The sequence below is a fragment of the Rana temporaria genome, chromosome 12 (assembly GCF_905171775.1).
Source record: "Rana temporaria chromosome 12, aRanTem1.1, whole genome shotgun sequence".
NCBI lineage: Eukaryota > Metazoa > Chordata > Amphibia > Anura > Ranidae > Rana > Rana temporaria.
In genome coordinates, this window is record NC_053500.1 from 125834400 (window position 1) to 125906488 (window position 72089).

General features: G+C 43.9%; 2 protein-coding genes across 2 annotated transcripts; both read left to right on the forward strand.

Annotated features, from left to right (window-relative positions):
* The first annotated feature begins 5705 nt into the window (after positions 1–5705).
* LOC120918784 (G-protein coupled receptor 1-like) lies at positions 5706–17447 on the forward strand. Its single transcript, XM_040330574.1, has 3 exons — positions 5706–5816; positions 11052–11184; positions 16167–17447. The coding sequence occupies exons 2-3, from the start codon at positions 11161–11163 to the stop codon at positions 17364–17366; spliced, it is 1224 nt and encodes a 407-aa protein (XP_040186508.1). The 5' UTR covers positions 5706–5816; positions 11052–11160; the 3' UTR covers positions 17367–17447.
* An 8504-nt stretch (positions 17448–25951) lies between these two features.
* On the forward strand, positions 25952–56331 carry CDK5RAP1 (CDK5 regulatory subunit associated protein 1). Its single transcript, XM_040330575.1, has 14 exons — positions 25952–26121; positions 31693–31964; positions 33352–33455; positions 35998–36032; positions 41948–42048; positions 42206–42416; positions 44197–44317; positions 44464–44694; positions 46395–46492; positions 51211–51266; positions 53717–53847; positions 53943–54092; positions 55414–55545; positions 56120–56331. The coding sequence occupies exons 2-14, from the start codon at positions 31709–31711 to the stop codon at positions 56198–56200; spliced, it is 1707 nt and encodes a 568-aa protein (XP_040186509.1). The 5' UTR covers positions 25952–26121; positions 31693–31708; the 3' UTR covers positions 56201–56331.
* The last annotated feature ends 15758 nt before the right edge of the window (positions 56332–72089 follow it).

A 72089-nucleotide genomic window follows, 5' to 3' on the forward strand; every position in this document is an offset into this window, starting at 1 on the left:
CTGAAATTCAGACGAAAATGCATTTGGACGATAACGAATGCACGAATGTCTACATAGTTACATAGTTAGTCATGTTGAAAAAAGACACGTCCATCTGGTTCAACCATAAAAATCATCTGAGGCTATTCACTTTACTGGGGTATATGTAAGGGTTTACAATCACTTTTTAAGGAACTGTTTCTGCCAAGCTATGGCCAATGTCTGACAAATTGGCAAAAAGACAAAGCCATGAAATATTATTTTGGTGCATACCTCCCAACTTTCTGAAATGGTAATGAGGGACACTTTCATATGCAATGGACACACCCCTGCCATGCAGCCAATTAGGTTGGTCCAGGTGGATTAAAATAATTTAGCAGCTTTTCTGGAAGATTGCTATTTCGAATACTAGTCCAACCCACCAAGAGATATGAGCTGATTTTATTGACTGGCGTCATGTGCATCCGAATTAAGAAATCAAATTAAATTTTGATCCATTTGTTATCCATTTGTTATCGGAATCGGAATTATAATATGAAATTAAACATTTAATTAATTTCCCCATGGGCCCGAACTACTATCGCATCATGTGATGTCATTGAAATGAATGAAACAAATGTATTCGTTAATTTTGATATGCATTTTTTCTGTATTTGTTTACATTAATTTCCATTTGGAGATTTCTATACATCTGGATCTCTGAAAATGAAATTTGCATTAAAAAAAAATCAAAAAATCAAAACAAAACTCACATATCTTGTTGATATCCAATATTTTTTGAACAAACAATTATTGGGTTCAAATACCCTCAAATCACAGTGTGATCTGAAGAAAGTTTAGAGAGGCAGATGCATTTTCCAGGTCAGTCTTCACTTTATTTAAGGGCCTGATAGCCCACTTTTATTAAAGGGCAAAAGCAAAAAAAATAAAACATAATCGGGTTGCCTACTCAGGGGTTGTGGTTTCTGAAAAGGACAGTAACAAGAAAAAATGGCAAGCCATCTATCTGGCTTTGCTTTGGCAGCACAACTTCTGCTAGTACACTGGCTTTTCTATTTCTCTTATGCCGCATACTCACGATCGGTCATACCGATGAGAACGGTCTGATGGACTGTTTCATCAGACCAAACCGATCGTGTGTAGGCCCCATCGGTTATTTATCCATTGGTTATTTATTCATAGGTTAAAAAAATGCAATCTTGTTTTAAATTTAACTGATGGATACCTAACCGATAGAAAAAAATCCACGCATGCTCAGAATCAAGTCGACGCATGCTTGGAAGCATTGAACTTCGTTTTTTTCAGCACGTCGTTGTGTTTTACGTCACCGCGTTCTGACACGATCGTTTTTTTAACTGATGGTGTATAGGCTTCAGCTTCATTGGTTAACTGATGAAAACGGTCCATCAGACCGTTTTCATCGGATGGACCGACCGTGTGTACAGGGCATAAGATTCGGTTTGCAGTACCTTGCTGCACAGGTCTATTCCTGGCTTCAAACAGGGTTCTCCAACCTCCCCCTCTGGGTTTTCTTGCTCTCTCAGAGACCTCCAGACTAATTCCAGCCTCCCTGGATGCGCTACACACTATGCATTTTCTCGGCCTCCCAGACTCTCCCTGGGTCTCCAAGGTGTAACTGTCACAATTCTTTTGGCAAGACATCACCCAGACTATGCAGTCTCTGATAGGCACAACATGGGTCTGTCTCCACATGTCAGCAACTGCAACATCTGCAACTCTTAGGCCGCGTACACACGATCAGTCCATCCGATGAGAACGGTCCGAAGGACCATTCTCATCGGTTAACCGATGAAGCTGACTGATGGTCTGATGTGCCTACACACCATCTGTTAAAAACCGATCGGGTCAGAACGCGGTGACGTAAAACACAACGATGTGCTGAAAAAAAACGAAGTTCAATGCTTCCAAGCATGCGTTGACTTGATTCTGAGCATGGGTGGATTTTTAACAAATGCTTTTGCCTATTAACCATCGGTTTTGACCTATCGGTTATCAGTCCATCGGTTAAATTTTAAAGAAAGTTCTAAATTTTTTGACCGAAGGTTAACTGACCCATGGGGCCCACACACGATCGGTTTGGACCGATGAAAAGGTCCTTCGGTCCGTTTTCATTGGTTTTGACCGATCGTGTGTACGCGGCCTAACTGCCCTGAGCTCTTACCAGACCATAATTATAATGGCTGTGTGCGTAAGGACACTCTGCTGATTTTCCACAATACCTGGACCCTGGGTTGGAGATTTCTTCCTTCCCAAGACACGTTAAAATCTCCAAACTACAGAGCCCCATCTGGGAATACCAAAATCTGGAGAAAACTGTTTTCTTTATCAATGTCATCATGTTTATTTCTTCATTTATTTTAAAAAAAAATATTCTGTAATAATGAAGCACTTTGCTCTAGTAGAATTTGAAAACCTTAATGATGTAATACCTAATATATCATGCATGAATTTAATAGGATATTAAGATTGTTTTTTACCAAGACAAGGGTAATTGAAGTGAGATTCCATCATCTATTATTCAGATGCATACAAATGGATGGGGTATATTTTCTTATAAATATGAGAATATCTAGAGAAATAGATATTTACAACTGCAGAGGAGAAAGAATGAACACTGCTTTTTAGATATAGGTAAGACATTCCATTATTGGAGAAACAGATATAATAATTTATGTAGCATTTGTCCCATTGCATCACATATCCCAAAACATATTAGGATTGTTCCTCATTTTAGGATAGTGGGTACAGCCATGCCAATCACGTCTTTGCTCTTCAAACAGACAAATGAACAGTCAGAAGCATTGGGGTGTAGTGCAAATAAAAGTGTAGCACCATAAACAAGGCTGCTAATAAATCTAGTTGTGCTAGGTAGTAACTAGCCTGGCTAATTGGTAGGTTGATCCACTGATTCCTGTCCTAAGTCTTGGTTTGGGGTAGTCTCTCTCTTCTGTCAATAGGTGGCACTGTTGCTTTTGGCATTAGAATGACGGATTACCATAAATTCAGGTAATGGGTAACTAGGTTGTCTCAGCCAATCAGCAGAAGTTTTTTTAACCGCTGTGTATGCTGGGATAGGCTATTTATTTGGGAGGATTCAGGTGATCAGGGTTCTTCCCGCTCGAGGCTGCGGGCTGGTTGGGTGTGTGTTGAGAAGCTCCTGGGTGTTAGGTCTGAAAAAAGAAAAAGAAGGCGCCCCAACCTTGTGCATTATCCTTAGATATATTTTTATTATTAGAAGTAACGTGTAAGGCCTCGTACACACGACCGGATCTGTCCATTGGGATTTATCCGCGGATCAGTTCCAGCAAACAAATCCGGTCGTGTGTACGGCCTAGCGGACATTTTTCGGCGGAGATTTCTCCAGCCGATGGTTTTCAAGCGGATACAAATTTCTTAGCATGCTAAGAAATCTATCCGCTGGAAACCTGTCCGTTGGACTGATCCGGTCGTCTGTACAGACTCACCGGATAAGTCCAAGCGATCCCCATCCCTCGCATGCGTCGAAGTGATTCGACGCATGCGTGGAAGTATTTACCTTCCAGGGTCGCGCACGTTGCTGCGTCATCGTCGCGGCGACGGCGCGGCCTCGTCACCGCGTATATGTTTTCCGCGGGGATTTTGATCTGATGGTGTGTACAGCCATCAGATCAAAATCGGGAGCAGAAATGTCCGCTGGAAACGGTCCGACGGACCGTTTCCAACGGATATCCTCTCGTGTGTACAGGGCCTAAGAAACTACTCATAAACAGATGGTAAAAACTTGCAATATAAACAATCTCCAGATGACAGCAATTGGTCTGAAGACAACGGACTCCAGATGGTACAGGAGGAAATTTCAAAGGCCACTTGTCAGACAAGCCAGAAAGTCAGGAAGCCAGGGATCTGCGTAGTGGAACAGCAAGTAGGATCTGGAGCTAGAAGGAATGTCAGCCAAGCGGATTGTCGCAGACTGACGTTCAGTCTACTAAGAGACTATCACCTGATGGACTTTACGGAGGAAGAGGACGTCTAAAGATCTCCCCTTCCCCCCCTCTCCCAACTGTGTGTATCCATTGGTAGTTCAATAAAGCTTCGGGCCTGTGAACTCTTTCCTCCCCCCCCACCCCACCTACCCATCCCCCCCCCATCACATCCGTTGCCCAGTTGAACGCTATGTCCTTTTGACAGTTTAATGACTTAAAATTTGACATGATTTTTGGAAGTACTGATTTCAGGGTAATGCGGCGTCATGCATGATGTGATGTTAGTAAATGAGTGAATGAATGTAAATTATCTGTACGCTTGGAACTGAATGTACCCTGTTGAAGTATTTGTTTTTTGTATATTTTCTTTGAAAAATAAAGTATACATTTTCAATCAAAACAGTTTTTTCACCCTACACGAGTTACTGCTAGTGGCTGGTGGGCTAAAGGGTCTTGGATCGTGTGGTACCGGACAGAAGAAGCATTTACGGCGGACATAATCCTGTTGAGGACTGAGGTCCGTCACAATTGTCATTACGATGCTCTACAAATGGTATGACTGAGGAAAGAGGGCCCTTCCAAAAAATCAGTACGACATCCATATAACGGGCAAAACAAAAATAATGGACTGAAAATGGGTTGGTGTTCCAAATACTGTGGGATTCCCAATATCCCATTGGGAAGTTGGAAACATTTAGCATGGAATTCACAACCAAAGCTGTGCTCTTTACCTTACATTTGTATATTTTCAGGTTTTTATTAAGGTGCATAATGACTGCTGGTGTTTGTAGTTCTTTACATAGCCTATTCCGGTTATACATCCACAGTACAATTTTTTGCTTTTGTTTACAGTAAGGTATATATTTTAATAACACATCTTCTAACATAGATTCTTTTTCCTCTGTATTTTTAAGTTCTGTCAGTTGAACTTGGATTTCAATATCCACCCTGAGGGGGTTTTCCTTGACTGGCTGTGCATGAAGCTAGGGTAGGTTTTATATCTCCTACCTATGGAATTTTGCTGCCAGCCCCCTCTCATGGGCTGAACAGCATGGGCTGTTACCTGGCTGTGGATATATACGCATTTGTTCCTATGAACTTTGGTTTCTCTTGCCCCGCCAGAGATCCCAGCCAAACTTCTGTTTGTATTTTATATGCATGACATGTACTGTTGAATATATATAATCGAAGTTCTTTTAAGAGTTTATATTGTATGCATATGTTAAAATTGTTTTTTCATCTCTTTAGAGCAATCTAGAGAGACGATCTTGTCCTAATTCCCCTGAAGAAGCCAAGAGGCGAAACTAGTAGGGTCAACCTGATCGAAAAAAATATTTCTAGACCTTGCTCCCACAAAATAACTTATGCACTATTTGTATTTTGAATTATTATATTCTGTAAAAATTGAATAAACCTTTTTGATATATTTTTATATATATATATATATATATATATATATATATATATATATATATATATACATACTTTGTCTGGTTTCCTTCTTCGCACCGCAATAATCCCCTCAACCCTTCCAAAAAATTCCCCTCCTTTGAATCTATTTTGGGATGAGGTGCTATATCTTCTTTAGGACTCTCGATCACATACCCCCCAATCTACCTAAGGTATATATAGTTTAGTGTATAGAGCTCCCCCTTAGACATGAGAAAGTGGCTGTGTGCCTGAAAATGTTGTCTGCCGCCCCTCCTGCTCATCCACTAACAGATGTGCATGTCTTGAGTTCTCCAGCTCAGTCTGTACACTGTGCTTGGATGGACAGGCGGTTTTCTGTTTCACTCGATCTGTGGAATGTACTTTGTTAAAAACAGCTACATGCCACGCCATCTGTTTACACATGTAAGTGGCTATATTGTTTTATTTCTCTTTTAAACTTTCCTTTTTACTGATGCATCTCTTTACCTTGTTCTTCTCTCTACATATAGCCTATGCTTGTGGGATCTTCCCCAATCACTTTCTAGGAGCAGTGGGATGCATTTAACCCCTTAAGCTCAAGATACCAGCAGTTTCCTTATTAAAACTCAACTAGCACTATATGTTTTTGGACTTTTTTTAACACTGAATATTACTTTTGGGCTTATCCATGCTGTATGGCTTCCCTTTTTTCAATAGTCCCATTATGCTCTATTGATCAGCTACATATTGTATATTAGGAGCACCACAATTTTTGCCTTTGCGTTATAGTATGCTGTCATCTTTGCCAAATGCCCTTTGGAAGAATAGCTAAATGTGAATATATACTGTATGTCCCTCTGTCCCAGGCAAACAGTTTTTTGCCGCCCTATTCCTCTGCTACACCAGTCAACGTGCTAACCTTTGTGTGACACTAAAAACATCAGACATAACAGCCACACAAGGCTTAAAAAATAGAGTTTGCACACTATGGATCCGTATCCATGGAGAAAATAAGGCAGATTGTCACTTTGTTCTTTTTATTTACTATGTTGCCTATGATTGGGACTTATGTGTTGCTTCACCGAATGGCATTTGTATTTATTCATCAGTTGATATTTTATACCAAGAATACAATTGTATATTTTTTATGCAATATTCTATATGCATTTGCTTCAAAATATTGATAATAGCTGTCTTACCAATTCTTTTTTCTACATTTTCAATATTACACCACAATCCCAATGCTGACCATAATGAGTCGGTCTTGGGTACAGATATATCCCCACACAATAGGACTACTGTATAACATATATACATAAATTGTTTCTACATATAGATGATCGTAATAATGCTGCCAATACTCAGTGGTGGGACATTTTTTTCTTCCCTAAAACAATATTTAGAACTTAATATTACATCTCGAGAATCACTAAACACTGTGGGCCAGATTCACGTATAATCGCGTAAATCTGCGGCGGCGTAACGTATCACATTTACGTTACACCGCCGCAATTTTTACGGGCAAGTGCTTGATTCACAAAGCACTTGCCTGTAAACTTGCGGCGATGTAGCGAAAATCCGTCCGGCGCAAGCCCGCCTAATTCAAATGGGGCGTATATCATTTAAATTAGACGCGTTCCCACGCCGAACGTACTGTGCATGCTCCGTTTAGAAATTTCCCTCCGTGCTTTGCGCGAAATGACGTCGCACCGACGTAATTTTTTGAATGGCGACGTGCGTTACGTCCTTTCCTATTCACGGACTACTTACGCAAAAAAAAAAATTTAAATTCGACGCGGGAACGACGGCCATACTTTAACATGGCAAGTCTAAATATAAGCCATGAAATAGCAGTCGTAACTATACGCCGGGAAAAGCCGACTAGCGAAGACGTAAGAGAATGCGACGACCGCGCGTACCTTCGTGGATCGCCGTAAACAGCTAATTAGCATACCTGACGCGGAAAACGATGCAAACTCCACCCAGCGGGCGCCAAAGTATTGCATCCTAAGATCCGAAGGCGTACAAAGCCGTACGCCTGTCGGATCTTACCCAAATGCCGTTGTATCTTGGTTTGAGAATTCAAACTAAAGATACGACGCGGGAAATTTGAAAGTACGCTGGAGTATCAGCAGATACTCCGGCGTACTTCTTCTGTGAATCTGGCCCTGTGATTTTTTTTTACATTCTAGTCTTAACAAGGAATAAGAGAAACTCTCTGAGTTCTGTATCTAAAAATGGGTTAAATTTATAATCCAGCTGTAGGGGAAAAAAATACAATTCTACCACATAAAACTTTTCTCTCTTGCGAAAGGAGAGTTTTGTAACATCTTAATTGTTTTGACAAGTGGTTTTCTATTTTAATGGGAAAAAGGTTTCAGAATTCCATTACTAAAAGGAAAGTGGGCAAACTAAGGAGAGATCTGGATGATTATCAAAAAGAGAGAGTCTTCTTATGGAAACGGTCCAAGTTTAAAGCGGAGCTCCGCTGAAAAAAAACCATTAAAAGTCAGCAGCTACAAATACTGCAGCTGCTGACTTTTAATATTAGGACACTTACCTGTCCTGGAGTCCAGCGCCGATCACAGCAGGTGAGGGAACCAGTAAGTGAAGCGCTCCGGCTTCACTGCTCGGTTCCCTACGGCTCATGCGCGAGTCGCGCTACGCCTGCCGATTGGCTCCCGCTGTGTACTGGGAGCCGAGTATTCCCAGAACACAACGGGGGGGGGGGGGACGGGGGGGAGGTGACGTCATGCCGGCAGTCTGCCCGAGACTGTGTGGCCGGAAGTTGGTGCAAATACCTGTCTTTAGACAGGTATCTGCACCCCCTACCCCCTGAAAGGTGTCAAATGTGACACCGGAGGGGGGGAGGGTTCCGATCAGCGGGACTCCACTTTAGGGTGGAGCTCCGCTTTAATTCTAATTTTTCCGCTTTGATTCTAATACCCAAAGCAATCCAACTGTTGATAACAAGTCCCCCAAGAATATAGAATTGTCCAACTCATTACCTATGTCCAGGGCTTTTTTTCAGGGGGAACTTGGGGGAACTCAGTTCCACCACCTCTGGCTCAGACCCTTTAGTGCCTGCGCACCACAATTACTTGTAAACACAGAAGTCTGGTTTCTGTGTTTACAAGTGACAGCTCTGAACTCTGTGTGTAACCCTCTGAACTCTGCACTCTGTATGTAATGCAATCCTGGTATTTATTGCCCCTTTAAGACCCTTCTACTGTTTGTGAAACCTGAATGGGGTCATGGTTGAGTTCAGGGGTCAAGTCCTGGGAAAAAAAGTGTGGGAACTCCCACCCAAGATTCACTCCCCCACCAAAAAAAAAAAAATGATACGCTCATAAGCATAATTACTAAACCGCATGTTCTTTCTAAATCCCGCGATAACTTGCGGCAGACCTCCGCAATGTCTCCTGGGAACAATGACAAAAGCTCCCAGGAGACATTGCGGCATCGAGGAAGTGACGGAATACCCGCACACTACCTGATGAATACATATACAGGAAGCGGCCAGTAACATAAAGGATTACTAAGGTTCAAATGCCCCTGACAGTGACTTGAGCTGGGCATCGCCGATTAGTAAAGGATTGGCTCGGGTGGCTCAGCTGCTCTCGGCTGCTCTAGTCCTGCAAAGGGAACTGAGTTCCTGCTGTGAAAAAAGTGCAGGAACTCCGTTCCTACACGTTCCCGCAGGACTGGAGCCCTGGTTGAGTTCCTGCACCTATTTTCTGAGAAAAAAAGCTCTGCCTACGTCTACTTCTTGTCTAGATGCCCAGAACAATGTGTGGAGCCAACCTAATCCAATACTATCCTAGTTTCAAATAGATTTGAGCCAAGAAGATAATAATAATCCCCCTGGCACCATTATGCCCTCATTAGATACCAATGTATACTCAATGTGTAACCCAATGTCATTTTTTAGAGGTCTTCCTCTCCTGCTTCAAAAATTTAAAACATAAGCTAAGCTTAGAAGGAGGAGGAAAATATTATGCTTTGTACACACGATAGGAATTTCTGATGAAAACAGTCTGATGGAATTTTTTCATCAGAAATTCCTATCGTGTGTGGGCCCATAGGATTTTTGAATAAAATCCTATGGGAAATTCCGATCATCTGTGTGGAACTACGCATGCTCAGAATCAAGTTGACGTAGTGTTTTATGTCGCCGCGTTTTGTACGGTCGGAATTTTGTCTGACAGTGTGTATACAAGACTGATGGAAGACAGCTTGATCGGAATTCTGATGAAAAATTTCTATCGTGTGTACAAGGCATTAGACTTCACAAAAAAGAAAGAATCAATGCCCATTAGAGACTATTAAAATGTTTAATCTTTCATAATATGAAGTGACCCAGTCTGGCATATCTCTGTTAAATAAAGGTTTTATCTTTTCTCCTTCCTGTAAACTCTTTTTTTAACATTAGATTGTGCCTACTTACGGGAAGCAGAATCGGGTGTTTTGGTTAAAATCAATGCAGTACTTACCTTTTTTGAGATAGATGTTCTCCCGCCGCTTCCGGGTATGGTCTTCGGGACTGGACGTTCCTATTTGATTGACAAATTGGTCACCAAAAATTTGTCAAAATTGTCCGATGTGTCCGCCATAATGTCGCTATAAACTATCCCCTATTTTGTAAACGCTATAAATTTTGTGCGAACCAATCGATAAACGCTTATTGCGTTTTTTTTTTACCAAAAATAGGTAGAAGAATACGTATCGGCTTAAACTGAGGAAAATAAATGTTTTTTTTATATCTTTTTTGGGGATATTTATTATAGCAAAAAGTAAAAAATATTAAATTTTTTTCAAAATTGTCGCTCTATTTTTGTTTAAAAATAAAAAACGGCAGAGGTGATCAAATACTCACTTTTCCCTGAAACAGATAAAATGATGTTGTCTTTTTAAAGGGAAACAATTATCAGCACTACGACAGAAGAGAACCAAAATTGCTAAAGGGATCATTGGCTGAAATAAATGGAAAAAAAATAACTGTAAAAGCAAGTTAAGGCTGCATTCACACCTAAGCGACAGCCGCGTACGCGTGTAGCGGCAGATTTGCCGCGATAACAAATGTTTCTTTTTTTTTCTAAAGTATTCCCATTGCTGTCTATGGGAAAACGCGCCTGTCGCGTGAAAAAAAGGGTCCGGGACTTTTTTTCAGGCGACAGGCGTTGCGCGTCTATGAGATGTGAACCATCTCCATAGACGGCAATGGGAATTCTCCCCTCTAGCGACAGAAGCGTCCCGCGTCGGGCGTTTTGTCGCTTAGGTGTGAATGGGGTCTAAATTTCTTATTTTACTACATTCCCATATTCATTACCTTCAGAAACATTTATAGTTCTTGGGGTACTCTAGTACAGTGTTTCTCAGCTCCAGTCCTCAAGGCGCCCCAACAGGTCATGTTTTCAGGATTTTCCTCAGATGAAACAGCTGTGGTAATTACAAGGCGGTGAAACTGATCAAATCACCTGTGCAAAATAATGGAAAGCCTGAAAACATGACTTGTTGGGGCGCCTTGAGGACTGGAGTTGAGAAACCCTGCTCTAGTAGATCAGCATAGCATGAATTATAAAAGACCTATTAAATAACCACAATCTTAACAGTCCATTAAGATTAATTTACAGTTACATATGCGTCAGTGAAGTGTGACTCCATTATTATATTTTCCAGTGTAAATAAATGGAGTGCAGGAAAAAAAAAGAAAAAAAGGTTTTCTTATCCACCTATAAATATGAGAATGCCTGGAGAAGTGGCTACTTACAACTGACCAGCAGCAGGAATGGAAACTACGATTTATGAGCAGGTAAGACTTTCTATTAGAACACATAGGGAGGAAGACATACAGGTAAATCTATCATTTATTTTTGCATTTGTGAAAGATGCCAATTAGAGACACGCTTCTGCATATTTGACAAGATCGGTGCTATTAACTGGTTTAAATAACAATGTGAAATACATAGAGGATAATGCATAATTGTAGGGCTGTTACTGATTAAAATTTTCGTGTTAGATTAATCGTTTTTTTTTTTATCGATTAATCGACTAATTTTGATTAATTACAACGCACATACAGATCCAACTACCTTTAGCCGATCTCCTTGCAACTCTGCATTAGTCAGTGGTAAATGTGGTATACACTATATACAATCACTCGACACTAGTTAGTTTCCACAATCCATGACTTAACTTCACAGTTCACACAAATACGTTTTAAATTCAAACTGTAGCACTGACATAAGTAATTTTTTCTTATTAAGCTTTAAGAAAAACGTAGAAAGTTAGTTTAACTTTAATTATAAAAAGTATCTAGTATATTGACTGTCACTTTATAGTAGGCAAGTAGGCATCACTTTAGCCAGACATGATCGCATTTTATTGACAATATACCCTGAAGAACTGAACAGTCTTTCGCATGGAACAGATGTTACCGATACACAAAGAATTGTCAGCACAAAACTGCTTAGAACAGGAAAACGATGGTTATTTTTGCCCCCTTCCCCTGATGGAACCTGATGCATCCTCCTGCTCCACAGATGCAAAGGTACCTCAATCCAACGGGTGCAGTTTGCTCACAACCAGCAGGGTAAGTCTCACTGTGCAGGCTGTCTGGTGACGTCAAGAATTTTGACCGATCAAAAGAATTAAAGAGTAATCGAGGAATTAATCTTTAATTTCCCCAGCCCTACAGAATTGTGGAGGTTTTTAAGGCTATTAGATATCGAAGTTTCAAGATTCCAACATGGCATATGGCTGTTATATATATGGAGGATCCCTGTTTTTTAAAAATAGTTAGGGACGGCTCTCATTGGCATAAAGAAGTAGTGTGGATGGATGGGTGAGCATTGATAGACAGACATAAATGCACACAGTGGGGGCAATTAATAAAACGTGTTGTTCTATCTCAACCTTAGCTGTTTCCAATAGTAATCAGCTTATATTTTTCATTTATTCCATGCAGCTTAGAAAATAAAAAAAATGTAAAAGCTGTTTGGCTGCTGCACTCCAGTCGAGACAACTTTTTTCTCAGACAACTTTTATTAATTCCACGTATTGTGACTGGTGAACAGACTTTTATTGTCATGGAGTGAGCGGAGTTTTTTTCTGCCAAGCTCCTATGGCTGTGGGCCTAAAATACCTTGTTAGTCTTGGATTCAAGTCTTTGTAACGTGGGTTTCATCAGAACTCTTTGTACACGTGTAGTGGAAAGTGGAAAATATGGCAGAGATGCTTGTCGGCACGAATATCAGATAACACATTTGTTTTGAATTATTGAACACATTTTTAGTTTTCTGTCGAAATGTTCTTTTAGGCTGTAAACAAAGAAAAACGTTTTTATATAACAACACCAATGCACCTTGTTTTGTTACTCGCCAAGTGGAAACCAAGCTAAAAGCCACGTCGTAGCATGGGGCTGCCACCCACCTGTTTTATGTTAATGTCGCTTGACCTCACGTTTTTGACGTTTTTTTTTTAACTGCGCATGCGCCGTGCGTCTACATTTCCCAGTGTGCATTGCGGCTACGTCCGCCGCACGGGCCTATTGATTTCGACGTGGACGTAAACGACGTAAATCCCTATTCACGGACGACTTACGCAAACGACGTTAAATTTTCGAATTTCGACGCGGGAACGGCGGCCATACTTAACATTACTATTCCATCTATTTGATGGAATAACTTTAGGCGGCCTATCTCTTACGTAAACGGCGTAAATGTACTGCGGCGGCCGGGCGTACGTTCGTGAATCGGCGTATCTAGTGATTTGCATATTCTACGCCGACCGCAATGGAAGCGCCACCTAGCGACCAGCAGAAATATTGCAACCTAAGATAGGACGGCGCAAGCCGTCGTATCTTAGATATGTTTAAGCGTATCTCTGTTTGAGAATACACTTAAACATAGGTCGGCGCAGATTCAGAGATAGGTCGGCGTATCTACTGATACGCCGGCCTAACTCTCTCTGAATCTACCTATATATGGAAAAGGCACCTAATGCATCGCATAGTAGCCCATTATGTGCCACTTACCTGCAGGAGAAGCCCACGATGTCCCCGTCTTCCTCGCTAGTAGTGAGCGTCCATCTTCACCCCTCTTCTTCCAGGGGCCACGAACTCCGGCTCTGTGACTGGCGGGAGTCGCGTGACGTCACTCCCGCGCATGTGCGCGGTTGCCGCCACTTGCGGCTTTATTCACGGCTTCGGCGCTCACTGTCATGCGCCGTAGACATCAGTGTCTTTCTTTTACAAATATCTCCTAAACCGTGTAGGTTTACAGGTAAGCCTTAATCTAGGCTTACCCGTAGGTGAAAGTGGTCTGTAAGGGTTTACAACCACTTTAATAGTGCCCAATTAAGCCAATTAAATTGGTCGTAAACCCTTACAGACCACTTTTTACTACAGGTAAGCCTATAATAAGTCTTACCTGTAGCTACCCCAGATATCTCCTAAACCTGCACGGTTTAGGAGATATCCCCTGTATCAGCATGTGCGGTGCATACTAGCTTATTATGCCTTTTGCCTTACAGGGGTATTAAAGGGGTTGTAAAGGTACAATTTTTTCCCCTAAATATCTTCCTTTACCTTAGTGCAGTCCTCCTTCACTTACCTCATCCTCCCATTTTGCTTTTAAATGTTCTTATTTCTTCTGAGAAATCCTCACTTCCTGTTCTTCTGTCTGTAACTCCACACAGTAATGCAAGGCTTTCTCTTTGGTGTGGAGTGTCGTGCTCGCCTCCTCCCTTGGACTACAGAAGAGTCAGGACGCTCTCTACGTTGCAGAGAGCCAGCAATGTCGCAGTGAATAATGGGCCGTGACGCGCCACTTGAATTTGGCGCGAACGACCCGTTTTGTTCGGATTTCGACGAACGATCGAACATACAATGTTTGAGTCGAACATGAGTTTGACTCGAATACGAAGCTCATCCCTAGTGGACATCCATGTCGTTCATTCTATGTGATGCAGCCTTCTTTGTTGCAGGAGACAGAAGTGGTGATGAGAATCTTCATACATAATTAGAGCGTGTCATCAGCGTGCATTATTAGATTCCAGGGTAATGGGTGAAGATGAGAATGACCCACAGAATCACAAATGAATTGCTACCAGCTAACACATGACTTGTACTGCATAATTCCAGGGTGAGTACAACACCCCAGGGAGGCTGTGATCGCATCGGCATCTGATTGGAGTACCTGTTAAAGACCAATTCCAGGCAATAAGTGAAAGCATTCGGTGGGCTAATAATGCTATCCCGTAAACGTAGCAATCAGAAAGTTCACTCAAATTAGCTTAATCTGAGTTCTCTAACCAATTACAGACAGTGCACATTATTCCACAGAGCAGTCACAACTAGCACAGTAGACATAGCCGACCTTAAAGCTATATTAAACCCAAAGCAAACATGTATAATATTGACGTTTACCAATTTTTTGATATGATGGCTGCATTAGCTTCCTTTTTTGGGCTTACTTTCTATTTTCATCTGGTGATCCAACCGTAAAGTCTGTTGTTTTTCAAAAACGCAAGCTCTCTTGCAGAATACAGAAATGATACAAACCATTTAACACTGGCAGAGGTGCTTACAAGGATCAGCTTTTATTTATAGAAAACCTTTATCCCAAAAGGATGCTTATATAATATTAGCTGGAGTTTGGTTTAAATTTGTTAGTGTATTCAATTATGCTAGTACATCTAACACTCCCCCCTTCCCCTTCGGAAACACTCGGGAACTGAGAATTTTAGAGTATTTACAAACGGCTCTGATCGGCTCCGGCGCACCCACACCTCTGGCCAAATGCGGTACTGCACACCCATAGGTGTGCGTAGCCTATTGCATTAGGGTGTGCACCCCAAGGATCAAAAATGCGTGTGTGTACAGTGCATATGTATATATAAATAAATATATAGCAGTAGGGCAATGGACACTGTGTCAGTAGGGCAGAGGTTGGTGTCAGTAGGGCACTGGATGGTGTAAGTAGGGCAGAGGTTGGTGTCAGTAGAGCACTGGATGGTGTAAGTAGGGCAGAGGTTGGTGTCAGTAGAGCACTGGATGGTGTAAGTAGGGCAGAGGTTGGTGTCAGTAGAGCACTGGATGATGTAAGTAGGGCAGAGGTTGGTGTCAGTAGAGCACTGGATGATGTAAGTAGGGCAGAGGTTGGTGTCAGTAGAGCACTGGATGGTGTAAGTAGGGCAGAGGTTGGTGTCAGTAGAGCACTGGATGGTGTAAGTAGGGCAGAGGTTGGTGTCAGTTGAGCACTGGATGGTGTAAGTAGGGCAGAGGTTGGTGTCAGTAGTTTATTTTTATCATTTAATTTTTTTTTTACAATTTTATTATTTTTTACAATAGTTTTTTATTTTCATTTTTTTATTTTACAATTTTTTAGGAGCCCTGTTGAGGGGCTTTGGTGAAATATCAAGAGTCCAAACAAGGGTCCACCTTTGAGACAGAGAAAGGAACTGAAGACAGAGATTCCCCAGTCCCTTCCTCTGCAGCGAAGCAGCATGGAGAAACTGCAGAGCACAGGGTGATTAGGGTGTGCCCAGGCACACCCTGTGCGCAAGCCTATGTGCACACTACAGAAGCTTGAATCCTGCTCGTTTTGCAAGACAACACTCACAAACCGAGTCAGGATTAAAAAAAAAAAAATATTGCTCGTATTGCGAAACGCTCGTTAACCGCGTTACTCGCAATCCGAGGTTCCACTGTATTGACAACATGTATGCTGCATATCATTCTGTTCTATTTTATAGCTAATACTATAATTAGAAATAATATATATCCCTGTACAGGTCTCAAGGATGGAGAAGGAGATTCTTTCTGAAAATTTATGTTACTACTTTTGGGACTCCAGTAATCAAACTGCCACAAGCAAGTTCAAATACTTATCGACAGAAATCAGCCACGTGGTCATGGTGCTCGCGGCTATTACCTGCTTGATTGGATTATTCACCAACTCCATTGTCATCTACATCACCGGCTTTAAGATGAAGAAGCAAAAGTCAAGACTCTGGTTCCTGAACTTGGCGGTGGCGGACATCTTATTCCTGATGACCACTCCTATGAGACTGATGATTTTACTATCAAAGAACTGGACCTTGGGATCGCATATTTGTAAGCTGAGCCATTTGGCCTACGTGTGCAATATATACTGCAGCGCTTTCCTTATAACGGCTCTATCTATCGATCGTGTCTTGTCAGTGGCCAAAACCTTGTGGCACCATAAGATCTTCTCCCAACGCATTTGTTTCTGCGTCTGCGCGGCCATCTGGATGGTGGCATTGCCTTTGGGAATACCAGCTTTATACTATAATAACATAGACGTGGTTCAGAACGAGACAAAATGTGCGTTCACCCCGTTTCTCTATGATACTTCCAAGAACGATAGCACCCCGGAAAAAATACTGTATATAAGTTTTGCTTTAGAGGCCATAAAAACGACAAGCGAGATTAATGACGCGTGGGAGGAGCCGGCTGGCTTTGTGAGATTTCCGCAACACCGGAACCAATGTAAAGGCAGCATGTGCTGTGCCGATGACATCTCAGTAGCATTGTATAAAAAAGGACAGGATTTTAGTAATGTGTCGTTTATTCCAATAATAGTCATTGGATATTTCATACCCCTTTGCGTCATGATCTTCTCCAACCTCATTATTGTCCTACAAGTAAGACAATCCCATTGTATAAATCCCACAAAACTCTACAAATGTATTGTTATACTTATCGGGGCTTTTGTGCTAACTAAAACACCGTTTGCTGTCGCTAAGATGATTTATTTGAAAGCCGTTTACGACATGGACATATCATTTCTGAAATACATGCGTGGCATACGGATTATTCTGTTTGTGATAGCGAATTTAAACAGCTGTTTGAATCCGGTATTGTTTGTGCTAGTGGGCAGCAAAGCCAAAGGTCTAATAATTAGCTCTGTATTCCAGAAGAGGACACTTTCATCAAGTTTCAAAAGATCAAATAAATCTGTAGACAAATAATAATCTATAAAGTGTTTAACCACTTCAATACCGGGCCTATTCTGGCACTTCTCTTCTACATGTACAAATCATTATTCTTTTGCTAGAAATTTACTCAGAACCCAGAAACAGTGGGGCAGATCCACAAAAGAATTACGCCGGCGTATCTATTGATACGCCGGTGTAATGTTAAATTTCCCGCGCCGTATCTTCGTTTTGTATCTACAAAACAAGATACGACTGCATCTCGGGTCGATCCAACAGGCGTACGTCTTAGTACGCCGTCGGAGCTTAGGTGCATTTTTTCCGCCGGCCGCTAGGTGGCGTTTCAGTCGAATTCCGCGTTGAGTATGCAAAGTAGCTAGTTACGGCGATCCACAAACGTACGTCCGGCCGGCGCATTTTTTTACGTCGTTTAAGTTCGGCTTTTTCCGGCGATAGTTAAAGCTGCTATATGGTGGCGTACTCAATGTTAAGTATGGCCGTCGTTCCCGCGTACAATTTTGAATTTTTTACGTCGTTTGCTTAAGTCGTTCGCGAATAGGAATTTGCGTAGAATGACGTCACCGTTGTAAGCATTGGCTGGTTCCGGTTTAATTTCGAGCATGCGCACTGGGATACCCCCACGGACGGCGCATGCGCAGTTAAAATAAAATGTTGTTTACATCGGGTCACAACGTATTTACATAAAACACGCCCCCATCACAGAGATTTGAATGGCGCGCCATTACGCCGCCAAAGATACACTACGCCGCTGTAACTTACGGCGCAAATTCTTTGAGGATTCGAAAAAAAAAAAAGTTACGGCGGCGTAGTGTATCTTAGATACGCTGCGCCCAGCGGATTCTTACGTGAAGGTACGTGGATCTGCCCCATTATATATGTTTTTTTTAGCAGACACCCTAGGGAATAAAATGGTGGTCATTGCAACTTTTTATCTTGCACGGTATTTGCGCAATCATTTTTCAAACGCTTTTTTTTAAAAAAAATAAAGGGTTTCATGAATTCAAAAATAACAAAACAGTAAAGTTAGCCCAATTTTTTTGTAAAATATGAAAGATGATGTTACGCCGAGTAAATAGATACCTAACATGTCACGCTTTAAAATTGCACACACTCATAGAATGGCGCCAAACTTCGTTACTTTAAAATCTCCATAGGCGACATTTAATTTTTTTTTACAGGTTACCAGTTTAGAGTTACACAGGAGGTCTAGTGCTAGAATTGTTGCATACGCTCTAACGCACGCGGCGACACCTCACATGTGTGGTTTGAACGACGTTTACATACGTGGGCGGGACTTACGTGTGCGTTCGCCCTTTATGTCACCAGTCATCTCTATGCTTCACATCCGGCGGACGGCGATCATCTTTCTTGGCCCCCCGATGGCACGGGGGAGCCCGGAGAAGCACCAAATGGTGGCGGGAGGGGGGGATGTCCCCTCCCGCCGCCTATAAGAACGATCGAGCGGCGGAACCACCGCTATGATCGTCATATTGTGCGCAGGATCGCCGCCGGAAAAAAATTATATCTGAATGATGCCTCTAGGTGCAGGCATCATTCAGATATCACCACACAAAATACAGGACGTCATATGACGTCCACCCGGGATATGAGATCCCTTTTGTGGACGTCATATGACGGCGTGCGGTACTGAAGTGGTTAAAATAGAACAAACCTTTAGACCCCTTTCACACTGAAGTTTTTACAGCGTTTTAGCGTTAAAAATAGCAGCTATTAAAACGCTCATAAAACACTCTCCATGCATCTCAATGGACCCTTTCACACTGCAGTCCTGCAAGCAGCATCTTTGGAGCAGCTTTTGGGCGCTGAAAAAAAACGCTCCAAAAACGCCCCTTTCCATTGAAATGAATTGAAAGAGCTGTAAAAACGCCTTACCCTTTCACACTGAGGCGCTGCAAAAACGCCCTAAAACATTAGGGTCTTAGCGGTGCTTTACCAGCACATTGGGATTGCAGATGAGGCTTCGCTCGAATGACGCTCGAAAAATGCCCAAGTGTGAAAGGGGCCTAAAATATTAAAAATAAGTGCTCAACTCCGGGCAGCTAAAAAGTTATCCCTTGCAGTGGGGTTAATAGCTTGTTAAAAGGGGTTGTAAAGGTAAAAAAAAAAATCCCTAAATACCTTCATTTAGGCCCCTTTTACACTGGGGCGGGAGCCGCGGTGGAGGTATAGCGGCACTAAAAATAATTTATAGTGGCCGATAAAGGGTTAATACCGCCCGCAAGGCACCTCTGCGGTATTGCCGCGGTTTCCCATTGTTTTAAATAGGAAGGAGCGGTGAAGAAGCGGTATACACGCCGCTCCTCTCACCGCTCCAAAGATGCTGCTGACAGGAGATTTTTTTCTCTCCTGCCAGCGCATTGCCTCAGTGTGAAAGCCCTCCGGCTTTCACATTGAGAAGGCTGGGCAGGATTTTTTTTAGGCGGTATTAAGGCGCTATTTTTAGCGATGTACCGCCTGAAAAACTCCTCAGTGTGAAAGGGGTCTCTGGGCCAGATTCTCGTAGATCCCGCGTGAGCGTCATTGATGTAAAGTCGTATTCAAGAACGACTTAGGAAAACGACGTAACCGACGGAAAAAGCCGACGCGGACCCGACGCCATACTTAACATGGCATACGGAGGACTGGCGTAAGGTTACCCCTCATATAGCAGGGGTAACCTTACGCTTACGGAAACGACGTACGCGATGACTACGCGACAGAAATTTGTTTGGGAATCGGCGTATCAGGCTCATTTGCATAAACAACTGAGAACTGAACGTAAACGCCACCTAGCGGTCGACGTCGCATTACATCTCAGATCCGACGGTGTAAGTGACTTACACCTGTCGGATCTTGGCCGTATCAATGCGAAAATGATTCTAAGAATCACTCGCATAGATACCCGGGCTCAGAAACAGAGATACGACGGTGTTTCCTGCGTTACACCGTCGTAACTCTTTTGAGAATCTTGCCCTTTGAGTTTAGATTTACTCCGATTGAATTCCATCGGAATTCCGATGTGAGTTTGGTCGGCCAAAGGTCCGATCTTGTGTACAGGGCTTTAGAAGCCCCAAAAGACTATATATTTTCTCATAGCAGAGGCCACGGAGAATAAAATGGTGGCTGTTGCAACTTTTTATGCTGCATGACATTTACGTAGCCGTTTATCAAATTCAGATTTTCAGAACAAAATACTTACAGACCTACATGCACATTTACATTTGCGTGGGGGGGGGATGGGGGTGCTTTTCCATTTTTTTTCAAATGATTTTTATTTATTTTATTTAAAGCGGTTGTAAACCGTGGCTGGTAAAATAAAAAAATAATAAATAAAAAAAATAATGTGATTGGCCAGAGCCTCAATGACATCACTCCTGCGCATGCGTGTGGAGCCCTCGGTCACGGCACAAAGCTCTGAAGCTCTGGCAAGGTATGCAGGGTCCTGGGTTTTGTAACATTTTAAATATAATATATTAAGTTAAATATACATATAACGTTTTTAGTGATTGATTTGTATACTTTTATAAAACCACTTTAATAAAATGCCACATTAAACACAAGTGGGAAATAATAATATATTTCAAGAAATGCAACTTAGAAGACAGTGGAGTTTATGAAATAAACATTTATTTTACAAGACTGAAGGTAGTGTAATATAAAACAAAAAAAAACAACAACATTTATGCATATGTAATACCACAATGCTATATAAAATCACGTGGAAAAAAAATATAATAATGAAGGTAGGATATTTAGCAACTTACATGGTTGATGATTAACCACTTTCATACCAGGCACTTACGCACCTTCCTGCCCAAGCCAATTTTCAGCTTTCAGCACTGTCGCAATTTGAATGACAATTGCGCGGTCATGCTACACTGTTGAGCACCGATGAGGTGGCACTGATGGGCACTCATAGGTGGCACTGGGCACTCTTTGGCGGCACTGATGGGCACTCATGGGTGGCACTGGTGGGTACTTATGGGTGGCACAGATAGGCACTGATAGGTGGGCACTGGGCATAGATGGGCACTAAGAGGTGGCACTGATGGACACTAGGTGGCACTGATGGACACTGAGGGGTGGCACTGATGGCATTGCTGGGCATCATTACATTCAGTGCCCATGTTGCCAGTCAGTGCCCATTTGTGGGCACTGATTGGCATCGATTGTGTTTTTATTTTTTTGTTTTTTTTATTTTGCTCCATTTGGCAACCGGGGGGCACTCCCTGGTGGTCCAGTGTTGGCATCCGAGGAGGGGCTGCGCTGATAAACAATCAGCGCAAACCCCCCCTGTCAGGAGAGCCGCCGATCGGCTCTCCTCTACTCGCGTCTGTCAGACGCGAGTGAGGAAGAGCCGATCAACTGCTCTTCCTGTTTACATTCTGATCACCGATCGACGCACGCCCCCACGGGTGCGCGCTGGCATGAAGTCCTGCAGGACGTCAATAGACGTCCAGTCAGGATTTCACAACCACTTTCCGGATGTCAATTGTATATTGACCGGGCGGGGAAGTGGTTAAAAGAGGCACATCTAAGTACCCAGGGATCTGGGGTAAAGCGATCCATATAGACCAGGGGTGCCCAACCTTTTGAAGAGCAAGGGCCATGTAAGCGACTTGGTAACCAGTCGCAGGCCACAATGAGCAGAGCGGGTGGATGGCAGCCCACTCGGCGCTATAGAGCCCACTCTTTGCAAACACACACAAGTCCAAACGCAAACACATCTTTCACTCTTTAGAGGTGAATGGAGGGTCCGATTTGGTTGGACTGACCCTGTGAAAAGGAGCCGCTGCTTTCACACTGATGCTCTGCTGTTTACTCGCATCACGGGTGCAGCACAGTTTACCTGCGGCTTTCCTGCAGGTTAGCTGCACTTTTCCATAGACTCCTATTATATCCTGTAGGTGCACTTTCAGAAAGCTCACCACACCTGCAGGTAATAGAAGTCTATGGCTCAGTGCAGGTAAGGCCCCTTTCACAATAGCGGCGTTATACCGTCGGATTTGCCGCGGGATTCGGCCGCTAGCGGGGCGGTATCAACCCCCGTTAGTGGCCGATAAAGGGTTAATACCGCCCGCAATGCGCCTCCGCAGAGGCGCATTGCGGGCGGTATTATCGCGGTTTCCCATTGTTTTAAATGGGAAGGAGCGGTATATACGCCGCTCCTCTCACCGTTCCAAAGATGCCGCTGACAGGAGATTTTCTTCTCTTCCGCCAGCGCATCGCCTCAGTGCGAAAGCCCTCGGGCTTTCACATTGAGTATGCAGTGAAGGAGGTATTCAGGTGGTATAGCAGCGCTATTTTTAGCGCTGTACCGCCTGAAAAACTCCTCAGTGTGAAAGGGGTCTTACCCACAGGTGCACTTCTCTGCACTTGGGGATCAGTTAAATACAGGCCAGTACCCACTGCAGAACACATATGCCCATATATACACTGTGATTTTAGTAATAAACTTACCTTTAATAACAGGATTCTATTCTATTCTATTTTATTACATCCCAGAGCAGGAGGTCACAGGGCACATCAGAGGGCTCTGCAGGCCACATGGTTGGGCACCCCTGACATAGACCAGCTCTCACCACTATCAGTCTGCAATCATGACCGGGAAGACTACCCTGCAGTAAAGCGATCTGAAAGCGAGGCTTGAAGCGCTCGTGGAACAGAGGACATCAATGGAGGAGGAGGATGGATGGTCTATGTCACAGGTGTAGGCCCAGAATTTCATGTGGCCCTCGCACCTTTCCTGCAGCTGCAGGAGAACTCCAGCCCCCCTCTGGTCCTCCTCCAGACCCTTACTTTCTGATTTCAAGCAATGCATCCAGCTTCTTCCCAGTAGCAGCATAAGGAAAGGGGGGTGCACTGTGATGTAAGGGATAGTGGGGGACTCAACTTCTGATGGTGGGGTGGCTCTTGATATCTAATGTAAGGGGAGGGGATGCGCTGGACATCTAATCTTACAGATACAACCGGCCCTTTTGAAGGCGATCATAATGCTGATGTGGCCCATGATGAAATTGAGTTTGACACCCCTGGTCTATGTGAACAGCTTTACCCCGGATCCCTGCATACTTAGATGTGCCTATTTTAATCATCAACCATGTGAGTTTCTAAATGTTGTACCTTCATTAAAAGCAGGGCCGATCCACCCTATAGGCTCACTATGCAAGCCGCTTAGGGCCCCGCAAAGCTGCAGGGGGCCCCCCAAATTACTAGAGGCCCGCCTGGTGAGAAGTCATTTTTGGCCCCTCACCCTGCTTCTCAACTTGCTGGCTGCATGGGAGAAGAGGTAAGAAGTCAGCACCCCCCGCTTCTCACTTTAATGTAAGATGTCAGTTCCTATAGCAGAACACCCCCTCCCCCCGCTTCTCAACTTTAATATTTAATGTGACATGTCACTGTCGGCAGTGCCCCCCCCACTTCTCAACTTTAATGTGACATGTCATTTTGCTTAGGACCCCAGGGAGGTCAGGATCGGCACTGAATAAATGTAACCATATTACTACACTTAGAGGCTCCTCTCTTCTATTTTATACTCCGTTGTGACATGACGCTACTCTTATATCAAGACATCGCTTGTATATCAAGTCAAAATCTATAATAATAAAAAATTGTCTTGCAAAACGCTCTCAAACCAAGTTACTCTCAAACCAAGGTTTTACTGTACCACAAAAGACTTCAAGCTGTCATTGATGTTAAAGGGGGCAATACACGGTATTAAGAACTGGGGTATGTAAACTTTTGATCGGGGTCATTTGGGTAGTTTCTGTTGTCATTATGATTAAAAAGAGTAAACACAATTGATTTATAATAAATGGCTTCAGCCAAATACTAACCACGAGTGAAAGAAAAGTTTTTGTGTTATCATTCATATTCTCTGAAAAATGGCCAAGAAATCATAAATTCTGCCAGGGTATGTAAACTTATGAGCACAACTGTAAATACACATGTACAAAAAAGAGGGACTAATAGTTGGAGATTCTTAGTGGGCCCAGGCTACGGACAGTGATCCGCCTCCTGGGTGACTGCACCGGTGGCACCATGGTTGCAATGTAGTTCCATTCACTTGATGCGGGCACAATTGGGCGAGGTTCTGCCTGCCAAAAACAACATTGGGGTAGATTCAGAGAGCAATTACGCTGGCGTATCCATAGATACGCCGCGTAATTGCTAAGTTGCGCTGGCGTATCTACTTTCTGTATTCAGAAAGCTAGATACGCCGACTTTAGCCTAAGATACGACTGGCATAAGTCTCTTACGCCGTCGTATCTTAGGGTGCATTCTGACGCTGGCCGCTAGGTGGCGCTCCCATAGTTGTCAGCGTAGAGTATGCAAATTACATACTTACGCCGATTCACGAACGTACGTGCGCCCGGCGGTAGTTTTTTACGTCGTTTGCGTAAGTCGTTTTCGTCGTAACGTTGCTCCTGCTATTAGGAGGCGCAGCCAATGTTAAGTATGGACGTCGTTCCCGTGTCGCGATTTGAAAGTTTTACGTCGTCCGTGAATGGCGCTGGACGCCATTTACGTTCACGTCGAAACCAATGACGTCCTCGCGACGTCGTTTACCGCAATGCACGTCGGGAAATTTTAGGCATGCGCAGTACGTTCGGCGCGGGAACGCGCCTAATTTAAATGATTCACGCCCCCTACCGGATCATTTGAATTGCGCCGGCCTCTTTTACGCTGCGCCGCCGCAAATTACGGAGGAAGTGCTTTCTGAATACAGCACTTGCTCCTGTAAGTTGCGGAGGTGTAGCGTAAATACACTACGCTGCGCCGCCGTAACTTTAGGCGGAGATACCTGAATCTACCCCATTCTGTCTAAAATTTGTTGTGTAATGACCATGGCAATGTGCATAGATATGTCCCCCAACAATGCTAACTTATCGGTGAACTGTTGGGGGGGGGGAGTGATAAAAACAAAGGACAACCCCTGTTTTTTACCTCTCCTCTGCTGCTCATGTGACCGAGGCCTAACAATTAACAGCAGCAGCACTGAAATCGCCGATCTTCTTCCCTTTCTGACAGCAAAAACCTGGAAGTCAGCCAGTTGTTTAAAGCGGAGGTTCACCCAAAAATCAACTTTCTGTCACTAGATCCAGCATACTGCTGACATCTGCAGTATGCTGGATTTTTTTTTTTTACCAAAAATATGTAGAAGAATATTTATTGGACTAAATTCATGAAGACATTATTTATTATACATTTATACATTATAAATAATTTTTTTTTTTTGGATATATATTAAAGCAAAAAGTTAAAAACATTTTTTTTTCAAAACTGTTGATCTTTTTTAGTTTAGAGCGCAAAAAATAAAAACCGCAGAGGTGATCAAATACAACCAAAAGAAAGCTCTATTTGTGGGAGAAAAAAGGACGTCAATTTTGTTTGGGTACAGCGTTGCACGACTGTGCAATTGTCAGATAAAGCAAAACAGTGCTGTATTGCAAAAATGGCCTGGTCATTAAGGGGGAAAATCTTTCCTGGGATGAAGTGGTTAAATTATACTTTAACCCTTGAAAGCTGGGACAACTCCTGGTAATCAGGTAAAGTCAGGAGCTCTGCATTTACAATATGACAAGCGTCATTCGGCCATTACACATTCTGCCACTAGATGTCGCTGTGGTAGTGCAGAGAGCGTCGCAGGCTGATGACGTTGCTGTGTTGTCTCCTGTCCTCTATCAGTGGCGGTGCCCATGTGTGATCGCAGTGCTGTGTGCCCGGATCACCTACTGACCTGTCTTCTGTTTTATAGGGATATGAAAACGTGAGTATACCTACCTATATGTGTGTGTGCTGTAATACTAACTACAAAGTACTTGGGGACATGTGTCTTGGAGGAATGTCTGCTCACAGGGCAAGGGGCAGCTAAACTAAGAGGTCCATGGAAGGGCATGGCTACATAATAAATGGGACCATCTAATGAGAGAGATACAGGGCTGATTCTCTTCTGATAATGCTATCTGCCTGGCTCCTGTCTTAGGATTGCCACATGATCCCTTTAATCCAGGACACATATTAATTGCACAAGTTCTGAGGCTGATTTAATGTAGAAAAGGCACCAAGTAAGTTTACTTACTACCTTACTCAGCCACAGAACCTGTGTAATTAATATGTGTCCTGGATTAAAGTGATGATATGGCAACCCTACCTGGCACAAGTATGCAGCCAGTGAAGTCACAAGGCATCAGAACTCCTAGGTCTGTGTGTGTGTGTGTGTGTGTGTGTGTGTGTGTCAGTGACTTGGAGAATACTGATTCAGTATGAGAGCCAGGCAGCTGGCATTTCCAGAAAAGAGAGGTTAGCGTTGGCAGGCTCCATACCTTTTTAGGTCTTCTTTAACCACTTCAGCCCTGAAAGTATTTACCTCCTTCCTTACCAGGCCATTTTTTGGCGATTCGGCACTGTGTCGCTTTAACTGACAATTGAGCGGTCGTGCGACGTTGTACCCAAATAGAATTGACGTCCTTTTTCCCCCCTCAAATAGAGCTTTCTCCTGGTGGTATTTGATCACCTCCTGTGATTATTTTTTTGCGCTATAAACGAAAAAAAGCGTAAATTGTGTGCTATAATAAATATCCCCATTTTTTTTTTTCTTTTAGATTTTTTTCCTCAGTTTAGCTCCGATTATGTATTTTTCTATATACAGTCAGGTCCCTAAATATTGGGACATCAACACAATTCTATTTTTTTTGGCTCTATACACCATCACAATGGATTTGAAATGAAACAAGCAAGATGTGCTTTAACCACTTCCCGACGGCCGTACGACTATATACGGCCGCAGGGTGGTTCTACTTCTCTGGGGCGCCGTGTTTTTACGGCCGCCCCTTCTGTGTTCCGCGCGCGCTCCTGAGCGCGCAGCGGGGAACTTCTGTGCTGGCCGTGTCCCTTGGACACAGCCAATCACAGATCGCCGTGAACGGCCAATCGGAGTGGCCGTTTGCTAGGCGATCTGTGCGGCCAATGAGAGATGATCTCGTATGTTTACATATGAGATCATTTCTCATTGCCGGCTGTCAGGGAGAGAGGAGACCGATCTGTGTCTCTTGTACATAGGGACACAGATCGGTCACCTCCCCCAGTCACCCCCCTTCCCCCACAGTTAGAACACTATATAGGGAATACATTTAACCCCTTCCTCACCCCCTAGTGTTAACCCCTTCCCTGCCAGTCACATTTATACAGTAATTAGTGCATATTTATAGCACTGATCGCAGTATAAATGTGAATGGTGCCAAAAATGTGTCAAAAGTGTACGCCATAGTGTCGCAGTCGCAATAAAAATCGCAGATCGCCGCCATTACTAGTAAAAAAAATAATAATAATTCTGTCCCTTATTTCGTAGGCGCTATAACTTTTGCGCAAACCAGCCGCTTATTGCTATATATATATATATATATATATATATTTTTTTTTTTACTAAAAATATGTAGAATACGTATCGGCCTAGACTGAGGATAAAAAAAAAGTAAAAAAAAATTGAGCTATTTATTATAGCAACAAGTAAAACAATTTTTAATTTTTTTTCAAAATTGTCGCTCTATTTTTGTTTATAGCACAAAAAATAAAAACTGCAGAGGTGATCAAATACCACCAGAAGAAAGCTCTATTTGTGGGAAAAAAAGGACGTCAATTTTGTTTGGGAGCCACGTCGCACGACCACGCAATTGTCAGTTAAAGCGACACAGTGCTGAATCGCAAAAAGTCCTCTGGGCAGTAAGGGGGTTTAAGTGCCCAGTAAGGAAGTGGTTAAAGGGGTTGTAAAGGAAATTATTTTTTTCCCTAAATAGCTTCCTTTACCTTAGTGCAGTCCTTCACTTACCTCATCCTTCCATTTTGCTTTTAAATGTCCTTATTTCTTCTGAGAAATCCTCACTTCCTGTTCTTCTGTCTGTAACTCCACACAGTAATGCGAGGCTTTCTCCCTGGTGTGGAGAAAGCCTCTTGAGGGGGAGGGGACGAGCAGGAGTGTCAGGATGCCCACCAACACACAGCTTCTTTCTCTATCTGCAAGGTAGAGAGTTTCCTGACTTGCCTGCTCACCCCTCCCCCTCAAGAGGCTTTCTCCACACCAGGAAGAAAGCTTTGCATTACGGTGTTGAGTTAGACAGAAGAACAGGAAGTGAGGATTTTCTCAGAAGAAATAAGGACATTTAAAAGCAAAATGGAAGGATGAGGTAAGTGAAGGAGGAGTGCACTAAGGTAAAGGAAGCTATTTACGGAAAACATTTTTTCCTTTACAACCCCTTTAACTTTCAGCTTTAATTTGAGGGTATTTACATCCAAATCAGGTGAGCGGTGTAGTAATTACAACAGTTTTTATAACTGTTTTTACAACTATTTTATAACAGTTTTTATATGTGCCTCCCACTTTTTAAAGGACCAGAAGTAATGAGACAATTGGCTGCTCAGCTGTTCCATGGCCAGGTGTGTGTTATTCCCTCATTATCCCATTTACAAGGAGAAGATAAAAGGTCCAGAGTTCATTTCAAGTGTGCTATTTGCATTTGGAATCTGTTGCTGTCAACTCTCAATATGAGATCCAAAAAGCTGTCACTATTAAGGATGAGCTCTGGCATGTTCACATAGAACACGTGCAGAGCCCGCCAGGAAGTGAGCACAGCTCTGTGCTAATCACAGCCAGGGAGACATTGTCCCGATGCTCGGCTGCAGGGATCGTGAAGTGTCTCCCTGGCTGTTATTAGCGCAGCGCCGTGCACACTTCCTGGCGGGCTCTGCACGTGTTCTATGTGAACACGCCAGAGCTCATCCTTAGTCGCTATCAGTGAAGCAAGCCATCATTAGGCTGAAAAAACAAAACAAACCCATCAGAGAGATAGCAAAAACATTAGGTGTGGCCAAATCAACTGTTTGGAACATCCTTAAAAAGAAAGAACGCACCGGTGAGCTCAGCAACACCAAAAGACACAGAAAACAACTGTGGTGGATGACCGAAGAATTCTTTCCCTGGTATAGAAAACACCCTTCACAACAGTTGGCCAAATGAAGATCACTCACCAGGAGGTAGGTGCAGTGCCGATCCTGACCTCCCTGGGGCCCAAAGCAAAATTACATGGCACATTAAAAATGAGAAGCGGGGGGCGCTCAAGACAGTGACATGTCACGTTAAAGAAAGTTGAGAAGCGGGGGGAGGGGGTGTTCTGCTGTCGGTAATGACTCAGCCAGCGAGTTTAGAACTGGGGTGAGGGGACGAAAATGACTTCTCACCAGGCGGGGCCTCTAGTAATTTGGGGGGCCCTTCGCAGCTTTGCGGGGCTCTAAGCGGCTTGCATAATGAGCCTATAGGGAGGATCGGCCCTGGGTAGGTGTATGTGTGTTAAAGTCAACAATCAAGAGAAGACTTCACCAGAGTGAATACAGAGGGTTCACCACAAGATGTAAACCATTGGTGAGCCTCAAAAACAGGAAGGCCAGATTAGAGTTTGCCAAAAAAGCCTTCACAGTTCTGGAACAACATCCTATGGACAGATGAGACCGAATTCAACTTGTACCAGAGTGATGGGAAGAGAAGAGTATGGAGAAGGAAAGGAACTGCTCGTGATCCAAAGCATACCACCTCATCAGTGAAGCATGGTGGTGGTAGTAGTGTCATGGCGAGGGCATGTATGGCTGCCAATGGAACTGGTTCTCTTGTATTTATTGATGATGTGACTGCTGACAAGGGCAGCAGGATGAATTCTGAAGTGTTTGGGGCAATATTATTATCGGCTCATATTCAGCCAAATGCTTCAGAACTCATTGGACGGCGCTTCACAGTGCAGATGGACAATGACCCAAAGCATACTGCGAAAGCAACCAAAGAGTTTTTTAAGGGAAAGAAGTGGAATGTTATGCAATGGCCAAGTCAATAACCTGACCTGAATCCGATTGAGCATGCATTTCACTTGCTGAAGACAAAACTAAAGGGAAAATTCCCCAAGAAAAAACAGGAGCAGAAGACGGTTGCAGTAGAGGCCTGACAGAGCATCACCAGGGATGAGACCCAGCGTCTGGTGATGTCTATGCATTCCACACTTCAGGCTGTAATTGACTGCAAAGAATTTGCAAAGAAGTATTAAAAAGTGAAAGTTTGATTTATGATTGTTAATCTGTCCCATTACTTTTGGTCCCTTAATAAGTGGGAGGCACATATACAAACAGTTTTTTGTATGTAAATACCCTCAAATTAAAGCTGAAAGTCTGAAGTTAAAGCACATCTTGTTCATTTCATTTCAAACCCATTGTGGTGGTGTATAGAGACAAAAAGATTAGAATTGTGTCGCTGTCCCAATATTTATGGACGTGACTGTATTTTTGGTAAAAAAAAAATCGCAATAAGTGTATATTGATTGGTTTGTACAGAAGTTATAGCGTCTACAAAATAGGGGATAGATTTTTATATAAACATTTTATCCTAAATTGTTTCAATTAATAACAGTGATTAGCGATTTTTATCAGTACTGCGATATTGCGGCGGACAGATCGGACACTGGGAAGGGGTTAACATCAATGGTGATCAAAAGGTTAACTGTGTGCCCTCCCAGTGCTTTGTTACTATGTTTTGCAGGAACACAGAATTAATATCTTCCCTACTGGCGGGTCAATCTGCCTGGTTTACATAGGCAGACTGCCATTCTGCTTGTGTGCTGGATGAGTCTGCCGGACACACTGCTTGGCTGCCGCTGTGTCCAATCACAAGGGCACCGGATCACCAGCGGTGAACGTGTGCGCCCCAGACCTGGCAGTGCAGGATCACGTACTAGGTACGTGATCCTGTGCAGGAGAGCCGCCTTGCCACTGTATATATACAGTATATGGTCAGCAAGCGGTACGAATGACACTGGCTGGGAAGGGGTTAACACCAGAGGCGATCAAAGGGTTAACTGTGTGCCTAGCCAGTGTTTTTCTGTACTGTGTAGGTGCTTTTACTAGGGGAAAAGATGCCATTTATTCACAGGGACACAAATTCCATCCCTTCCCTTATGTCAGAACTGAGATCTGCCTTGTGTACATAAGCAGATCTCAGTTCTGTGTCGCTGCCTGGGTGGACATAGAGTACCCCGCACCCACCAATCGACTTCCACTTGTGTAGTGACTGCAGTAGCGAGCTGCGGGCGCCATGCATGCGCTACACCGAAATGCGGGATCACGTTTATATATAAGCGATCCAGCGGACACTGGACAGCAAGCGGTTAATATACTTCTGGAGTTCTGCTTTAAACGCAAATTGAAGTGACTTGATATTTGTCACAATTGTTCTGTTTACAGGAATGTTGGTTTTCTTTCTCTGTTGTAGTAAATCAGCTTTTTTTCTTTTTGGATTTATGCACTGCAGGTATTAGACGCCACCAATGGAACCCTTAAAGTTATCCCGTCTTCTTTCCCGAGCCAAAATCTTGCTGTCCTGGAGACTTTTATCTACCGGTGTCTCCGGCTCTCAGAAAGCTGCGACAAGGAAGGAAGAGTTCAGTTCCAGGCTGAGTACAGGCCCAAATCTTAAAGAGTTTATTGCTAGCACTACTCCAGCAGCGGCTGTGCCTCCACCTATAGAAGATGATGCACCTCATTATATCACGGACTGTTCTCCACCTCCAGTGAATAATAAAGGTTTGTTTAGTGGACCGAGAGAAAGAATAGTCTCTTACACAGTGCTTTTTGTTTACCTGGCTTTGGGAAAGTTTTATTTATTATTTTTTTTTATTTTATTTTTTAGCAATAAAGTATATAAATAAACATAGTATGTTGACATCTGTGATGCTGTTTTGATGTTACTTTGTGAAAGAAGCTGGACGCCAGAAGTAGGAAGGTGGCGGAGGCCATGTTGGTACACCCCGCACTGCTCAGCGATAAACCTTTAGGCTTTCAAAATGAAACACGCAAACAGCATCACAGGTGTCAATATACTATATTTATTTATATACACTCAATTTATTCCTAAAATTACTGTTAACCACTAGAGGCCCGTGCTATAGCCGAAAGAGGGCTACATTGCGGACCTGAAAAGTCCTCCCCTTTGCACAAGCAACGCGTGCCCCCTGCTAGGGGGGGGGCGCTGTGATCACCGAGTCACTGAGACTCGGGTGATCACAGATCCGTTTAAGGGGCTAGTCCCGGCCCCTTACCATGTGATCAGCTGTCAGCCAATGACAGCTGATCACATGATATAAACAAAGGATCGGTAATCGTGTTTTTTTTTTTTATTCTCATGCTGACAGCGCAAGAAGAAAAAAAAGCTGATCACTGGCTTGTGTACAAAGGAAATCGGTCCCGAGGAGGAAGAGGCAATTCTGCCTCATCTGTGCCCACCTGCCAGTGCCCACAAGTGCCACCTATCAATGCCAACCAGTGGTGCCAATCGGTGCCACCTAGTAATGCTTCCTATCAGTGTAACCTACTAGTGCCCATCACTGCCACCCATCAGTGTCACCTATCAATACCAACTATTAGTGCCACCTATCAGTGCCCACCAGTGCCACCTTATCGGTGCCCATCAATGAAGGAGAAAAATTACCTGTTTGCAAAATGTTATAACTAAATTATTTTATATATATATATATATATATATATATATATTATAAAAAAACTGCAGAGGTGATCAAATACCACCAAAATAAAGCTCTATTTGTGGGATAAAAATGTAATTTGGGTACATTGTTGTATGACCGCGCAATTGTCATTCAAAGTGCGACAGCGCTGAAAGCTGAAAATTGGTCTGGGTAAGAGGGGGGTTTAAGTGCCCAGTAAGCAAGTGGTTAAATTCAAGACATAGCCAGGTGTGGTAAGATGTCCGCTGCCTTCTTCTGCGCGGGTGTTCTGTCAGATTGGAAAACCTGTTAGTGGTGTACGCAGGCACAGCTGACGGAACGTCACCTCCATTACTTATTCTGACGTGTCGCCGAGAACAGGGGCATTGGGTCTATTTTAAAGGTATGATGCTATAGATTGCAATCTGAATGTTGAGTGAGATTAATATATTATTTCTTTATTTCCTTAGTATATTTTGAAACCTATGGATGTCAGATGAATGTGAATGATACAGAAATCGCCTGGTCTATCTTAGAGAAAACTGGATATGTCAGGATTAATACAGCAGCTGAGGTAATGAAACCACTATAGAAACACTGCACTGGTCCATGTAGATCTATTTATTGTCCATACAGCACCATTTTTTTCTTAAATGGACCTATGCCTTGCATATGGGTTTGATATATATTGCTAGTATAAGAAGTATGTTTGAAATCGCATCCAAACGTTTATTGAAGTGATCACATCACAGCATAAAATTGTGAAGTTTTGGGCAGTGTAGGTCCTCTTCATCAGGCATGTGATGTCATACGCCTGATTAAGGGGACCCACACTGCTCAAAACTTCCCAATTTTATACTGTGATGGGATCAGTTCAGTAAACTTTAAGATGCTATTTCAAAGATCGATGGTATGCTGACTATATATGCCTTAACTTTGTGTCCATACAGGTTCCCAGCTGGCAGTTGCTACAGCACACACTTATTACAAAGCCATTTCCAGGGACATGTGCAATGGGAATATTTTTGGGGTTTTTCCATATACGTTTTTGGGTTAATAATATCGCAGGTGGAGACTTCTTGCTTCGTCTGTTCATAGGACATATATGTGGATAGTGAGTATTTCAACCCAGTGTCCACTCATAACTGAAATATCAGCTTTGGAAATCCTGATCTGGGTTTTTCGAATTATGTCCTCATTAGTTACTGATATTGCCTTTTGTGGGCATATTGATAAACATTAGCAAGAGGTGTCAATACCTTACCTTTCCTAATCAATCCTGCAAACTCTTGCCATGTAGTTTTTAACATGAAATCAGTCTCTGATGTAAGGAAAAAATACAGTTCAGTCCCCCCCCCCACACACACACACACACACACACCATCGACTGGCTGGAGGAGCCTGAATTTCATGTCACAAGGATTCTTTATAGAGACGGTGACCAGCTCAGTACAGTTTACAGGAATGCTTTAGAATAATATATTTTTGTATCTTTTGATGCAGAGGGTGAGTTGGCTATGTGGACTTTCTTTAGCAGTATACAGGGTGGGCCATTTATATGAATACACCTTAATAAAATGGGAATGGTTGGTGATATTAACTTCTTGTTTATGGCACATTGGTATATGTGAGGGGGGAAACTTTTCAAGATGGGTGGTGACCATGGCAGACATTTTGAAGTCAGCCATTTTAAATCCAACTTTTGTTTTTTCAATAGGAAGAGGGTCATGTGACACATCAAACTTATTCAGAATTTCACAAGAAAAACAATGGTGTGCTTGGTTTTAACATAACTTTATTCTTTTGTGAGTTATTTACAAGTTTCTGACCACTTATAAAATGTGTTCAATGTGCTCTCCAGTGACATGCGGCGGGTGCTACGCTGTGGGCTCTTGCTGAATGAAGCTAGGACAGCCACTGATGTTTCTTCATTAGTGACAGATTTCATGCGTCCACATTTTGGCAAATCCAACACTGAACCAGTTTGACGAAACTTAGCAAGCAGTTTGCTAACTGTAGCATGGGAGATGGGTGGTCTCGTAGGCTGTCTTGCATTGAAATCTGCTGCAATGACCCGGTTACTGCGTTCACCAGACATCAACACAATTTCTATCCGCTCCGCACGTGTCCATGGCTGTAAACAGAAAGAAACTTGTAAATAACTCATGAATAAAGTTATGTTAAAACCAAGCACACCATTGTTTTTCTTGTGAAATTCCAAAAAAGTTTGTATCACATGACCCTCTTCCTATTGAAAAAACAAAAGTTGGATTCAAAATGGCCGACTTCAAATTGGCCGCCATGGTCACCACCCATCTTGAAAAGTTTCCCCCCTCACATATACTAATGTGCCACAAACAGGAAGTTAATATCACCAACCATTCCCATTTTATTAAGGTGTATCCATATAAATGGCCCACCCTGTAGTTGAATTTTACTCCAAGTCAGGCTGTCCTAAACCCCGTGAGTTTTCATCTTATGGGCTGAGTTACCTTCTGATGGGGACTCCAGTGATAGTCTTCCTATTGCAGCTCCAAACATTCCTTCTTTCATCCTTTGCGCCGTACATTTCTTACTTCCTCTGGATAACAAAACCGTTCTAAATAGGGAAATGTGTTCCACTATTGCAAATAAATAACAATACATATATATTGTTTACAGCTGAATTCTCAGCAGATACAAAAGACAAAGAATAATACGGCTCTGTAAAATAATACATAATTGTATTCTGTGAGCTGTGAGCTCAGACTGGAAAAGGAAGACACAATATTAGGAGGCAATTAGTTCACATGCTCATAAGAGGAGAGAGCAGAGTGAGGGGATCATAAGCTCATCAGTTGCTGGCTTCTCCTTCACTGTCCAATCACAGGGTAAAGGTGAGAAGGAGATCTGAAAGTGATCTTTACTGCAGTAGAGAGACAAATCTGGTCCCCTGCCAAGTAGACAATCTTAAAAGTGAATTGACAGAAACAGAAAATCCTTTGGCAGGTAAAACCGCTCCTATCTGTGGATTTGCTATTTGCCTGGAGTTGAGTCTTAGGTTGTGATGATCTTAGAATTCTCATTAGCACCTTTCATGCATTCTTTCAGGTATTGATTCTCTCCTTTTATTCTAGGCTGATGTCATCCTTCTGGTTACATGTTCAATCAGGTAAAGCCTCCATTGTAAGCTGAATGTCATGTACATGTGGTTTCCATTGCTTGCTATTGTTTGCTTTACCATAAAATATCATAGATACAATACGAGCTGCACTGACAATCACATTTATGTGTTGGGATGTGCTAACCAGAGGGGAAAACAATGCAAATAGTATAAGGGAATAGAAAAATATATGCTTAGTATAAGCAAAGCGATGTAGGTTATAAGCAACCTCCTTTTTTTTTTTTTTTTTAATATATATACCTACTTTATACATAAACAATGGGGGTTATTTACGAAAGGCAAATCTGCTTTGCACTACAAGTACAAAGTGCCCTTGAAATTTCACTGAAAGTGCACTTGGAAGTGCAGTCGCTGTAGATCCGAGGGGAACATGCAAGGAAAATAAACAACATTTTAGCTTGCACATGATTGGATAATAAAATCAGCAGAGCTTCCCCCTCATTTCAGATGTCCCCCCTCAGATTTAAAGCGACTGCACTCCCAAGTGCATTTTCAGTGCAATTTCAAGTGCACTTTGCACTTGTAGTTTGCACTTGTAGTGGAAAGTGGATTTGCCTTTCGTAAATGACCCCCCATTGTGTTGGAGAGGAAGCATATAAAGTAGGGTTGTCCCGATACCACTTTTTTAGGACCGAGTACAAGTACCGATACTTTTTTTCATGTACTCGCCAATACTGATTACCAAAACTTTTTTTTTTTAAATGCCGCCTTGTGTCTCTAAATGCCGCCATGTCTCTAAATGCCTGCCGCCTTGTGTCCCTAAATGCCTGCCGCCTTGTGTCTCTAAATGCCGCCATGTCTCTAAATGCCGCCATGTCTCTAAATGCCGCCATGTCTCTAAATGCCGCCTTGTCTCTAAATGCCGCCTTGTGTCCCCAAAGAGAAAGCCAAGCCGACCCCCCCCCCCCACCGCTGCCATCTAGTTGATTAGTGCTCGGGAAACATAACAGCTTTCATTTGAATAGCTGTGTTCCCCGCCACGCCTCGTCATATATAGACACTCCCCCTTGCTCGGGCACTTTGATAGACAGATCACCCGTCCAATCCTGTGGGATGAATGGTGGGATGGATGGTGAAAGCTATTCAATTGAAAGCTGTTATGTTCCCCGAGCGCTAATGAACTAGACGGCAGGGGCGGGGGGGCTTGGCTTTCACTTTGGGGACTAGGCGCCAGCGGCAGCAGCTCTCCTCTCCTCCATACCCGAGGACTGCTCTGCTCCGCTCTCCGCCCCCTCTCCACCCGCTCTCCGGGGGGGAAAAAAAGTATCGGGGGAAGCATCTGGAGCATTTGCGCGAGTACTAGTACTCGCGCAAATGCTCTGTATCGGGCCTCTATACTAGTATCGGTATCGGGAAAACCCTAATATAAAGTTAATTAAAGCGCTCAAAAATCCCCAACTAACTTGATGTTACAGTCACCTATGGTAGGGAGAGATGTTTTGAGATCTGGGCATCTCTGTGTTCATACAGAAGAAATAATCAGGGGTTTACACTTAGACTAGGTTCACACTTGTGCGGGTGGTTGCGGATGCCAGGATCGCACCTGGCGTTTCCATTAATTCTTAATGGCGCCCCCACGCATCTAAACATGTAGCAGGTTTGCAATTTAGGAAATTGCATGCTGCAAAAAGGCTATGCGATTTTCCTGCCGGGGCCTTTTTCCTGCAATTCCCACAGGCACAGCAGCCCATTCCAGTGAACAGGCTGCTGTGCACACGCTAACGTAGGCTGCACCGAACTCGTAGGTATGAACCAAGCCTTAAGCCCTGTACACACAATCGGATATCTGATGGAATCTAATCCGATGGATTTTTTTGTCGGATATCCGATGATGCGGGCTTTCATCAGTCTTGCCTACACACCATTGGTCAAAAATCCGATCGTGTCCAACGCGTGACGTAAAACACTACGACGTGCTGAGAAAAATGAAGTTCAATGCTCCCGAGCATGCGTCGACTTGATTCTGAGCATGCGTGGATTTTTGACCGACGGACTTCCACACAGACGATCGGTTTTTTTTTTTTTTTTTTTTTCTTCTATCGGTTTTTTATCCATAGGAAAATTTTAAAACATATTCAATTTTTTTCACTGATGGGAAAACAAACCGATGGGGCCCACACACGATCGGTTTGTCTGATGAAAACGGTCCATCGGTCTGTTTTTTATCAGACAAACCGATCATGTGTACTGGGCTTCAGAGTGTATTTCCACTTTTGAAGCCAAATTGGGATAAAACAATTTATATTTGTTACATGTTCTCATTAATATAGCAGAACGAAATTGCTGCTTACCTTGTTACTGGCTTAAAAAACAAACTCTGTGTTCTTCTATGTCATTTTAAGAAGGGGGTGGAGAGGTATATTTAATGTAATTATTTTTGTCTGTACTGTGCTGGAAAATCTCATTATCTGTAAACCTAGATGTGAACACTGTCTGTCCTGGAATCCGGGTACACACTACAGTGTTTTTTTTCTTTTTCGTGCAATCGTGACCGCTCCGGTCAGGAGCCGCTGTACTAACCACGCAAGGTTAGTCCAGCGATCTCCTTCATTTTTTTCTGCGCTCTCTGCCATTGGCTAAGAGCTCTGATTGGGAGTCGATTGGCTGCTGGTTTTTCCACTGAGGGTGCCTCCTGGTAGCCCACAATACCTGCCTCGACCCCTCCCCCCCCCCCCCCAGCAAAGTATACCCGCTGATCCACACTATCTCACCACCTCCCCACTGCAGGAGTCCACCCTGAGTAAGCGCCTGTGTCAGATGGTGTCAGGGCTTACCCAGGAGTTTGATGTCTGTGCCCCTATACCCCCCAAGGTGTAAGGTGGGTACTTCTTAAATTTGCTAAAACCTTCATTCCTTCATTATTGGGAAAAACGTACATTATTGTATCTATTACTAATATATTTGATTTGATATGGGATTTGTACTGCGCCGAATGTGCTCCCTTAGAAGCGCGTCTAGGCGCAGAAAGACCCTACATTCAAACTTTAATTACCCATACAAAGGTAAAAGAGCCTAGGGCAGTGATGGCGAGCCCGTGGCACACCAAGCCCTCTCTGTGGGCACGCCAGAAGAAAAGCACACACTGACCGGCCATCCATCCACAGAAACTGATTCGGCCATACCGCACCCCCCATCGAACTACATATCCCACAGGTCTCTAGGGCAAACGGTGACGTGTCTGAGGTGGGCGGCTCCCACAAGTCTCTGGGGCCAGTGTTTATGTGTCTGGGGTGGGCGTGACAGAGAGAACACGGCTCCCATGCGGCTGGATTTAGGGGTGACGTGCGGGCGGGAATTAGCTGTCGGATTGGGGGAAACGGACACTGGAGACAGGTGAGATGTGGACATTATGTGTAGATCAGTCCTGCTTCTTAGAGGCAAAGGCTCAAGCTGCTACTGAACATCCTGCTGACCGGAGCCATGCAATACCTGTACCAACTGCTGGTAGGTACCTTCCCCTTCAACTCCTTCCTGTCTGGTTTCACTTCCTTCATCCTGGCCCTGTGTCTAGGATATAGATTAACCCCCAAAATAAAAGATTTCCTGGGAATCTCTCCAGAAAGTGCCTTTGCAGATTTTCTCTTTGCCAATACACTTGCTTGTCATAAACTTTGTTGGATGAAATTATCGTTTTTCTTCATTGGAAAAAAAAATATATATATATATATTTAAACAGCAGTCCTGGGAATTGTGCCCCATCATTATTATCATTGGGAAACCTTGTACCCCATCATTGGTGTCATTGGGCCTCATTATTGGTATCATTGGGAAACCGTGTGCCCCATCATTGCTGTTATTTGGCCTCATTAGTGTCATTGGTAAACATTTAACCCCCCTCATTGGTGTCATTGCATGTGTCGGGTAGGTGAGTGTAATGGTCAGGTAGGTGAGTGCATGTGTCAGGTAGGTCAGTGTATGTTGCACAATGCATTCCTGAACCCTGCATTCTGAGTGAATCTGGCAGAATTGTAAGTTTTTGGCCTCTTAGGGCTCATTCAGAGAGGGATTTTCAGTCCCATCCTCTGTACAGAGCCGCTGGTAGGTTTAATTCTGTATTGGCACTTTGAAAGAAATTAGTTGGTTTTTGCATCGCGGTTTGGGCACTCGGGCTCAAAAAGGTTTGCCATCACTGGCCTAGGGTGTAGAATTTGAAAGAGGTAACAAAAAACAGAGAAAATCTGGGGAGGGGGCTAACCCTCCAGATGGAGGAGGGGAAAAAAGCATTTAAAGTCCATGGTTTCGCGTGGTTCCTAATTTCTATCGGATTATCCGTAAGCCTAAATAAAGAGGTGGGTTTTTAAACCCTTCTAGAAACTCATGAGGGAGGGTGAGGACCTTAGAGACGCTGGCAGAGAATTCCACAGCTCATTCCCTTTGTGACCAGGCGTCTGTTGCCATTGGATTGTAGTCTGCTTATTGTTGGTTCTGTGAGATGTAAGCTGAGCGAAGTGATCTTGACGGCACATAGTGAGAGGCCCATTCAGACAGGTAGATTGGGCCCAGTTTACAGTGTGCCCTATACATATAGCACATTGCCTTGAATAATGCTCGCTTGACGATAGGAAGCCAGTACAGTTTTTTCAGCACAGGAGTGATGTAGACTGTTCTAGCGCAACCAGAAACCAGGCGCGCAGCTTGATTTCTGGATGACTTGCAATTTTCTTTGCCACTTCAGTGGAAGTCCAAGAAAAAAGATTTTGGAGAAATCCAACTGGGAATGCACAAGGCCCTGTACAAGAATTGGCCGGTTTTCGTGCGAAAACAGATCTTTAATTTTTCAGTCTTTGTATATAGAAGTTGGAGTTTTTGATGCAGAGTTTTGCATGAGGTATGAATGACAAGCAGGGATCAAAGATGATGCCTAGGTTCTTGACCTGTTTTGTCAGCATTGGGGTTGGCAGAATGAGATGGGCCAGGCCAAGAGAAAATTGGTGGTTGATTGAGGGCCCACCAACATCTCCTCGATCTTGGCTTCGTTGAGGCCTAGCTTGTTATCGGCCATCCGTTTTTGTATGTAAAGGAGCTCATTTTTCAGCTGTAGTTGCATTTTTGGCCCATCGTCGGTGTCGGCCAGGATCTGCGTATCATCTGGCATGCTAGTTTATGTGTAGCAATGATGTCAGCAAGCGGGCGCATATAGCAGTTAAAAAGCAGGGCCGACAAAGCCGAACCCTGCAGAACTCCATAGAGAAGGGGTTCAATTGGCGAGCTGCATGCGTTCATCCACACTTGATGGGCCCTATCCGTGAGAAAGGAGGTAATCCAGCTGAAGACAGTGCCACTACACCCAAAAAGGTCTTTCATGCGGTCTTCCAAAATTTGATGGTCAAAGGCTGCGGGAGAGGTCAAGCAGCACCAAGGCTGAACCCCCCCCCCCCCCCCCGCATCTTTTACCCTCAACAGGCGTTCACACATGTCAATTGTGGAGAGTTCAGTGCCACGATCCGGCCTAAATCCCAACTGGGAATCATGGAACAGGTCGTTACCCTCGAAGAAGCTTTGCATTTGTTTTAAAGACGACCTGCTCCAGGATGTTCGCCAGAAAGGGAAGAAGAGGTCTAAAATTGGTGAGCAGGGAAGGGTCGAGTGTGCTCTTCTTCAACAAGGGGGAGACAATGGCACGCTTCAGTCGTGTTGGAACGGCCCCTATTTTTAAAGATTGGTTCATTATCCTTGTAATTTCTGGGGCCAACTTATCTGAATTTTTTTTTTATATATATAGTATAGGTATACTTTTAATTATGTGTACAGTGACAATGTAGATGGATATGGTCACAAAACCATATTGATAGTTCCAGCATGTATTACCTTATTTGTTGTTTTTATTAAAAAAAAAAAATTTATTCGTGCCAGGATAATATGAGCCCTTATTTGTTAAATCAAATTCTGTTATTTGTTGGCAGAGAAAAGGCAGAACAGACCATTTGGAACCGTCTAAAGCAACTTGCACATCTTAAGAAAACTCGAAATAAATCCCAAGGTCCTTTGAGGATAGGAATGTTAGGTATGTGCACCAAATCTATGCCAGCTACCCTTAGGTCTGGAGCACACAAACACAGTAAAATGACTCGGCAGAGGTGATGGGGGGGGGGGGGGGGGGAATGACTCTACAAGGCTTTTTGCTAATCATTATGTTGTGTGCTTTCATTGTCTTGGTGAAGGATGTATGGCAGAACGTCTAAAAGAGGAAATCCTTCAAAGAGAGAAGCTGGTGGATGTACTCGCTGGTCCTGATGCCTACCGTGATTTGCCTCGACTTCTTGGTGTGGCAGAAACGGGTCAACAAGCTGCCAATGTCCTCCTTTCCTTAGATGAGACCTATGCTGACATCATGCCTGTGCAGACTTCTGCAAACAGTATTTCTTCTTTTGTGTAAGTGCCTTTAACGTTCTTTAATACGCCAATAGAGCCATCACCAGAGAAACTCCTTTTAGCTTAAATTTTTTCTGAAGATTCAATAATTTCGGAGGGAAAGACCTTTCCATTGGTGGTCCACCACCATTGCATTGTTGTCTGGATGTCATCATAAAGGATAAAAAAAGGGGTACCACATCTTAATACAACGTTAAATCAAAATATTTAAAAAATTCTATACACCCAATGGACTTTCAAGGTACTCGGGTAGACCTATATTAAAATCACAGCATTTTATTAAATGAAGTTAAAATATTATATTAAGTGCCAGCAAACTATACGCTGATCCTGTATATTTTGCTGGTGCTTTTTAAATTGATACTTTAACTTGATTTAATAAAATGGTGTGATTTTAATATATGTCTACCTTGACATTTTGTTGGGTGTGTGGATTTTTTGATATGTTGATCAGATTTTATACTGTACGGTCAGCTTAAAAGAGAAGTACGTGTTTTTTTATTTTTTCTTGTTTGTTTTTTTTAGAAATCGTGCTTGCCTCGGTGGATGCAGCATCCGTCCCCCGGCGTTTCTGCACTGAGAACCGAGCCACCGAACATCACCAATCGCTCAGTTTTTAGAGCTCCCTGGGCAGAGAGCTGTAGACTCAGTCACAGCTCTCTGCCCCCTCCTTGGGAGTGCTGAGCTGTAAAGGGGGCGGGGGTGGCCGGCTCAGGCTCTCAGTTGCTCACTAAGAGACTGAGCCGTGTGTCAGTCCTGGCACCTGGCGAATCTCAACTTCCATTGTAGTGATGACGCGGTGCCTGGACTGACAACAGTGACCACAGCAGAGAGTGGACTTCAGCCCGCTCTCTGCTGAAAATGGGTCACAGGAGTGCAAAGCTAACTGCACTTTTGTGATCCATAGGAGAAGTACATCCAAACAAGCTTTGGCTGGACTTCTCTTTTAAGGCAGATGTTACGGTAGTTCGCTTATTTAACCCAGGGCTCGACAAATCCCGGGTGCCATGGCGACTAGAAATGGGGTCCTGGCGACTTGGCTTGGAAGGGGGGCTGGCGCCATCTGGTGGTGAGCCGTTGGTATTACAAGTTATTACCACCAGATATGTAAGCTGGCGCCATCTGGTGGTGGCCGTTGGTATTACAAGTTAAGCATTACAAGTTAAACAGCAATTCTAATGTAATTTTTCACTGCCATCTTTTTCCCTCTAATTAGAACCCCCAAACAATATATATATTTTTTTATCCTAACACCCTAGAGAATAAAATGGCGATCGTTGCAATACTTTCTGTCACGCCGTATTTGCCAGCAGTCTTACAAGCGCACTTTTTTGGGAAAAAATTACACTTTTTTTAATTAAAAAATAAGACAACAGTAAAGTTATCCCCATTTTTTTTTATATTATGAAAGATAATGTTACGCTGAGTAAATTCATACCCAACATGTCACGCTTCAAAATTGCGTCCGCTCGTGGAATGCCGACAAACTTTTACCCTTTAAAATCTTCATAGGCGACGTTTAAAAAAAATCTACAGGTTGCATGTTTTAAGTTACAGAGGAGGTCTAGGGCTAGAATTATTGCTCTCGCTCTACCAATCGCGGCGATACCTCACATGTGTGGTTTGAACACCGTTTACATATGCGGGCGCTGCTCACGTATGTGTTCGCTTCTGCGCGCAAGCTCGACGGGGCGCGTTTTCTGACTCCTAACTTTTTTTAGCTGGCTCCTAGATTCCAAGCAAATTTGTCAAACCCTGATTTAACCACATTTTCTTTCAGCTCCATCATGCGAGGATGTGATAACATGTGCACGTACTGTATAGTCCCCTTCACTCGTGGCCGAGAACGAAGCCGTCCAGTCCACTCCATCCTAGAAGAAATTAGAATGCTGTCTGATCAGGTAGATCTGCATTGTTTACATAAATATATTACTACCCAGCAAATGCAGATTTTAAAGTGCAATGTACATTTGATTAGGGTATCTGAACACATTTTAGCTTGAGCATCGCCAACTATATTTTGCTTTTCATTTTTCTTTTTTTCCAGGGAGTAAAGGAAGTAACATTACTAGGTCAAAATGTCAACAGTTACCTTGACAATTCTTCAGTCCAGTTCCTTGCTTCAGAAGCGTCTCATCTGAGCCGTGGTTTTAGTACGGTCTACAAGCCTAAGAAAGGAGGGCTGAGGTTTGTGGACCTTTTGGATCAAGTCTCCAGAATAGATCCAGAAATGAGGATACGATTTACCTCTCCGCATCCCAAGGATTTTCCAGATGAGGTTGGCATTACTGCAGTTCTCTGTGAAGCAAGTGTAGCGCTTAGTTGCTACTAGTTACTAACATCCACCATATGACTCCGCTGCCAGACCGCCTTCTATTATCTCAGAAACAATGAACAATCATTTGCAGTGTTTTGTTTTTGTTTATTGGGAAATATAACTTGGTTGGGGGGGGAAGGGAATATGGGATGCCCATAGAACAAGTTGCTTTGCCATCATATTTAGTGAACATTGATAAATTGGTTTAGCCTTGAAGAACTGATGTACTTCTAACATTTACAGTCTCTTCCCTTGAATAACACCATGCAGACTATTGCTCCTCCTCCTCTGCACTAACTCCTGCAGGATATTGATCCCAGGACTTTTCTCCTCCTGCACAAAACTTCCACTGTAAAACTATTAGATCCTGTCCTATCATCTTCATTATGACACAAGAGATCACTCTGAATAATCCCAGATGCTGGCTGTATTGGCTGTGTGGTTACTAGGCCAGAGGCCTGCAGTACCCCTCCCCAAGGGCCTAGCAACTTAACAGCTTGTACTGGTTGATGGACTACTGACCCCAGTTAGCCCGACTTGCAAATCCTGCGCCCGCAGGTCGCATCGATTTGACGCAATGCCCACAGTCTCTCCTCATCTATGACCATGTAAAGATGAGGCCTTCATCCATGACCGTGTAAGAATGAAGGACCCTCACAGATTCCCTGGCATGCCTCATCCAAAACTTCACTGTGGTCCACTCATCGACCTTTTCCTGCCACGAGTCCATGATGGAGAACTTTAACTGGACATACATTCTGACAGCCTCCAGCCCCTCTGATCCAGGACTCCTCATCCATAACTGTGTAAGGATGAAGTTCCCTCACAGCTCTCCCGGGCTCCTCCGCGCTCGGTGCGCACACCCCCCCCCCCCAGATGGGGATGGCCTCCTGCCACTGCCTAGTACTCCATTCTCCACTTCTCCCGACTGACAACTCCTCCCCAGTAAGCTGTTACCTCAGCTTATATGGGAGGCCCGCCTCCTGCCTATACCAAGTGGAGATTGGTCAGGGCTCCTCACATAAGCTGCCTGTCACTCCAGCCTTGGCCCTGCCCCTCTTCCAGAACAATCCACTGAAAGCAGAGGAGGCGCCCAAGTACTGAAGCACAGGTGGTCACACCCTCTGGTACACTAACCACTCCCTGCCCCCAGATCAAAACAAGTAGGCCTAGCCTGAAGCATAGGCCTGCCTAAATTTACCTATGCTAACAGTTCTACCTCACAAAAATACTATACTACCACCTACCTATGGTAGAGGGTGCTACACAAGCTTATTACAAAATTTAGTAGATCAAACAAATCATTAGACTTAAAGACAACCTGATTTTTATTTTTAAGATTATCTACATGATGATCTACTGTATGCCCTCCACCCCCATCCTCCCTCTTCCCTCATTCGTCTGTTCCTCCACAACTTGTAGCTTTAATTTTGGGGTGGAATCGGGTGCTGCCATATTATATTACATCTGCAGCTGTGCCTGCCTGTGAGGGGTAGCCTGTACAATCAGTTTTGATAGTATTACGGTGTGATTGCTGAGCGATACAAAGAAACGTTTTCTAATGTTAATTCACTAAAGGTCTGGATCTGTTGGGTTGGGTTGTCATGTTAAATAGAAATTGCCTTTACGCTAATATTGTCTCCCCTGTGTTTGCCTTTTAGGTCCTTCACTTACTAAGAGAAAGGCATAATATCTGCAAACAGCTCCACATTCCAGCTCAGAGTGGAAGTAACAGGGTTTTAGAAGCCATGCGAAGAGGGTGAGTTTTTCCATTTGTTTTCTAAGGTATGAGGGCTGAACAAAAAAGAATGAAGGTGGAAAAATCATCTTTTCTTTCCTCACCATTAAGGCATGTCCATTGGAAAGTCTTTTGTCTTCAGGGTTATACTGCTGCCAACAGGAGTATTGGACATTGGCAAAAAAAAAAAAAACTGTGATCCAGCCTTGGACAACCCCTGCTACTGCATTGCCAGTACACTTCAGTTTTGCTAATGTACTATACAAGGGGGATAGCCTGGAAGTGACCTTAGGACGCTGGGTTCTATGATACAAGACTCATTCCAGACTCCATCCTGGTAAAAAGTTAGCGGCTGAGCAATTTCCATATCTAGAGCTATCGACATTGCCAGTGCTTGCCCTGTCTCACTTAGTAAGTGGACCAGTCATTCAGAGCACCAGGAGCTACCTCAATTCCTTGAGTTATTGGACACCTTTAAAATTCCCTGTTTCCTGTACCACAGAAGGGGTACTCGCAGTGGGACTGGGCCCCCGCTGTAATGGGTGCCCCCCAGTTCATGCTCTACTTGTGGTTCTGGTGCTGTTTGAAGCACGCATACTTATGCCCCTGACATCTTCAGCCTAGAATCCTTTTGCCCGCTGCTCCTAGAATTCCATCCTTCTTTGGAGTCTTCTTTAGCTGTGTTAGGTGTGGCCAATTCCTCTGTCCATTAAGCTGAGGGTTTTACTATAGTAATGCAAGATTTTATGGCCCAAATCACCCAGTTATTTTCTGTCTGAAGCCACTTGGGCCACAAGCACATTTGATTTACCAACAAACTACGGTCTTGGCGGCTTTTGAGTCATTGGCTGCAGAGGATCTGTCTGATTGACTTCAGTGCTTGCTTGGTGAGCTTATCCTTGAGGAGTTGCCATCTTCTACTACTACTACTTCTCACTACTGTAAAAGGAGAGATAGGGAGGTGATGTGAAGGGGGGCTGAGGACAATGCTGTGAAGGGGGAATCTTGATGTGTAGGGGAGGGAATTGTGATGTCCAGAGGAGAATACAGACACTGATATAAGGATGGGATTGTGATATGAGGCTCGGTTCAGATATGTGCATGCGCGTGTCACAGGTAGGTTGGCCCATTCATTTTAATGGGCTGCACTACCCATGAAAAGCAGTGATCCTTTTTTCTAAATCGTGCAGCACCAACCTGCATGGTACTGCAAAACCATGCGGTTTGGTGCGCGCATTTGCTAAAGTGCAAAGGGTTCCTCTGCGGGTCGGGAATGTGCAATTTCCCAGCTGCAGAGATGTGAACTTTGCCTAAGAGGAGAAGGGGGCTGTGATGTGAAAGAGTCATAGCACAAACATGCAATTCAGACCTCTGCTGGAAGAACATTTTACTAACCGTACCTCTGTGAATTTTAATTCGGTACTCCGGGTCTAAAGCATCATTGCTCCAGTTCTTGTGGCAACGTGGTTTGAGGGGTTTTACTCTAACCTGTTTATCATTTCCAAATTCAAACTCATCTTGGATCTAAAAGCATTAAATGTCTTCAATCAAGCTCAAAAATTCTGCATGGAATCTACCAGGTCTTTCATTGCCTCTCTATATCAAGGGAGACTTTTGACTTCTGTGTACATCAAAGATGTGTCCCTACATGTCCCCATGTTTCCAGCGTATCAGTGTTTTCTACACTTGCTGCCAGGCCTCCACACTACCAGCTTGTGACCTTGCCCATCAGTCTTTCATCTGCATCCTCAGGTGTTCTGAAATGTGTTGGCCCCAGTATTAACCCTGCCCAGTCTTGCTCCAAACCTCTACAATGCAATATTTTTGTCATTGTGGGATAAGTCATTCTGGTCCCTGACCGATCCATTTATTTGGCAACAAGGACTAGATTGTCCTTGGCTTGGTGGCTTGGGAATTCAGTTTGAGGGAAGTGTTTCCGATCTGTCTTTTGGAAGAGCCTCAACATGGATGCCAGCCTGTTGGGCTTGGGTGCAGTTCTGGGTATCCTCCCGGTGAGAGGACTTGGTTGTTAATCAGAGTCGGTCACCATTTTGAAACTTCAGGACCTCTGTCTCTCTCTGCAGAACTAGGTGATCTTGCTGGATGGGCATTCACTATGGATTCAATTGTGCAACGCCACATGATTGATGTACATCAATCACCAGGGAGAAGCCACAAATGTTGCCATGGCAAGAGAAGTAGATCGAATCTGATTCAAAAGCAAACTGAAGCAGTGGATGCTCTGGAAGTTTTTGGGACTAGTACAGTGCCCTGAAAAAGTATTCATACCCCTGGTATGGGATTTTATGTGACAAAGTGGCACATAATTGTGAAGTGGAAGGAAAATGATAAATGTGTTTTTTTTTTTTTCTTTTTTTTTTTTTTTTTTTTTTTTTTTACAAATATGAGAAAAGTGTGGCGTGCATTTATATTCTGCCCCCTTGGGTCAATACTTTGTAGAACCTCCTTTCACTGCAATTACAGCGGCAAGTCTTTTTGGGGATGTCTCTACCAGCTTTGCACATCTAGAGAGGGACATTTGTGCCCATTCTTCTTTGCAAAATATCTCAAGTTCTGTCAGATCGTATGGAGAGCGTCTGTGAACAGCAATTTTCAAGTCTTGCCGCAGATTGGATTTAGGTCTGGACTTTTACTGGGCCATTCTAACACATGAAGATGTTTTGATCTAAACCATTCCATTGTAGCTCTGGTTGTATGTTTAGGGTCGTTTTCCTGTTGGAAGGTGCACCTCCGTCTCGGTTTCAATCTTTTGCAGACTCTAATGCCGCGTACACACGATCATTTTTCAGCATATCCAAAAAACGAAGTTTTTCTTACTTCCTCCTTAGAAACGATGTTGCCCACACACCATCGTTTTTGAAAAATGATGAACAAAGCGCGGTGACGTACAACGGCACTCTAAAGGGGAAGTTCCATTCGCCTTTGGGCTGCTTTTAGCTGATTCCTTGTTAGTAAAGGACGATTCGTGCTTTTCTATCTGTTACAGCGTGATGAATGTGCTTACACCATTATGAACGGTAGTTTTACCAGAACGAGCGCTCCCGTCTCATTGCTTCTGAGCATGCGCAGGTTTAAAACGTCATTTTAGCCCACACACGATAATTTTTTACAACCTGAAAAACAACATTTTTTAAAACGATGTGAAAATGTCCTGAACGACTTTAACCCCTTTCATACTCGGCGTGTCGTTACAACTGGTGGCAAGCAGCGGGATGATTCCCACAGCCAGAAGGACAGCTACAAGAGAACACAGACAAATGGAAGCACAGTATGAACGGCTAAAGCGCTCTTCCCTCAAGGACTTGCTGGAGAACCGGGGCCCACCGGCCAACAACCGTAATAAGAGGGACATTATCGCAGAACTTGTCTAAATGGATAGATCCGAAAGACCCAACATAACTGAAAGGCTCAGCGTAACAGACAGGACAACTGAAAGGCTCAGCGTAACAGACAAGACACCTGAAGAGGCAATTTTTGATCGCGCTGTTAACATAAAACTGGCACACTATGGTCCTAACCCTACAGCGGAGATCATAAATCTAGTTATAGCGGCTGTGGAGGCAAATTGGCTATAGCAAAGAGGTGCTGCAGCAGCAGAAGTCACAGCAGCACCAACTGAAAGGAGAGGTACAGATACCAGCCGCCATGGACGAGGAATTCAGAAGGAGGTTGCGAGAGATGCAGATACAGCATAGAGGACCAGTATCGGAGAAGGTTCTGCTGGGATGGTCTGATCTTATCCGCTGCGAACTCTGGAAGAAAGTGCTAGCTCTCTAGCAGCAACACCAGGGAAAAGTTCTCCCCTCCATCCATGTAAAGTAAAGGATGGCAAGTCTGGCCTAAAGATCATGTCTGAGTCATCTAGGCTGTCAAAAGGGATTAGTTATTGAGCTCATATTAATTAGGTTTTTGGTCGCAGTTGTATTTCCAGAGTAATATGAGCAGGGATATGCATTTCCTCTTTTGACTGTGTATAAAACTTGTTTCGCTTTCAATAAAGAGTCATTCCTGCTTGACCCTCAAGACAGAGCTTTGTCTCGTATTTGGGGAGAATTATTCGTGTGGGTTTCTTGGTTGGCTGATTGGAGTGTTCAGTAGCTACCTTTGTGTTCGGGAATGGAATGTCTTGAAGGACTTTAACCCCTTTCATACTCGGGGTGTTGTTACAATATGCTTTAATAGACCTGTGAGCACTTCTTGGGCTTTTTAGCATCAAGCATCTGTTTCTCAGATATGCAAGGCTGCCTCCTAATTTCTTACATTCTTTCTATCATGTGGATGTTGCTGCTTCATCTGATGCCAACTTGTAGTGTAAGGTCCTTCAGGTGGCTCTTTAACCTGAAGGCAGTGCCCAGTTTTCTGGTGTTGGATCCGTCAGCATTTATTTTGCCCACCACTTGGTTGGACTGTTATTGAATGCACTGACCGACTTCCTGTGTCTCATAATGGATGAGAGACAAAACAGGATTTTCATCCTTAGCATTACATCTTATTCTTAGAGTTCATTGGAGGACACAGGTCCCACCTCCTCAGTGTTTGTCATCATATTCTTGGTACTGCTGGTGGTGTTATCCTGAGCTTGCTTACAGTTTTTGTGTTTTCCAGTGTCTGATTCTCCTGCAGGTGGCAGTATAACCCTGAAGGAGAAGACTTCACGTGTCTCTCAATAGATTCCATGATTACTGTAATACAAAAATCCTATTTCCTTTGTTTTGCAGATATAGCAGAGAAGCTTACATTGATCTGATACATAATATAAGGGAGCGCATTCCAGGTAGGTTTTCACTTTTTTGATTTTACCCATCGGTAATGCTCCTCACTAGCAGAGGAGATTTACTCATTATAGTGGTTCTTAAGGCAGAAGTTTTTTTTTATCTTAATGCATTCTATGGATTATGAATGTCTGTAACACACACTGTCCCCACAGACCGGTATATTCAGAGGATTTATACTATACAATAGCACTCTTCAAGAGACAATGAATATTTTTCGTTTGCATTAAATGCTTAGGGACACAGTTAACACTTATCAAAGTAAGGTTTATTAATGAAACAATCAATGGTGCAAATTCAATACTTACTAACCAACTTACCAAGTTTGAGAAAAGATACAATGTTGCTACTTGTGTGTAGAAGTTCTCAGTTTAACCATTTAAAGACTAAATCTTTTCTGACACTTGTTGCTTACAATTAAAAATCCTGTATTTTAGAACCCCCAAACATTATAATATATATTTTTTTTTAGCAGAGACCCTAGGGAATAAAATGGCAGTTGTTGCAACATTTTATGTCACACAGTATTTGCGCAGCGGTCCTTCAAACGCAATTTTTGGGGAAAAAATACACTTAAATTAATAAAAATAAAAAAAAATAAACAGTAAAGTTAGCCCGTTTTTTTTTTTTTTTTTTTTTCTTTGTCCAAAAGTTTTGATTACCTGTTTTGTGCCTGCTTCCTGATTCCCTTACCGAAGATGGCCAGGGCAGTACCCGAGAGCCGAGGGAGAGATCAGCTTCGGGTGCCGACATCGCGGGCGCCCAGGACAGGTAAGTGACTATATATTAAAAGTCAACAGCTGCAGTATTTGTAGCTGCTGACTTTTAATATTTTTTTTTTTTTGGCGGAACTCCGCTGCTTTCACACTGGAGCGGGCAGGAGCTATTTGGCTGCTAGCGGGGCTCTTTTAACCCAGCTAGCGGCCGATGAGGTTAAATGCGCCCGTGTAGCACCGCTGCAGAAGCGCGTTACAGGCGCTTCGGCAGCAGTGCCCATTCATTTCACTGGGCAGGAGTGGTGGAGGAGCGGTATACATCCCTCCAAAGATGCTGCTTGCAGGACTTTTTTTAACGTGCTGCCAGCGCACCGCCTCAGTGTGAAAGCCCTCAGGTGTTCACATAGAGACTGCAGGGGAGCCGTTTTGCAGGCACTTTACAGGTGCTATTTTTAGCCCAAAAGCGCCTGAAAAACACCCCAGTGTGAAAGGGGTCCAACTGTTAGATTTTATGAGATGAAGGGGAATTTTTTTTATTTTTTTTAAATCGGCCTAACATATCGGCCCCAAAAAAAAAAATCGGCATCATATATTGGCCGCTGCAATTTCTAAATATCGTCATCGGCCAGAGAAAAACCCATATCGGTCGACCTCTAGTATTCATATCTATGAATATCTACAGTTTGCTAACCATCAGTCTATTGTCCAATGTGAAATTTGCTTCAAAATAAATCTAAATATGGCAGGTTTCAGATTTGTACTTTACCTAGGAGGGCTAAGGGGTGCCAATGGCTTCCCATATGGCCTGATATAGGGGTGTCTGGACTTGAAACATTACAAATGAACTGAGATTACATTCTGGCTGTGAGATTATTTTAGAAGATATAAAAAAAATATATATATATACTGGTATGATGGATTCTACCGAGAGGCAGATATGTGTATTGTATGAATTCCAACTGTGGTATTTATGACCCAACGTCTGTTAAATTTCTCATCCCTCAAGCAGGTAAGCGCAACAGTTTTATGGCCCCTGAGATGGGTATTGGGAGATTGATAAGAGGTGTCTGGCATGAAGAGATTGTGTATTGTATGAGTTAGGGGGGGAAGGTCACTGCAGCTGTGTCTTCATATGACAACATGCCATGATTACTACAACCCCCCACTAAATATTTACCTGCGCCCGATCTCTATCCAGTGATGTGCATGAGATCAGTGGCTCTCTCCTCATTGGACAGAGAGGTAGTAGCGGGAGCTATTTGCTCCTACTGCTGTCAATCACAGCCGGGAAGGAAAGTGGTGGGGAGGTGCCGGATTGTGCTCTGTGTCAATGGACACACAGAGCCAACTCGGGAGGGAGCACCTATGAGTGCCCCCATAGCAGATTGCTATGAGGGCACTTGGCAGGGGGGGCAGGAGCACTGGCAGGGACTGCAGAAGAGAATCTGTGCCTTTTTAAAATCATTTTAAACTTCAATCAGTTTGACAATTCCAGAGTACATTTACAGTCCGGTGTTACTGAAACGTACCCCTGAACATCCCTTTCCCTCTCTAGGTTATGTCCCAGCAGTAGTGAACAGATAAGATAGATCACGTGTATGTATTGCATGCATTTCGATCATGGGACACATTTGTGACTTCTGTTGAGTTGGTAATTTACAGTAAAATATGGTATTCAATCAATATAAATAAATATTATGTACTGTATGTAATATATTCTTCTGTCTTTACGATAGGTGTGAGCCTCAGCAGTGATTTCATTACCGGGTTCTGTCAGGAGACTGAGGAAGATCACCAACAAACCGTTTCCCTACTAAGAGAAGTGTCCTACAACTCAGCTTTTTTATTTGCCTACAGCATGAGGAAGGTAGCGTGACCATATCGGGTGGCATTCTTTGTGCCTGAGAATTTAGTGTTTTTTGGCTTAATAGTCATTGGCTCTTTTTTTGTTTTCTGTATCAGAAAACGAGAGCCTTCCATAGGCTGAATGATGATGTCCCAGCTGAAGTGAAGAAAAGAAGGCTTGAGGAGCTCATTGCAGTTTTCAGAAAGGAGGCTGAACGGGTCAACAAGAGAGAAGTTGGGAACAAACACTTAGTTCTGGTAGAGGGAGTGAGTACCTTATGTTCACATTGGAAGGATTGAATCTCACCATTCTTCTTTAAAAGTTGAACCCTGAACAATAATTTACTAGCGGGGAGCCAAAACACCACTAAATAATGATCTGAACTTCATTTTTATAAATTGTAAAGTTATTTCACGCTACAAAATTTGCAACTAAGGAGTCGCTCTGTAAGAAGCATCTCAAGGTCCTGGCGTGGCTTAGCCAGTCTCCAGACCTGAACCCAATAGAAAATCTTTGGAGGGAGCTGAAAGTCCGTATTGCCCAGCGACAGCCCCAAAACCTGAAGGATCTGGAGAAGCTCTGTATGGAGGAGTGGGCCAAAATTTCTGCTGCAGTGTGTGCAAACCTAGTCTAGAAATACAGGAAACGTATGATCTCTCTAATTTTCAAACAAAGGTTTCTGTACCAAATACTAAGTTCTGCTTTTCTGATTTATCAAATAAATGCTAATTAATTACTTAAAAATCATACAATGTGATTTTCTGGATTTAGATTCCGACTCTCGCAGTTGAAGAGTACCTATGATAAGAATTACAGACCTCTACCTGCTTTGGAAGTAGGAAAACCTGCAAAATCGGCAGTGTATCAAATACTTGTTCTCCCCACTGTATATGTAAAACTTGTGTAGGAGGATTTGTTTAATCTCTGTGCATCATCTGAGGCTGTTCACTTCACTGGGTATATGTGAGGGTTTACATCCACTGGTTTAAGGTCCTTGTAACACATCAGATATACCATGAACACACAGGGGCACATTGGATGCTTCAATTGAGTTGAGAATACATGCTGGTGAGAGCAGTCTTTCAGTTAGACCACAAGGGAGAGCTGTTACTGTCTAAATGGGTTGGCGGTGTGGGATTTGCATCCTTTTGCACACTGTACCTTTCAACCCCTATTCTGTTCATTGGACAGTAAATTATCATAATCAAAACTGTCCAATGAACAGGGAGCTGACCCGGGAATCCAGAAATCTGACCAAGAGGTAATAATGCTAAACACGGAAGTAGTACAGGGATCCTACAGACTAGGCGAGGTGAGTGTATTACTAGACTGGCTGGCCAAATATACAGTAAACATTGATGCATTTCAACTGTGTATTTAGCTGTTTTCTTGGAGCAAATCTAGAATTGGAATAATAAATCTGTTACCCAGAAGGTATAGAAAACATTAATGTGCTATAAAATTGTGTCCAACATGTAACACGTAAACAGCTTGGAGTTCTCTTGGCAGGTTTTAGACCTCAACCACCCACATCTTATTCACCTCACCTTTCTTTGGATATTCTTACAAGGTGGTTATGTCTTCCAGGTCAGTAAACGGTCATCAGCAGATTTATGTGGAAGAAATGATGGTAACATCAAAGTGATTTTTCCTGCGGCAAGCAGCTCTTCACCGGGGACTGAAGTTCGAGTCAAACCAGGAGATTATGTATCAGTAGAGGTCACTACATCTTTCTCTCGTTACTCTTCTGTCTGTCCCTCTCTTTTTCTACAACGTGCTACTAGCTTTTAGCAAAACCACGGTGCTGTCAAATCTCAAAAACCTCCACAATGCACAGTAAGGCACTACCTTGTATTGCTGTGAGATGTGCTAGCAAAAGTCCAGCCGTTGCTATGTTGGATCCTCTGGTGAGAATCGGCCCTTACACTCTGTCTCACTCCTTCTTAATCCGACCATAGACAGAGTGGTTACAGGAAAGAAAATCGCTTTATTCCCCCATCAACACAGACCGTGTTGTGGGGGCAATCCCTCCCACAGAGCCATTGTGCTCTCCAGTCCCATTCCCACCCCCCCCCCCCCTTCCCCCAGGAGAACACTATAATAGCCTTTATCTGTGCAAAATAATTTGCACTTTAGAAAATTAAATGCACAATCTAGAAAAAAATATGTGCTCTGTCCCTTGTATGTACAGTCCTGCATGTCAATAAGCAAAAATTTAGCATTTTGTTAGACTAATGGATGAAAATGCTACTGGATGAAAATTGTGTATATTTTTTTTTTTTTTTTTTTTTAGATAACGTCATCTAGCTCACAAAGCCTTAGAGGAAGACTCGTTGGGCTGGCCAGTCTTCAGTCATCACCTGCATATTCCTGACTATGAGCGCTTTCTTCTTGATTAATAATAGGATGAAGCTTTTACATGATTCATAACGAGTATTTTACTGTATATTTGTTTCTAATGTATTTATGATACTTATAGTAAAACCGAATGTGTGAAAAATGAAATTTTTATATATGCCTTTAATTTCACTGTTAAGAGTTTTCCTGTATTGGACATACTGTAAAAATATATATTTCTTTATCGTACATCACGGGACACAGAGCGGCATATTCATTACTATGTGGGTTATATGGAGTACCTTCAGGTGATGGACACTGGCAATCTCAAACAGGAAGTCCCCTCCCTATATAACCCCCTCCCATAGGAGGAGTACCTCAGTTTTTACGCCAGTGTCTTAGGTGTTGGTCATGGTTTAGCTTGCCTCCACATCCTTGGGATTAAGGTGAGCTAACCGGTTCTGTCCAAAGGCCTCAGTGCTAAAGTGGTCAGCAACCGGACCCCAAACCAATGGGGTATAGCCCATAATGCTTTCTGTCTAGAGAGCTGGACTCTGGGCACAGGACTTAGAAACCTTTGGGGGCCTAATGTTTCTGTTGCCAGAGTGCTATATGGGCCCAGGACAGTGGATCCTTCATAGGAACCCAGGGCCTGAAGGTCTAGACGCCCCACGGAGATGGGGGAAGATTGGGCCTCTTGCTGTGCAAAGTCCTGCGGCATGGAGCAGGTAAGTGAAGGGGAAACTTGCGGAACTTGGTTCGCAGCAGGTTTTCCGGGGGGGGGGGGGTCACAGTGGGACATGCCTAAAGTTTATGCGCTGCATCTGGCAAGGTGAGTCACATATCTTAGGATAGGATGAATATATATATATATATATATATTCCCCATAAGAGGTGACCTCCCTGGTAGTATTACAAACTGGTGCTAGGAAAGCATTGAAAAAGAGCCTGTGTGTAAAGTGACAATTCTCTCTAAGAGAAGCCCCTGAGAAGATATACTGTTTTCTTATGTAAAAGAGCTGGGAGTGTACAGAATGCTCTTACCTGCAAAGCCTGCTCAGAGAGGTCCAGGCAGGTGCTGCAGGGGAACATGCCGCTCTGTGTTCATGATTCCTTAGGGAGAGATCCTGGCCTGGACGGCAGGATCAGCCTCTGACCTCCTCGTGTGGCCCCCGCCGGCGCGCGCGCGTCCCCGTGATATGGGCGCAATTTCGCGCCGTTAGCTGACAGGGGAAGGGCGGGCCAGTAGGTAAAAGGAAGGGGCGGCCCTTCCATTGTGTTCCCAGCTCAGTGAGTGTTGGAACTGAGAGAGGAAGGACCAGAGCGGCAGCGTGGGGCGCCGAGGACACACAGTGGCCAAGAAAGAGTATTACAGTCTTGAGAAAGACTGTCCTTTAGCCTAGAGATAGGTGTTCTTTTTCAGCAGTTTTTTGGCAATACTACTAAAGGGGACAGAAGGGTTTTTTCTTTCTTTGGTTTAAAAAAAAAAAAAAAGGAAACAAACCATTAATAAGAAAGAAGGGTTTTTGGGCAAATAACTGTTTATTTTTCCAAACACCGTTAAGTAGCGGGCGTACCTCGGTATTGTACCATGGCAGAGGGTACAAGAGGTGGGGATTCCCCCAGAGAGTCTGAGGTCTCGGACAAAGTCAGCCGCTGCTTTCCCCAGAGGGAGCCTTGGTGGGACCATCGGGATCTGGGGCTGGAGCTGGCACGGGTCAGTCCAACCCTAGGGTGGTCACGGACGAGGTACTGTCCACCTCTCTAAGGGAGATGGAAAAAAGAATGGAAAAGATGATAGCCAAGGCTATGCGGGGCAGAAAACGGAATAGGTCTCCGTGGACCCTCAGATGAGGAGGTCCCTTCCGCAGGGGAATTGGACGACCTCTTGGACAAGGACCAAGTAAGTTCAGGGATCGAGGATCCGGGTACGGAGGAGTCTGGCGCAGCCTCCCAAGGGGAGAGCTGGTGGGTTCAAGTATTAACAGACTTGGTCCATAGGACATTCAACTTGCCAGTACCAGATCTCCAAGTATCAACGGTTTCAGCTTTGGGCTCATTAAAAACGCCTCAAAGCAATGCGGTTTTTCTGATCCATCCTCTGCTAGAGGAAGTTATGTTCCAAGATTGGACCAAGCCAGATAGAATCTTTGTACCACCTAAAAGATTCTCTGCCTTATATCCTATGGAAGAGAAATTTTCCAAGAGATGGGCAGCCCCGGCTGTGGACACAGCCATCTCATGTGTTAACAAATCTTTAACATGCTCTGTAGAAAACATACAGGTGTTCAAGGATCCGGTTGATAAACGCTTGGAAACGCTACTTAAAACCTCCTTCACTACTGCAGGGGCAGTAGTGCAGCCAGCTGTGGCTGCAATTGGGGTTGCACAAGCATTATCGGATCAAGCTAAGCAGATGCTTAAACTTATTCCTGCCCACCAGGCAGAAGAATTTTCGGATGTCCCTAGGGCCATACGCTTTACGGTAGATGCGATTAAAGGGGAGTTCCAGCCATTTGTATGTTTATTAAAAGTCAGCAGCAACAAAAAGTGTTGCTGCTGGCTTTTAATAAACAGGCACTTACCTGCTCCAGCGACGCGCCGGCCGGGGCTCCGCTCCTCTCCCCCCCTCCCCGGCCGGCGTCTTCATCTTCAGTGTGGGCACCCGGCCGTGGCAGCTTTCGGCTTCACGGCCGGGCACCCACTGCGCGAGCGGCGCGGCACTGCGCATGCGCGAGCGGCCCGGCGCCGCGCCCTGTAATTGGCCAGGAGATCGCCTAGGACCTGTGACGTGTCCTAGGCGATCGCCTACAGCAGCCACTTCCTGAAGGCGACTAAGCTTAGTCGCCTACAGGAAGGAGGAAGTGGGACAGGAAGTCCCACTCGTGCTGAAGCCCCCACTCCCCCCCAAAAAAAATTACATGCCAAATGTGGCATGTAAGGGGGAGAGGAGTGGGTTAAGAGGAAGTTCCAAATTTGGGTGGAACTCCTCTTTAAGGATTCTATCCAGCAAGCGTCACGTTTATCGTTATCCCTTATCCATATGAGAAGACTCTTATGGTTAAAGAGCTGGGAGGCAGAGCCCCCATGCAAGAAGCTCCTGGTAGGGTTCCCCTTCCATGGAGGACGACTATTCGGAGAAGACCTGGATAAATACATTCAGACCATTTCAAACGGAAAAAGTACTCTGTTGCCCACCAAGAAAAAGTTTCGGGGACCTGCGTTTAAACTACAGTACTCCCCTGGGCAGGGGCCCTCCAATACCAAACAGTATCGACGGCCTCCTGCAAGATCAAACTTTAACAAATCGCAGGGACAGGCCGCCGGAAGCAAGAAGCAGTGGTTTCGCAATCCAGCAAAGCCAGCCCCCAAGTCGGCCTTATGAAGGGGCGCCCCCACCCACAAAGGTGGGGGGAAGACTGCGTCTCTTTGCAGAGGTTTGGGAGGCCAGCATTCCCGACAGATGGGTACGGTCTTCCGTGGCTACAGGCTACAGACTTCCTAAAGTTTCCTCCTCCTCATTTTCAGGAGTCAAGAGTACCAAACGATCCGAGGAAGGGAGCCGCATTAAGGGCGGCATTGAATCATCTACTCTCTCAGGAGGTAATAGTAGAGGTACCAGTCCAAGAACAGGGGCTAGGTTTCTACTCCAACCTATTCATTATCCCAAAGCCCAACGGCGATGTCAGGCCAATTTTGGACTTAAAAATGGTGAATGCATACCTAAAGGCAGCTCATTTCGGATGGAATCCGTGCGGTCAGCAGCTGCCGCACTTCAGAAGGACGACTTTATGGCATCCATAGACATAAAGGATGCTTACCTTCATGTTCCAATTTACCAGCCACATCAAAGATTTCTACGCTTCTCGGTGGCTCTGCGTCATTTCCAATTCGTGGCGCTTCCCTTCGGGTTGGCTACGGCCCCCCGGGTGTTTACGAAGGTCCTAGCTCCAACCCTAGCCAATCTAAGGATCCAAGGGGTCACTATCCTAGCGTATCTGGACGACCTCCTAGTCATAGATCACTCGTCTCCTGGCTTGGAACAAGCAGTGGCCCTCGAAGTGCAGTGCCTCGAGAGGTTCGGCTGGGTCCTAAATCGAGAAAAATCAGCATTCCAGCCCACAAGGCAGTTGGAATACCTCGGCATGAGGTTAGACACAGAACAACAAAGGGTGTTTCTGCCTCTGATAAAGGTCAAAGCCATCAAGGAGTTAATCCTACTGGTTCTAAGCAAGAAAGAACCAACTGTCCGCCTATGTATGCGGTTACTAGGCAAGATGGTGGCCACGTTCGAGGCGGTACCGTACGCCCAGAGCCACACTCGCATCCTGCAGGCAGCCATCCTGTCAGCATGGAGCAGGAGGCCACAGGCCTTAGATATCCCTTTGCCGCTCTCATCAAGAGTCCAACAAAGTCTGTGTTGGTGGTTAAACCCTCAGAATCTAGTGAAGGGGAAGTCTTTCAGCCCAGTGGCTTGGAAGATGGTAACCACAGACGCCAGCCTGACGGGCTGAGGAGCAATTTTGGATGGTTGCACTCGCCAAGGTACTTGGGCAAAGCCAGAGAAGCAGTTGCCCATCAACATCTTGGAGCTCAGAGCTGCTCGACTAGCCCTCAGGGCTTGGACGTCCAAGTTGCAGGGGTTCCCGGTGAGAATTCAATCGGACAATGCCACGGCAGTGGCATACATAAATCACCAAGGGGGAACCAAGAGTCAAGCCGCTCAGAGAGAGGTGAGCTTGATTCTCCTGTGGGCAGAAGCTCATGTGCCCTGCATATCGGCAATATTCATTCCAGGAGTGGACAACCTTCAGGTGGACTTCTTAAGTCGCCAGACTCTGTTGCCGGGGGAATGGTCTCTACATCCACAGGTCTTTCAGACACTCTGCCAGAGATGGGGAGTGCCGGACGTGGATGTCATGGCATCGAGACTCAACAAGAAGCTAGACAGGTTCATATCCCGCTCAAGGGATCCGATGGCCTGCGGAACCGATGCGCTGGTTTGCCCTTGGCATCAGTTCAAACTTCTTTATGCATTTCCCCCGCTCCAGTTACTACCCCGCCTGCTGCGCAGGATCAGGGTGGAGCACATACCAGTCATCCTGGTAGCTCCAGCATGGCCCAGAAGGGCATGGTATTCACTAATCCTGAAGATGGTAGTGGGAGACCCTTGGACTCTTCCTCTACGGCCAGACCTGCTATCGCAAGGTCCGATCCTCCACCCTGCCTTACGGCATCTAAATTTGACGGCCTGGAAGCTGAATCCCTGATTCTCAGGGGTAGAGGTCTGTTCAGAAAGTAATCTCTACCCCAATCAGAGCCAGGAAACCGGTCTCTAGGGTGATTTATTACAGGGTCTGGAAGGCCTATGTAGGCTGGTGTGAGTCCAAGCTATGGCTTTCTTGCAAGTTTACCATCGATAGAGTATTACGTTTTCTCCAGCTAGGAGTGGATAAAGGACTGGCATTAAGCACAATCAAAGGACAGATTTCAGCTTTGTCAGTGTGGTTTCAGCAGCCGCTGGCCACCCACTCGCTGGTTAAGACCTTCATTCAGGGGGTCTTACGTATTAATCCTCCAGTTAAATCCCCACTTTGTCCGTGGGATTTAAATCTTGTTCTGTCAAGTTTACAGAAACAACCTTTTGAGCCGTTGGCTGAGATTCCTTTGGTTTTACTGACAAGGAAGTTAGTATTTTTGGTCGCCATGGTTTCCGCCAGAAGAGTATCGGAACTGGCAGCCTTATCCTGTAAGGAACCATATCTTATTTTACATAAGGACAAGGTCGTTCTCCGCCCTCATCCTTCCTTCCTACCAAAGGTTATATCCAGTTTTCATCTAAACCAGGATTTGGTATTACCATCCTTCTTTCCTAAACCTACTTCCAGAAAGGAAGGGTTGCTGCATACCTTAGATATTGTCAGGGCCATGAAGGCCTATCTTAAAGCTACAGAGAAGATCCGGAAAACAGATGTGTTGTTCATTTTACCGGATGGGCCCAAGAAGGGGCAGGCAGCTGCAAAGTCCACCATCTCGAGGTGGATTAAACAGTTAATCACTCAGGCCTACGGCTTGAAGGGGTTGCCTCCTCCGTTATCATTAAAGGCTCAATTCTACTAGGGCCATGGGCGCCTCCTGGGCAGCACACCACCAGATCTCTATGGCTCAAGTTTGCAAGGCGGCAACCTGGTCTTCTGTCCACACGTTTACAAAATTCTACCAGTTGGACGTAAGAAGGAATACTGATACAGCCTTTGGGCAGGCAGTGCTGCAGGCTGCAGTTTGAGACCCTCGGATTCCGGGGGCTCCCTTTTGAGTTAAATTTAAAATTATTTTTTCTCAACTAAGTTGGATTTATTATGATTTGAGTATATCTCTAAATTAAATCCTTTTGTCTTGGGAAGATGTTCTCCCTACCCTCATTGTAAGCATTGCTTTGGGACATCCCACATAGTAATGAATATGCCGCTCTGTGTCCCGTGATGTACGATAAAGAAAAAGAGATTTTTAATACAGCTTACCTGTAAAATCTTTTTCTTGGAGTACATCACGGGACACAGAGCTCCCACCCCTCTTTTGGGGACCATTTTGGGAGGCATACTGCTTGCTACAAAACTGAGGTACTCCTCCTATGGGAGGGGGTTATATAGGGAGGGGACTTCCTGTTTGAGATTGCCAGTGTCCATCACCTGAAGGTACTCCATATAACCCACATAGTAATGAATATGCCGCTCTGTGTCCCGTGATGTACTCCAAGAAAAAGATTTTACAGGTAAGCTGTATTAAAAATCTCTTTTTTTTCACAGAAGGATTGTAACACTGATTTATTAGAGGAAAGTTCTAAACTGAGTTTAGAAAGTATTTTAATAAAAAGGTATTTGATGCTTGAAATAAACTTCCAGCAGAGGTAGTGAGTAGAGCTGCACGATTCTGGCCAAAATGAGAATCGTGATTTTTTATTTTTTTTGCTTAGAATAAAGATTCTCGTGGTGTAACATCTTTCACATATACAAAAAAATTGGGCTAACTTTACTGTTAATGTGTTTTTTTTTTTTTTTAAATGCATTTGAAAGACCGCTGTGCAAATACAGTGTGACATAAAATATTACAACAACCACCATTTTATTCTCTAGGATCTCTGTTCAAATATATATATAAATAAAATGTTTGGGTGTTCTAAGTAATTTTCTAGCAAAAAATATCGATTTTTTTGAGTAAAAAAAAGATTTAGTATTTTAATTGGTTAAATTTCCCTCATTTAGACCCCCCCCTAAAAATAGCACCTGCAAACTGACCATAAACAGCGGCTGCTGTTTCTCCAGTGTGAAAGCCAGAGGGCTTTCACACTGGAGCAGTGCGCTAGCAGGACCGCTACAAAAGTCCTGCTAGCCGCATCTTTGGAGTGGTGTGTTTACTGCTCCTCCACCGCTCCTGCCCATTGAAAGCAATGGGACACCGTGGCTATACCGCCGGCAATGTGCCTCTGCAGTGGTGCATTGCCGGCGGTATTAACCCCTTTTTTAGCGGGGGTAAAATCGCACAGCTAGCGGCCGAATACCGCTGCAATTCTGACGGTAAAGCACCGCTAAAAATAGCGTGGCTTTACGCCACCGCACCTCCCACCCCAGTGTGAAAGGGGCCTTACACACCAAAGTTTATTCCTTTGATCTAAAGGACAAAACGTTACAATGTTTATAGTTCCAAGGCTGAGAAATGTTGTGATACTTGGCAGACTGCCTGCTTTTAGTTTATTTTTAATTTTTTTTTGACAGCTGTCGGCTTCAGCAGAGAATTCTCTGCATAGAAAGAATCGTAAAAATCTTTTGTCAAGGTCGCAAGGGGGAAAAAAATTGTGATAACAATTCTTTTATTTTATTTTTTAAGAATTTTTTTATTGAGCTTATTAACAGGTTACAACATATATTTCAAACATTAGGTTGGTAAGCATTACCATTGTTGCATAGGAATGTTTCTTCACAGGGATAAGTCGGCATAAACAACATTAACTGTCCTATACTCCCAGATTCTCCCTGAGGTCCTCCATTGTGATAACGATTATTCGTGCAGCTCTAGTAGTGAGGCATTCCACTGTAAATGGCTTCCTACTTTATGTTTGGACAAACAGATCTATAGTTTTTTTTTATACTTTTTTTCTGCGGTCACTTTTCTATGTTTCTATGTGAGCCTCTGTGTGCGAGCATAGGGGGGATGGGGGTGCTTTAATAAAATGTATTGCTTTTGTTTCTGGTATAACATTTTCTAAATTAAAGTAAGTTTTCTCCTTCACTGATGGGCACTGATAAGACTGCACCAATGAGTGCGCACTGATAGGCGGCACTGAAAGGCTGCAAAGATGGGTACTTATGGGTGGCACTGATAGGCGACACTGCTGTGCACTGATAGGCATCCCTGGTGGCACTGGCCATGGTAGGCATTGTGAATGGGCATTGACTGGCAGCTGCTTGGGCACAGATTTGCATTTCCCTGGTGGTCTGGGGGGCATACCTGGTGGTCCAGTGTGGATGGCCATCCTGGTGGTCCTGGGTGGCATGATGGTGACCCTGGGCATGATCCGAGGTGGGGCTGCGCTGAAACAATCAGCACAAACCTCCCCGTCGGGAGAGCAGCCGATCGGCTCTCCTCTACTCACGTCTGTCGGACGCGAGTGAGGAAAAGCCGATCAGCGGCTCTTCCTGTTTACATCGTGATCAGCTGTGATTGGACACGGCTGATCACGCGGTAAAGAGCCTCTGTCGGAGGCTCTTTACTGAGATTGGTGTAGCGGTGTGTCAGACTGACACACCGCATCACCGATTGCTGCGATGCGCATGGCGGCTGTTATTCTGCTGGACGTCATACAACATCCAGTCAGGATAACGCAACCACCACCCGGGTGTCATTTTGCTATAGGCCGGGAAGTGGTTAAACAAACCTTTTAGTATCCCTCCAAGTCTCTCTTCACTCTAAAATCATAACTAGAAGCAGAAAAGCACAGTTATAATTGAAAATGTTATATTATTCCTTGCTAGTCTGCTGTAATTCATGTCAATTTGTATGAAGGTTAAGGGGACATGTCAATTCAACTACCAGAATTGGGTTTTCGGAAGGGTAACTCTTGTAGTAGGGTTTTTGTCTGTAGCACTACTCCCGTAGGAGCTGCTGGTTTAGATTTGGGTTTAGCACGTTGCCTCAATACTCGTTGTCAGGGGACTAAAGTCTGTAAAAATTGCAATGTCCACACAAGATGTAAAACTTTCAGCTGCTAGGTTTTACTTTTGCTTGAAAAACTTGTAGAGAAAGAAGAAGGTAGAAGGAGAGGGTTCAGGTACGCGGTACAGATTAATGAGGACACCTCTAAGCCTCAAAAAGTCATTCACCACTTTTACCTATTGAGTGGGTATTGCTCACCTGGATAGAACCCTCTCACTTGGCCTAGCAGCCGGGATGATGCACGAACCAATGAGAACAGTCTGCCACGGACTGGTTGAGAACCAAAAGAAATGGATAGTCTGAAATCCTCTGCCACAGGAATTTAACCTCTGAACTTCCAGCCAAACAGTAAAAGAGCCTTTAAAGCGAACCATAAGGCAATTAGAGTTGTGGATCCCTCCTCAACAAGGTCACCATGCCTATCCGGAGACATCAGCTTTTTTTGCTTGGTCTCCTCCAGGGCAAGTCCTCCCCCGGTTTCCTTCATTAAGTAGCTTCCTTCGCTTGGATGGACAGCTTGGGATCCCCTTTGGAATTGTAGGCCCCAGTCAGCATAACTGGGCCTACTCGATAGAGATGCAGCCTCGGGCCAACATGGTCCCAGAGCCAAAATCACACACATGCACCTCGCGCCAGTAGGGCCACAAGGCGAAGGACCCCGAAAAAACAGCATCTGCCCCTTAAGTATCCCCTCCTGGCATGCACAGCGGGGCACCACTCCCACTGGGCTGCTGCTGAGAAGAGACACCTAATGCACTATGGCTTGCCCGTGTTCCGCGTTTTATGGCTTACAGCTCATGAAAACCCCAAATCCACAATCTAAGAAAATTACATGCAATCAATAAAACTAGGATTGTACATAGAACAATATCGGACCTCTGAAAAGTAGAAGCATGCATATGTACTTGGTTTTGGCCCCTTTTGCAGCAATTACTGCCTCAATGCGGCGTGGCATTGAAGCGATCATCCTTTGGCAATGCTGAGGTGTTATGGAAGACCAGGATGCTTCAATAGCGGCCTACAGCTTTTCTGCATTGTTTGGTCTCATGTCTCTCATCTTTCTCTTGGCAATGCCCCATAGATTCTCTATGGAGTTCAGGTCAGGCGAGTTTGCTGGCCAATCAAGCACAGTAATCCCACGGTCATTGAACCAGGTTTTGGTGCTTTTGGCAGTGTGGGCAGGTGCCAAGTCCTGCTAGAAAATGAAGTCAGCATCCCCATAGAGCTTGTCTACGGAAGGAAGCATGATGTGCTCCAAAATCTCCTGGTAGACGACTGCGGTGACCCCGAACTTAATAAAGCACAGAGGACCAACACCAGCAGATGACATGGCTCCCCAAATCAACACAGACTGTGGAAACTTCACACTGGACTTCAAGCATCTTGCAGTGAGTGCTTCTCCATTCTTCCTCCATACTCTGGGACCAAATGAGATGCAAAATTTGCTCTCATCAGAAAAGAGGACTTTGGACCCCTGAGCACCAGACCAGGTGTGTTTTTCTTTGCTTGACAAGAGGAATACGACATTTGTAGCCCATGTCCAGGATCCGTCTGTGTGTGGTGGCTCTTGATGCACTGACTCCCAGCCTCAGTCCACTCCTTGTGAAAGTCCCCAACACTTTTGAATGGCCTTTTCCTGACAATCCTCTTCAGGCTATGGTCATCCCTGCTGCTTGTGCACCTTTTTCTTCCACACTTTTCCCTTCCACATAACTTTCTATTAATGTGCTTTAATACAGCACTTTGGGAACATGCAACTTCTTTTGCAATTACCTTTTGAGGCTTTCCCTCCTTATAAAGGGTGTCAGTGATGTTTTTTTGCACAACTGTCAGATCAGCAGTCTTTCTCATGATTGTGATTCCTACTGAACCAGACTGAGAGACCATTTAAAGGCTCAGGAACCCTTTGCAGGTGTTATGGCTTAATTAGCTGATTAGAGTGAGACACTTTGAGCCTAGAATGTTGCACCTTTTCACAATATTCAAATTTGCTGAGATTGTGGATGTGGGGTTTTCATGAGCTGTAAGCCATAATGTCAGGGAACTATCCACAGAAGGACTGGCATCAATGTTCAGCAGAATCGCGGATCAACAAACACAATGCACACACGGGCAAGAATGGTCAGGAATCTACATTCCCCAGTGCACGTGTGCCAGAACGCACGCAATACGTGAGTGACTCCAGGCGCCCAGTGGCCTATTTAAAGCCTTCTGCAGCAATCAAATGCTGCATGATCTTCAGCCTTCTTGTGATTGTTCCTGAGTTCCTGTTTCTGCCATCTTGAATTACTGTTATTGACCCGGCTTGCCAAACCAGTCTTCTCTGTGTATGACCCCAGCTTGATCATTGGCTTGTTCCTGTATCCTGCTCATGTCTGCTTATCCTGTGTATGACCCCAGCTTGTCCGTTGACCTGTTCCAGTGACTACCTCTGCTTGCAACCTGTGTATGACTTCTGGCTTGGCTCCTGACTCCGCCTCTGGTTCTCCCTGCTGCACAGCCTCATCTGGTACTTCCGAGGTACCCCCACCTGGCAGTCTACCCTGCTCACCAGCTGATCTCCAGCATCACCTCAGCTTGTTGCAACTGGCAATCCCTGCCTCTTTGGGTATAGCACTTCCTGTGCCACCTCTAGGGGGTGCTCTGCACTTAGTCGCAAGGGAAGCCCTCCCAGCACTTCGGTCTCTGGTAAGGTACATGACACATAACCATCACAATTATGACAAATCACGGCCTAAACTATCTTGCTTTGCATGTAATGAGTCTATCTCATATATTTAATTTTTTAAGTTGCATTAGTGAAATAAATGAACTTTTGCATGATATTCTAATATTTAGAGTTTCACCTGTAAGTGCAATTAGATCTCCTTGTGTTGAGAGATCTTGATGTCTGGTAAGTGGCTCTGCATGTGGGAACATCATTTGAGCACTGAAGTACTTTTTTTTACATAAATTGATTGGCACTGAAAACTTCACAAGGTGGAAAATTTGGGGCATTTTATGAAATAAAGTCAAATCAATTTTGGGCTATTTACTAGTCCAGTCACTTCACTGGTTATATGTAAGGTGGGGATCCTAAACCAAAAAACAGGTGTATCAAATGTGGACAATATAATATAACCCAATTACTGCTGGCTAGGGATTTTATTGAGAAAGAGCATGCGATCTTTCAGTTAAAATTGATGGTTATAGATGGGGCTAATCGCAATAGGAGAGGTGGAAATTGTGACTTAACTTTAAGAGGTACAGTCGATACGTTTTTGTATACGCTGCACCCTAAAGGATTGAATTCCGAGATAGATTTATATCTTTGTGTGAATTGGTCTCTTTTTAGATCTTTATGATGAATTATTTCCCTGTAATTTGTCAATGAGGATTTTATGAACAAATTCAGACATATATATTGATTTATGCAGTCCTTTTTTTCAGGGGGAACTCAGTTCCACCACCTTTGGCTCAGACCCTTTGGCGCCTGCTCACCACAATCACTTGTAAACACAGAAATCTGGTTTCTGTGTTTACAAGTGACAGCTCTGCACTCTGAGCTAGATTCAGGTACAGTTACGACGGGCGTATCAGTAGATAAGCCGTCCTAACTCCGAATCCGCGCAGTCGTATATTTAAGCATATGCTCAAACTGAGATACGCTTAAATGTTGCCAAGATACGAGCGCCGTAAGTCTCCTACGCCGTCGTATCTTAGCTGTCTATTTACGCTGGCCGCTAGGGGCGCTTCTGTAGATTTACGCATTGAATATGTTAATGACCTAGATACGCCCATTCACGAACGTACTTGCGCCCGCTACGCCGTTTATGTAAGGCTTACGTCCAGCGTAACGTTACCCCTGCTATATGAGGCGCAGCCAATGTTAAAGTATGGACGTCGGAACAGCCGTCGAATTTTACGTCGTTTACGTACGTGAATGGGGCTGTGCATAGGTTACGTTCACGTCGAAAGCATTGAGCCGACGTAACTTAGGGAGTATATGCGATGTGACTGAGCATGCACGCGCATGCGTGGATCGCTAGTAAATACATTCACATGGGGTCACGGCTACTTTGAATACAACACGCCCACTACCTTCCACATTTGAATTAGGCGGGCTTACACCTGCCTAGTTACACTACGCCGGCGCAATGTATGGCGCCAGACCTTTGTGAATAATGGTCTGGGCGCCCTATTTTACGTTGGCGTAGCGCATATGAGATGCGCTACGCCGACAAAACTATACGCCGAGCTATGTGAATCTAGCTCTCTGTGTGTAACCCCCCCTGAACTCTGCACTCTGTATGTAATGCAATCCTGGTATTTAATGCCCCTTTAAACACCCTTCTACTGTTTGTAAAATCTGAACAGGGTCGTGTTGAGTTCCTGCACCTATTTTCTGAGGAAAAAAAGCTCTGGATTTATGGGTGGAAATAGTTTATATCATTGTTTTTTTTTTTTTATTAGGTTGTCACTAGGATGTATATAAAGTTAAAGGGTCACTAAAGGAAAAACATTTTTTAGCTGAAATGACTGTTTACAGGGTATAGAGACATAATAGTTAACTGATTCCCGTTAAAAATGATTAAAAATAGATAAAAATCAATCATATAATATACCTACAGGTTAGTTTCGTTTTTGCTGTGGTTTCCTGGTTCTCTGATGTACAGAGACAAAGAGCCAATACAGGGCAGTGATGCTTTGTAAAACGAAACTGATTGGTGTTGAGGAGTTTTAGACACACAGTAATCACAGCTCCTTGATTAGTCACCACAGTGAGAAATCTCCCAGTACTGTGGTGATCAGGAAACAGACAACCAGGAAGTGTCCAGAACAGAGAGGAATTACAGCAACATCAAAGCAAAAACGAACAATGAGGACATGAACCCAGGACTGCAGTAAGGTAAAGGAAGCTATTTAGCTAAAAAAAATAATTCCTTTAGTGAACTTTTAAGCCCAGGATTGTATTCAGTTTTCAGTCTTTTCCTTTTTATTGATTAAAGACATTCTTTGCAGATGTAATTCTGGACGGTTATCTAATTAACTTAACCACTTTCATACCGGGCCTATATTGGCACTTCTCTCCTACATGCAAAAATCATAATTTTTTTGTTAGAAAATTACTCAGAACCCCCAAACACTATATATGGGGTTTTTTTAGCAGACACCCTAGGGAATAAAATGCCGGTCCTTGCCACTTTTTATCTCGCATGGTATTTGCGCAATCATTTTTCAAACGCCTTTTTTAAAAGAAAAAAAACGGTTTCATGAATTAAAAAATAACAAAACAGTAAAGTTAGCCCAATTTTTTTGTATAATGTGAAAGATGAAGTTACGCAGAGTAAATAGATACCCAACATGTCACGCTTTAAAATTGCGCACACTCATGGAATGGCGCCAAACGTCAGTACTTAAAAATCTCCATAGGCGTCGCTTATTTTTTTTTTTACAAGTTACAAATTTAGAGTTACAGAGGAGGTCTAGTGCTAGAATTGTTGCTGGCGCTCTAACGCACGCGGCGATACCTCACATGTGTGGTTTGAATGGCGTTTACATGTGTGGGCGGGACTTACGTGTGTGTTCGCTTCTTAACGCGAGCTACCAGGGATAGGGGCGTTAAATTTTTTTTATTATTATTATTTTATTCTTTATTTTACTCAATTTATTTAATTTTTAAACTTTTTTTGTCTTTTTTTTTTTTGATCAGTTTTATTCCTATTACAAGGAACGTAAACATCCCTTGTAATAGGAATGGTTTGTGACAGGTACTCTTTATGGAGAGATGCGGGGTCAATAAGACCCCACATCTCTCCTCCAGGCTGGAAAGCATTAGATTGTGAAAAAAAATTCTCAGATCTAATGCTTTCAGCCGCGATTGCGGCTGTGTTTACATTCCGGGACCCGGGCATGACGTCATAACATCGCGCCCGGGCCTCCGACGATCATAGAGATGACTGGTGACCATCTGGTCACCAGTCTGCTCTATGCTTTCCATCCGACGCCGGCGGATCGTTTCTCCGGGTCTCCGATGGCAAATGAGAGCCCGGAGAAGCACCGGATGGCAGCGGGAGGGGGGACGTCCCCTCCCGCCGCCTATAAGAACGATCAAGTGGCGGAACTGCCGCTATGATCATTCTTATGGTACACAGATTCGCCAGCTGAAGAGATGGATATCTGAATGATGCCTGTAGCTGCAGGCATCATTCAGATATCCCCACTGAAAGTCCAGGACGTCATATGACGTCCTTGGGCGGGAAGTGGTTAAAATTGATTCCAAGTGTTTATGATATAAATACTATGTGTTTTTTTTCAAATGTTGATGTGTTCCTGTCTGAAGAAGGGCACAACTAAATAGCCCAAAAATGTAATACCTCTATATATATATATATATATATATATATATATATATATATATATATTTTTATAGATTATTCTGAATACTGTATATCACATCCCTGAAGAAGTCAACGACAGGGCGAAACATGTCGGGAAATTGTGCTATACCCTTGTGTTATGTATACTCCACAGAAACTTTGTCTGCTCAATTGCATGTTTGACAAATAATAAAATATTGTCTTCTTTTATATATTGTTTTCGCTCATATAACATTTTTGCTAGGCACCGTAATAATTAGTGTTGCTCACGAATATTCGTATTGCGAATATTCGGCTCGAATATAGCATATTCGAGTAATCGCGCTATATTTCGAATTTCGCGGTGAATATTCGCAA

Bases quoted from the DNA above. Each gene is read 5' to 3' on its own strand.
- LOC120918784 (XM_040330574.1), top strand. From the start codon at position 11,161: ATGGAAACTACGATTTATGAGCAG. The intron at 11,185-16,166 runs GTAAGACTTTCT...ATCCCTGTACAG, and splicing joins AAACTACGATTTATGAGCAG to GTCTCAAGGATGGAGAAGGA.
- CDK5RAP1 (XM_040330575.1), top strand. From the start codon at position 31,709: ATGGAACCCTTAAAGTTATCCCGTCTTCTTTCCCGAGCCAAAATCTTG. The intron at 54,093-55,413 runs GTGAGTACCTTA...TATGTCTTCCAG, and splicing joins ACTTAGTTCTGGTAGAGGGA to GTCAGTAAACGGTCATCAGC. The intron at 55,546-56,119 runs GTCACTACATCT...TTTTTTTTTTAG, and splicing joins GAGATTATGTATCAGTAGAG to ATAACGTCATCTAGCTCACA.